The sequence below is a fragment of the Oreochromis niloticus genome, unplaced genomic scaffold (genome assembly GCF_001858045.2).
Source record: "Oreochromis niloticus isolate F11D_XX unplaced genomic scaffold, O_niloticus_UMD_NMBU tig00000409_pilon, whole genome shotgun sequence".
Classification (NCBI taxonomy): Eukaryota; Metazoa; Chordata; class Actinopteri; order Cichliformes; family Cichlidae; genus Oreochromis; species Oreochromis niloticus.
In genome coordinates this window covers 17,192-88,544 of record NW_020327157.1, presented here as the reverse complement: position 1 = coordinate 88,544, position 71,353 = coordinate 17,192, and the positions used below count along the sequence as shown (strand labels likewise).

The 71,353-nt window shown below is 39.6% G+C and overlaps 4 protein-coding genes and 3 long non-coding RNA genes across 9 annotated transcripts in view; all 7 read left to right on the top strand.

Moving 5' to 3' along the window:
- Positions 1-2,458: 2,458 nt before the first annotated feature.
- On the top strand, positions 2,459-3,703 carry LOC112844599 (uncharacterized). Its single transcript, XR_003217338.1, has 2 exons — positions 2,459-2,713; positions 3,672-3,703. It is a non-coding gene; the product is annotated as an uncharacterized LOC112844599 (long non-coding RNA).
- Positions 3,704-26,502: 22,799 nt separating this feature from the next.
- On the top strand, positions 26,503-28,601 carry LOC102082618 (selection and upkeep of intraepithelial T-cells protein 7-like). Its single transcript, XM_019355712.2, has 2 exons — positions 26,503-26,965; positions 28,182-28,601. Exons 1-2 carry the CDS (start codon positions 26,896-26,898, stop codon positions 28,523-28,525), a joined length of 414 nt encoding a protein of 137 aa, XP_019211257.1. The 5' UTR covers positions 26,503-26,895; the 3' UTR covers positions 28,526-28,601.
- A 448-nt stretch (positions 28,602-29,049) lies between these two features.
- Positions 29,050-43,606, top strand: LOC109200213 (butyrophilin-like protein 9). 2 transcript variants are annotated; one of them, XM_019355710.2, is made up of 3 exons: positions 29,050-29,308; positions 30,401-30,730; positions 43,355-43,606. In XM_019355710.2, exons 1-3 carry the CDS (start codon positions 29,239-29,241, stop codon positions 43,537-43,539), a joined length of 585 nt encoding a protein of 194 aa, XP_019211255.1. In that variant the 5' UTR covers positions 29,050-29,238; the 3' UTR covers positions 43,540-43,606. The 2 variants fall into 2 exon arrangements, with proteins under 2 accessions (XP_019211255.1, XP_019211256.1); XM_019355711.2 differs by lacking the exon at positions 43,355-43,606 and adding an exon at positions 30,964-31,760.
- LOC106097333 (uncharacterized) lies at positions 40,594-42,899 on the top strand. Its single transcript, XR_001223602.3, has 3 exons — positions 40,594-40,649; positions 40,803-40,898; positions 42,845-42,899. It is a non-coding gene; the product is annotated as an uncharacterized LOC106097333 (long non-coding RNA).
- Positions 43,607-46,742: 3,136 nt separating the features above from the next.
- LOC102082899 (myelin-oligodendrocyte glycoprotein-like) lies at positions 46,743-49,210 on the top strand. Its single transcript, XM_013267385.3, has 3 exons — positions 46,743-46,896; positions 47,017-47,370; positions 48,739-49,210. Exons 1-3 carry the CDS (start codon positions 46,845-46,847, stop codon positions 48,975-48,977), a joined length of 645 nt encoding a protein of 214 aa, XP_013122839.1. The 5' UTR covers positions 46,743-46,844; the 3' UTR covers positions 48,978-49,210.
- A 6,004-nt stretch (positions 49,211-55,214) lies between these two features.
- LOC109200211 (coxsackievirus and adenovirus receptor homolog) lies at positions 55,215-57,894 on the top strand. Its single transcript, XM_019355708.2, has 2 exons — positions 55,215-55,642; positions 57,476-57,894. The coding sequence occupies exons 1-2, from the start codon at positions 55,573-55,575 to the stop codon at positions 57,817-57,819; spliced, it is 414 nt and encodes a 137-aa protein (XP_019211253.1). The 5' UTR covers positions 55,215-55,572; the 3' UTR covers positions 57,820-57,894.
- A 5,628-nt stretch (positions 57,895-63,522) lies between these two features.
- The window catches only part of LOC112844598 (uncharacterized), an 11,422-nt gene continuing 3,591 nt past the window's right edge, over positions 63,523-71,353 (top strand). Inside the window, exons 1-3 of one of the 2 annotated variants that reach the window (XR_003217336.1) lie at positions 63,546-63,582; positions 63,745-63,834; positions 70,245-70,331. This is a non-coding gene — a long non-coding RNA (uncharacterized LOC112844598). Of the gene's footprint in view, positions 63,583-63,744; positions 63,835-70,244; positions 70,332-71,353 lie in introns of both variants that reach the window. The other variant, XR_003217337.1, reaches the window with a different exon arrangement.

The following is a 71,353-nucleotide window of genomic DNA, read 5'->3' as shown; positions in this document are numbered from 1 at the left end:
AGAAAAAACAGATTTATAAAAAACATTTCAGTGCAAATAAAACATCTTCATGTTCCCTCGATGGTCTTGGTGTCAGAAATAAAACAAAAACAAAAATTTTAAGAATAAAAGACAAACAGGAAACAGCTGATTGAAGACACAGCTTTAGTTACTTATTGAAATTTACAAAATCATTTTGTTGTTTTTGAAAGAGTTTATTGTCAATACAAAGTCAATCTCAGCAGATGGTACACTTACAAAGACTGTGAAACACTGACATAACTAAGACTGTTTTATCACACACGTTTAACTGAAAGTACTCTTAATCCAAAGATAAATTAAATACATCCATTTTATTAGGAACAGCTGATCCTCAGCCTCCTATTCATTTTAATAAGCTGAGAAAGCAGCTTATTAAGCAGCTACCTGGTGGGCCGATCTCTAGTCAAAATGCCCTGGCCGATTTTTTTGTCCCAGTCCAGCCCTGGTTACAGTTCTAATTCAGCCATGCCACACCACACAGCACTGAGACGCTTCTCTTTGACAAAAAACAAAACAAAAAAACAAACAAAATAAAACTATCCTGTTGGCTCTCTTTCATTTTAAAACCTCATATATGGCACAATTGTCCAAAAGTTTAATGTGAAAATTCTGCAAGAAGTACTGAGTTTCAGGCAAGGTACTTTGACACAGTACATTTATGTGTTTAGAAATAAAAGCTGCACATAAATAACAGAGAGCTGCTTCTTTTTCTCCAGTTGTTTATTTGTAGAGACAGAGAGAATCAGTCTGATCACTGGAACCAGTAACAAATGTACTGAGCAACATGCAGTACTGACAGCACTGCTGAGCCAAGTTGACCAGGATACAAACACGTTTCACACCATAATGAATAGTCTAACACCGGTTTAAGATTTGCCTTGTAAATCAGGTTAACAAGGAAATACATGTTGGTGGCTGTTTGATTCAGAGGTCTCTTTTATCTTTAGTTTTTTAACCATTTACTTTTTGTTTAACTTTTTAGTTTTCTGTGACCAATTTTGAGGAACTTCCTTCTGACCTATAAGTCCAAACAGCCTCTCTGGTTCCATTAAGAACAAAGATTTGCTCTCTGTGGCTCCAACACAACTTAAAGACAATCAAAGGTGGACAAAGTTCTCTGTGGTTTGATGGAGGCTACAGCTAAATGCTGCCTCCTCCATAGTACAATATGCATTTTATACAGTGACGTCATTTTGAAGTCCTTTGGCTAATCATGGTCTTTAGTATGTAGCTGATGGTGATCATTCAAGAACTGAACCTATTAAACACTCAGATCTGCTTTAGATTTCACCGCTTTAGTTATGACGCACTTATTTATGGTCACCCTACAGCAGCGTAAACGCACGTGATACGTTACTTCCTTCAGAGATGATGAATTGGACGTAGTGATGGGTAGATGAGGCCTCGTGAAGCGTTTCAGCCCCGAAACTGTATCGATACTGTGTCGACACAGTGTTGCTGTTTTGCTCCATACTGACACCTGCTGGACTTTAAATATCATTGCAGGCAACTTATTTGAGACACAACAGACACTGATTCAATGACCTAGTCATACTTGTATACACTGTAAGGTATTGGACTCTTTATGGAATCATTTTATATCTTTTACATTTCAAATATTGTAGACATCTTTAAAATATATTGTGAATGACATTAAGTGAAAATTAAAATGAAAGTATTGTGAATGTAATATTACCCGTTTGACTTAGAGTTTATTATAAATTTCTATTCAGAATAATAAGTTTATCCAATGTTTTTGCATTCAGTCTATTGCCTTTTTTTCTTTTCTTTTCTTTCTTTTTTTTTTTTTTTACACACCATTTCCCCAGCTTTGGAAAACACACTCTCACAGGCACAGATGAAGCTGGGGTCCACAAAAAGCTGTAAAGCCAGGTGGAAAAGGTTCTGATAAGATGTCTTCCTATTCCCCCAGTACGGAGGATCCTCTGATCTTGGAATGTTTCTCTCCGCCAAGTAGTGCTTTTGTTTGTGTAAGAAAGCTCCGCAGAACAGATGCGACATTTAACCTGCATAAAATGAAATAAATAATTTACACTGCAAGTCACATTGCTGTTTTCCCAATTCTGATAGATTACACTGAAACAAAACAGACAAACCGTTACCTTATTTGCAGTTAAAAGATAGAAATGATCCCACACAGCAGAAACATTTCTTTTTCTTTCGGGCTCCGTTTTGTTATGGAGAGATGTGTATTTTTATCTTTATAATTTTGTGTTTTTTTGGTGGCGACATCCGTTGACAGATGCGGATGCGGTACCTTTTAAACACAGCTTGGCACGTTGGCAATGAGCGATACAGCGGCTGGATCGCTCACGTGACTTTTTCTTAAACCGACGCACACACCGACACAGGTTTCACTCTGTGAGCTTGATACATGCGTCGGTGCGTCAGTGTTGCTGGACCCATCACTAATTGGACGTATTGAGTTTGAACGAGTGTCTAAAAAGTCAGATCTGTTCTCACAGTCAGAGACTTTCAGGATCATTTAAACCTTAAATTTAATCTCATGTAGTCAGGATTTAAACTCAGGTTCAGTTATTTCAATAAAACCATCCTGAGACATTTAGAGCAATCAAAGCGTCGGAGTTGAAGAACACGGAAATGTCTGCTGTGACTGCGTCGCTCTGCTCGACTTTGCTGTTTGTCGGCCTCTTCGTGTTTGTCTCTGCAGGTGAGATTCACTCTGTGGGACAGAGAGGAAAAGCATCAGTCTGCTTTACATGTTAACAACATTTCCTGAAGAGTTATTTTCATATTGATTCAGTTTTTCCGTGTTTGTGATGGAGACACGAGGCTGGGTGGAGTCTGTGTGGACCTAACATGTCGGTGTGATCAGATCTCACAGAGACAAAGAAGTGTAACGTGTGTTTTAAACATCCACGTAGATACGAAAAATGTTATTATTATTAACATTATTTCCTGAAAACCGTCTCTTGTCTGATCCAAATAACATTTAAATGTAAAATAATAACTTACACAGCAGCGGGGAATACATTTAATCACAGTAGATGTCTTTATGAAAACTGTAACTAAGTTTAAGGATATAATTCCTCCACTGTTATCTTCTTCATGTGCCAACATGGTATCTTGTTAACAGTGTTACATCCTCACTGCAACAACTCTGGATACTTTGGCTCTTCTGAAAAAAAGAAAGGATCAAGTCAGAGAGTTTAACTCGCAAACGTGCATTTTCAATCAGATAAATTCTAAACTGAAGTGGAAATTGTGTTGAATAACTTAGTCTTCATTTGATTTTTGATTCAATTCAGTTTTATTTCTATAGCAACAAATCACAACATCATCTTTCAACACACCCTCAATAACCTGAATGAATTCTATATGACTCATTATCTACTAATTTACATCTAAACTATCAGTTTGTCTTAACTTCAATATTTATTTCCTCTGAGCCACAGTGTCTGTTAGGCCCCGCCCTGCAAGACTGTTCAGGTGTTTTCTTATAGGAAGTTATGACTTGGTGCTATGTAAATAAAACTGAATTAAACTGAAGTATGTGTGAGCTCAATGATCTCCGTCTCTGTAGCTCCTCACTCTGATTGGCTGCTTTGGAAGTGAACAGTTGGACTTTGACCTTTAACCTTTCTGCTCTGTTTTGTTTCCTCTTTCAGACCAGAAAAACATCACAGCTGAGTGTGGACAGGACATCACTCTGACATGTCGAGCACCAAACAGCAACATCATAATTGTAGAGTGGAGCAGAGCTGATCGGAAGGAAGAAGAATATGTCCTTTTGTACCGAGATGATCAGTTTGTTCATGAAGAGCAGCATCCATCTTATAAGAACCGGGTGGATCTGCAGGACAGACAGATGAAGGATGGAGACGTGTCTTTGATTCTGAAGGATGTGACGACTGCTGATAATGGAACATACGAGTGTCGTGTCATCATGAGTGGAACAAACCATGAGCTCATCAGCAACATCACCCTGAGTGTTGTTGTTCCTCCAGGTGAGTAGAGTTGAGTGTGTGTGTGATCAGAGGTGAAGCTGCTTCCTGGTTGTTGATGTTTGTTTCTAAAGATGTTGTTGATGAGACTTTGTAGAAAGCAGCTGGTCTGAGTGATGTGATCAGAGTGCAGTAGATAATGTCTGACAGCAGTTTGAAGAGGAAATGGATTCTGTTCTTCACTCATCACCTACCTGACAGCTGACACCTGTTTCTCACCTGCAGGTCAGACAGGAGGACACACAGAGGATGGATCTGTTGGACTGATTGGTCTGTTAGTTCCTGTTTTGTGCCTATTGTTGCTGTTTTGATCTACCGAAAATGCGAGAAGGTTACAAAGCATGTAGCTAAACTGAGTCTTGTTATGCTTTTCAAAATTCAGTGTAGGGCTGCACAATTTTGCATAAAATGAGTCACGATTTTTTTTTTTTTGCTTAGAATTGAGATCACGATTCTCTCACCGTTTTCTTTTCTAATATAAATATTTATTGCACTTATTAACTGCACATCAACTTCGTAACAGTTGAGACTGAACATAAAAACAATTTCGTCTCCACCGTTGCTCGACACTGCGTGTATACAGCAGGTAGTGCAACATTTGAAAAATAGTTGCGGGATGGCACTGTGTAGCATTTGTCTAAGGTGTTGATCATTTTCCTAAATCCCTCGTTTTGCACAGTGTTGATGGGAGCCATATCTTTAGCCAGGTGATAAGTGATAGCCTCCGTAATTTCTTTGTGCCTGTGGGAGTTCGACGGGTATGGGGAGGCACTGTATAAGTCTCCCGTTATTGATGTTTGGGTGGTTGACGGGAACGGATTTTCTCCTGTCACTTTCTTGGCCTTTACAGCTTCGTCATCTCTCACGTGCTCTGTTGTTTTTCCCCTGCCAATTTTAGCAGCAAGCTCACTACTGTATTACGTGGTGTAAGTGTGACCAAGTGGTCGGCGGGGTTATAAAAGAAATAATAAAATGACAACGCCACCTAGGGGAATTTCACCCCCAGGAAATATATGTTTAAGAAAAATAGATAAAAAGGAATAAAGAGGCCGCACAGATTCAAGGATGCACACTGAGGCAGGTTGGCTCCAATATTAAAACAGTTTTATTTATAGTAAAAGAAATAAAGGATAAAATATTAGAAGAACAAAATGTAGCATCTTTGTTGACAGTGTCCTAAAAGTACAATAAAACAATGATGGAACTTGGACTTACCAGCAGCCGTGGACCCAAAAGAAAAATCACACACACACACACACCACAACCCCACACACACACACACACACACACACACACGGGAAGGCTTATGCCCCACTGGTCAAACTACCACTCGTGCTGGTAGTAATTGTCCAAGCCTCAATCGCAAGCCGGTCTGGCTCCCCACAGGCTGAGACCGGCAACTGAGGAGATTTAAAGTTCCCAGCACGACACTCGGGCAGGAGGATCGCTTCAGCCCGATCACAGAAGTGTGGGTACAAGCAACAGTCCAAAAATAAAATAGAATAAAAACCAGGCGAACCAGGAAAAGGTAGGCCTACTTAATAAAACAAGACAAGACAAGACAAGACAGCAGGCTCCACCGAGGAGGAGCCCTCACAACAACGGCTAGGCAGGCGTCTTGATTCTTCAATTAAGGCTGTGCGAGTTGCCACAGAGGTGAAGGCAGCGATCAAACCCTAAAACAGATAAATGTAACCTTAGCCTCTGGTAGCTGTTAATGCTAATAAAAATAGTTTTAACGGCTTACCCCAAGACCGGAGGCGCTATACTCTCACTGGTGGGGATCACACGAGCACCTCTCTCCGCAACACCGGAATAAACAAACTGCCGCGCTACAACAGGCCGCAAAAACTATTACAATACATTCCAATACTGGGAGGGAATCTGAGGTTAAGCAAGAGCATACCTGTGGCTGTCATATGATCTACTCTTGCCGATCAGTCCGTCGCAGAGTGCCAGCATTTACTGCTGCTTTGCGCTGAATGCACGGGAGGAATAATCCAGAGAAGCACCGGGTTAGCTTTATACCTGATGCCAGCCTGCAATCAATATGCAGGTGGGTTCCCAATTAACCTAGTTGTGCAGTGAGAGCGAGCGCAGGAGAGAGAGAGAGCGAGAGCAGTAGAGCGAACGAGCAAGAGAGAGAGAAAAGAAAGGCGAGTAGCCCATCCGGCTACATCAGGCTCCGCCCTTGTCATTTGTTAAGCAGGAGGAGTGAGCGCTTGTTTTCATGCAGATTATGTCCCAGATCAAAATGCGGTACAATCGTCGTCGTCTTTTTTTTTCTTTTTTAAAAAAAAATCGTTGTCATTTGGAAATGAGATCGCACATAAGTATGAATTGAGATCGCGATTTTCTAACGATTAATTGTGCAGCCCTAATTCAGTGTCACTGAATTACACTGTCATATTTCAGTGTAAGAGGTTCAATTCACAAAAAAGATTTTTCCATTTCTGCCTCAACCATGTGCTGAACTTCCAGGAGGTCATATTATCAAACAAAGACAATATCACTGATGTCAGCAGAAATCACAAACAATAATTTGTTTGTTTCCACTCATTATTCATCAGTGCAGTGTCTCGTATGTTACAGTATCAGAATCAGTGAATGTGTTTTATCTTCAGGTTCAGCTGTTTGTAGATCAAACTTGTTCTGTGAGGTGTGAACAACACAAATTAATCCTCATGCAGGGATCAGCTGTTACAGAAACTCAACAGTCTGCCTGACAGTGTTCATTATCGATCAGTCAGCAACATGTGACTGAATGTTATGATGGACAGTGTTATGAAACAAAACAGAGAAATTATTTCCACGTAGCTGCAGAGTCAGATGTTTCCTCTCTGACCTGTGAAGCTTTGAGCTTTACTTTCATGAAGGAAACTCTTGAGTCTGTTACTGCAGTTTTAGCATTTCAAGCCCAAGGTTGTATATTATTGATTAATTTATTTTCTTTTTTCTGTGACTTTGTTTGTTCATTGCTAATAAAGTCTTGAAAATATTAGTAGTTTTTTCTTTAATTTTTTTCTTTATTTCAGTCTTTACTCATTTATTTTCTGTGGCTGCAACAAACCTTTGTGACCAGTTCATGCAAATTTTATCTGAGCTGAAATCAAATGAATCCAAATCACTGAGCAGATATGAAGAACAGGTGGAACTGAAAAACCCACTCAAATTAAACCTGATCGCAAACCTGCTCTCTGAGTGTCTCTGCATCTCTTCTCAAGTCAGTAAAGAGTTCTTTTGCTGATGGCATGAAGTTGAACTTCCACTGACTTAAATTGGCCTCTCCTGCTTTAACATGCTCATACATCAGCGTGGGCGTGCATCTCCCTCAGGTGCACCAGCAGAACCAACATGCAGTACAAATGTTTGTACATGAAAATTTCCACAATAAATGACCTAATGACAAACAAAATATGCATAGTGCAAAGCAAAATACATTCACTAAAAGCATGGCAGTAAAACTCCTCCACATGTTTACATTTTAGCATTCATTCCGCTTCTTCCATTTGTGCTTGGATATACCTCTGTTACTCTTGCTAGTTTCTACTTGTTCCTCTGAGAATTGTTCTCTTGAAGAATAACAACGTCCTTCACCTTTGCACTCCTTTTATCTTTTTGCCAGATTTGTCTCTGTTGAAGATTGAGAAGGTATTCCTTTCTTCCACCTTGTCCAGAATTCAGTGGCTAAAAATTGAACTTGGCCCCTTCTCCTTCTTAGGTACAGGTCCATGCTCACAAATTCACCAGGAGGAGGTAGAATAAGACTGGACGTCATCATGAGAACATGATTTGGTGTAGGATGCTCTAAACTGGGATCATTTAGGATCTCTACTGGTAATGGTCGGCTATTCACTATAGCCATAAATTCATAAAAAATGTTCTGAGTGAGGAACTGAAGTCTCTTAAAAGTGTGATCTAGAATAGCAGTTAAAACACTTACAATAGTCCTAATTTGCCAAACACCTCCCACGTGGCTTGAAGAGTGGTTGTTCAGAACAAACTCAAATCCATATTGTTTCAACCTTTCTTTGTCAAAATCCTTTAGTGCATTAAAAAAATCTCCCTTAGCACCAACAAAATTAGTACCTTGGTCAGACCTGACTTGTCTTACATGTCCACGAATAGAAATAAAACAACGTAATGCATTCATAAAAGCATCAGTTGTAAGGTCATCCAACATTTCAGCATGAACAAATACATGTAAAAAGAAGACATCTTCCCATCACAAGGGCACAATGAACATCCTCTTTGGATGTGACTGCTCTTAAATAACTAAATTGTCTGTAGCCTCTTATACTAGTATGAGAAAAATGGTGTAATTCACACTGTGCAATGTCTGTGTATGCAGGTAAGACCTGTCTTTGAACTTTCACCTTTGACAAGTTTTAAAGATCTAGGAGCCAGGATTCCCACTGTGTGAGTTGGTCTGAGAGTGGTTCATCCCATCATACTTTCTCTTGACATAACTGTTGCAGGATTTGTTTTCCTCGTAGGACGAAGGGTGCCACAAATCCTAGTGGGTCACACACTGATGCTAAGCTTGGAACTCATATGAGTTGGTTCATCCATATTCATCATAAATATCATTAAGCTTGGCTACTTCTTATTTGTACAATGTTCATGTGACCTTCAAGAATGTCAAGTGGATGAAGGGGATAAATGATCTGTGTAATATATAAAACATACCTCGCTTGCTGACCCATGCTTTGAGGTGATACTGATACTTTTAGGAACTTTCTTTGACTTAAATTGGCCTCTCCTGCTTTAACTTGCAGTGCTCATGGGCGAGCATCTCCCTCAGGTGCACCAGTGGAACCAACATACAGTACAATAGTTTGTATATGAGAATTTCCACATTAGTGACATATAAAATATGCATAGTGCAAAACAAAATACATTAACTAAAAGTATGGCAGTAAAGGATGAGTACATATTTCTCAAGTACTTTTACAAACCATAAATCTGAGTTCAGCTGAGCTTGAACACAAATCTCCTGATGATGATGTCATCATTAGGAGTGAGGTCTTACGGGAGCACAACAATAATGTGCATGTATATAAATCACTACACATGGTAGTAACACACACTTTTAGATAAAATACAGTATTTGTGTGACGACAGAACAGCAGTTTTGGTCTATTTAACTTTGATCTTTTTCAACAACAATATTTTGGTCTCTGATCTCTAGACTACATAGTCCAGAGATCTTATTTTACTATTGTCCTGAACAAACATACAACAAACCTACATTCACACGTACAAATGAATGTAATCTGTATCAACAGTTAAAGAAAATAAAGCTATGTCATTAAGAGCAGGATATGCTGAGCGTGTTATTTATTCACTTATTATAACAAACTGTAAAAACAATCAATGATCTAATTGTATTCATGTAGTGTTTAAAGTCAAACATCGCCCTCTAGTGGCCATAAACAATCATTTGGGAGGATTAATGTAACGTTGCAGTTATTGAACATAATCAGATTATTTTTAAACACTTGTTTCTTCTGCATGTTTTTAGCATTTAATGATAAACTCGTCATCTCTTGGTGTTGTTGTTTGTCTGTCAGATCTAAGTCAGTGTTTTAATTCAAAGTATTTAAAAAAATACACTTCAGGTTTTACACTGGTGAACAGTATATTTAAATAATTGTATTCACTTCTATCTTTAGACAATAAAGTCAGTCTCCCACTCAATGTGTTTGAACCAATAGAAAAGCTGGTGCTCAGAGGAAGAGGGCGGGCTTTACTTGGTGTCAGTGAGAGAAATGAAAAAAAGCTCAAATGAGTGAGAAGGACGATGAAGGAAACATCTGTGCTGTGTCTGCTCTGTAAGTAGAATCTCTGTGTTTGTTTGAATTCTTGTACTTTGACTGTCTGCTCTCCTGATAACTGATGATGGAGGAGAAGACATGAAAAACAAATCAGGCTGAATTCAAGTTCAAAACACCACGAGGACCAACTGCAGGTCTGAACTGACTCTTTATCTTTGCTCAGGAGTCGAGGAAACACAGCAGGCAGTGAAAAGCTCAAATCATTCATTCATTATATCAACACAGCTGCACAGTGGACACATGACTTTAAAAGTAGTTGATAATTTATACTCACATTAAAGCCAATGCACATAAAAAGCTGCTTTCAAGATATAAACTGTGAGAACAGTACAAAATTACATCATTACTTGTCAATAACTGGAGGATAAACCTCAAGACATGTTAATAAAAACAGAATTTAAAAATATGTAAATTAAAAAGTACAGGCGTGACAGATGTGCAGTGGTTAGTGTCTGTGTAGGTTTCCTCTCACAGTCCAAAGACATGTTAGACTAACTGATGAATCTAAAGTGGCTGCAGGTGTGAATGCCTGTAATGGACTGATGACCTGTACTCATCTTATAACAGCTGTGATAGAGTCTAAAGTGGACAAGCAGCAGAATGGATACATGGTTCTGTTTGTTTTTTTCCCCCTTTTTTTAGTTTTACACATTTCCAGTATTTTATCCTCCAGTATGTTTGTGTGTTTGTCAGCTGTTTGTGTGGAGTTGTTCTTTATGTTCACCTCAAATCAACCTGAGTGTCATTTCTCTTCAGTTCTGATCTCACTGCTGAGCTGCACAACAAACCAAGGTCAGTAACCTTCTTCTGTCATCTCATCTGTAATCCTGTTCCATTTATCATTTAATATATCAGTGTAAATTTTAAACACTAAAGTTGACAAGATTCACCAACATCTAATCACTAACACCTGCTACACTTTGCCTTCACCACTTCCCTCATGCCCGTTCACTGGCATACTTTCAAATGTGAAACTTTTCGCTGTTTCTACAATTTCTAACCTTATTCAAAATTTCAAGTAATCCACTCGTCAGTTTGACCCTCTTAAAACTTACCCTGTGTTCATAAATAATAAATCAACCATAATAACTGATATTATTCAGTTTTCCTTCACCTTTGAAATCAGCTTTTATAACACCTGTACGGAAGAAACTGCATATAAAAACAATACTTCTCATCCTAAATTCAACCCTTTGTAAACAATATCCTATCTCTAAACACCGGGTCTCTGTGGCTTACAAACCCTAAAACACGCTTCACGAAAACTGGTCCACCCCAAGGATCGGGTCCCCCGACACAAACTAGTAACATAGTTTCGCTGTTAAGTGCCAAAATCTATACATCGAGGAAACCAAACAACCTCTGGCGAAGCGGATGGCACAACACAGAAGAGCTACCTCGTCAGGCCAGGACTCTGCAGTTTATTTACACCTACAGGCCAGTGGACACTCTTTCAATGATGAGGATGTACACATCCTGGACAGGGAGGAACGCTGGTTTGAGCGCGGAGTCAAGGAGGCCATTTACGTGAAAAGGGAAAGACCATCTCTGAATCGAGGAGGGGGCCTAAGGGTACATCTGTCACCATCTTACAATGCTGTGATTGCAGCCATTCCCCAACTCTCTGTGAATGGTACTCATGGCCATTGATCAGTGTTCTTTGATCAATGGTCATGAGAATTTGCATCATTATGGTGAAGGAACCCTCCAGCCCATTGTTCCTTCAGTGGGCTGGTTTCAGTCATTATGCAAATGTACTGTTTATAAACCTGCAGTCAGCTGAGACTGAAGAAGTCACTTGAATGAGTTACAAAAAGTTTCCCCCACTGAAAACATTATGTCCAGATGAACAAAATCAGCCTTTTGGGATTCTTTCCATAATTTTTCAGTTGGATTCAGGTGATTGGCTGAACCATTCTAGCAGCTTTATGGCGTTTTTGTGAAACCAGCTGAGTTTCCTTGGGTGTGTTTTTGCAGTCATTGTCTTGCTTGACTCTGTTGACCCTCGCTTCATCTTCATCACTTTGTTGGATGGCAAAAGATTTTTTTTTTTTTTATAAAGAATTGCTCTGTACATTTTTCCATTCATCCTTCCTTCAATTACACAAGTGTGCCTGTCACAGCTGTGACGGCAGTCATGTGGGGTTGAAGGTAAAAGTGCCCAAACGCAGATGATGAGAGTGAGCTTTATTTACAAAATGGTGAGAAAACAGGCTGAGCAGAGGTTGGAGGACCGAAACTAAGATAAACATAAACTGTGAAGAATCTAACAAATTAAACTGAAACCTAAACTCATGGGGTGACATGCAGGGAGAAACACGAGAAGACGTGCAGAGGAAACACAGATGGACCAGTGATAAGCACAAGAGAGCACACACTATAAATAAACACAGAGGGAAACTAGGAAGCTGCACACAGGAGGGAGACACAGCTGAACTTAACGAATATGATGAGACAGGGAGGATACAAACTGGACACTAACATCAGATACGGATCTTCAAAGTAAAACAGGAAATTCACTGACAGAACTCAGAGACAGAGTACAGACAGAGTAAGATGAGGAGCATACAGTGTTGGGTAAGTTACTTTAAATTAGTAACTTAGTTACATTACTAGTTACTTCTCTAAAAAAGTAACTCAGTTACTTCAAGTTACTCGTTACTTTCAGAGTAACTAGTTACTAGGGAAAGTAACTTTGGTTTTACTCAGAATTCTCTTGTTAATGTGTTGCTTCCGTAACTGGATACTAGCAAGGTTCCCAGTCTTCTAGCTTGCTTACTTGCCACAAGTGCACTGTGCCACCTACCAATAGAAAGGAAAAAATAATGTGCACATTTCCACGAGAGAAATCCCACGCCTGGACCGTCGTTGACCGCTGCATGATTCTAGCCTGCTTTTTACATCCAACACAAAAACTGCAGTCGTGGTGCTTTTGATTGTACTCAGAACTTGGAAATTCTGCCTTCTGAATACGAAGATGTAGGTAACACCAGACTGCAGATGAGCTGCATACAGAGCTGGACTGGGACAAAACAATCGTCCCGGGCATTTTGACTAGAGACCGGCCCACCATTATAGGAAAAATCATAAAGCCTTTGAATGAAAATAAACACTGTTGTGACAGTGATGTACACTGTTCTGATGGTATATATGTATCAATCTATCAATTGTTTATTGTAAGACTCAGATAATTTTTTTTTTTTAAAGTGAGACATTTTAAATGAGAATAAGAAAGAAAAGTATTTCCTTGTGCCCCCCTTTCCCTGTTAATGCCCTACCTGGCCCCCTGGCAACACTTTGCTAGATCCGCCCCTGCACAGTTACCAGCTGTCAGCTACGTAGAAAAGGATCCTGGTGTTATTTGTCTCTCAGAAACAGTTCATAACTTCCCTTCAACTCATCCATGTCACCTAAAAGGTAAACCTGTTTCTCCATCACCTGTTCAGCTCTGATGATTCAGTAAGGACATCTCCTGGTTTCATCTGCATGTTTCCCTCTCACCAGATAACCAAACCGATATCATGACCAGCAGCTTTACAGCTGTGGCTCCAGCAAACATCAGCTGATACTAGAAATTAATATTAAATAAATTCTAACAACAGCTGATCAAGCTTAAACGTGCTGCTGTTGTTTAACGCGACATCCGCTGGTTTCCTCTTTCTGGCGCAAAGTGGGCGATAAATAAACAAGAGAGAAAAGCCGATCAGCTGATCATTGATCAGTTTCGTGATTGAAGTAGAAACAGGAGAGGAGAGAATGAGAGAAGAAGAGGCAGCTGTGCAGCTTCAGCTTTGTGTCTTTTTCATTGTAGCTGAAGTCAAACTGTGTTCCTTTTCACCTCAATACGAAACACATAATATTTTCTCTGAATACCAGACGATTCTGTTTTTTACGGGATGGTTGGCAACTCTAATAATTAACCGTATGAACAAAATAAAGTTCAACATCAGTAACATAGCACCCACACAGCTGTATAGAAACTCCGTCATGCTAGCTAGCACGCAGTACGAAAATGTCAGCATACCGAAAATAAACTCCACCTAAACTTGGTTTATATCTGACCCAGATAGACTGCAGGTCATAACTTCTTACCTGAAGTTCAGTTCACCTGACACTCGGACCGGCGGCCGCTTCGGGTCTCTCCTCTTGCCTCCCTTTTCCCTCATCCACCTGCTGGCTTCCACCACTTGCTAATGTTATTGAATCTGTGGAAGCTCCGCGATATCCACCACACGAAGTAACGAGTAACGAGCCTATCTAAATCCCAGTAACGAGTAACGCGTTCCTGGTTTTGGCATAGTAACTAGTTACCGTGCTCGTTACCACAATAATAACGTAGTTACTGTAACGCGTTACTTAATAACGCGTTAGTCCCAACACTGGGAGCATAGAGACCAAAACCTAAGAACAAGCGATACAGAAATAGTAAAAAAAACAAACACTGCATAAGAACTATTCATTGGTTTTAATCATCATGAGACATGATAATGTGTCTCATCAATATGTGTCTCATTAATGATAATGAGACACATATTGGAAATGAATCAGCTGATATTAATTTGTACTAACTGGCAGGATTGCTTTCTAATTATTCATAGATTTCAGCTGGTTTCATGACTGTTCATGCCTTTCTACCTCTCTCTCTCCCTTTGCTGTGTCATTTCTCTTTATTTCACACAATTTATGGATTTCTACGGTTTGATTTCTTTGCGTGTGGATTGGATGAGTTGTCACTTACATCTGGTGTCAGTAGCACCCTTAGAAACAAATTTACTGAGGAAATTATTTTACTTATTTTTGCTTATTTTACCTGCTGGTAATCCTCTGTTATTAATGGTTTTATGTATTGCAAACTTTTTTTAAAATTTTTTTATATTCTTATTGCTTTTAACTTGAGTTGATGCTTCCAGAATGGATCTAAGATATAAAACTGATGAGACAACTGATTAAGCAAAACATGCTAACAATTGTGTCAGATTTGAGTAAAATAAACAGATCATTGTTTTTTCATTTTAACCCTCACAGCTCGTCTGACTGTGAGTCCCAGCAGCTCTCAGTTCTTTAGAGGAGACTTTGTGTCTCTGAGCTGTGAGGAGGACGACAGCTCTGCTGGATGGACTCTGAGGAGAAGCACAAGCAAACAACAGAAGAGTCAGTGTGGAGATGGGTGGGGGGAGGCAGTTGGTTCTTCCTGTGACATCAATGTTTATCCATGGGACAGTGGAGTTTACTGGTGTGAGTCCAGAGAGGGTCCCATCAGTAACATGGTTAACCTGACAGTCACTGGTAAGCTGAGTGTGTGGAGTTAGTGTTGATGAAGCTGTGTGTAAATGGATGAAATGCTGTAGTTTGTCTCTGTGTTGAGGTGGATCAGTGATCCTGCAGAGTCCTGTCCTCCCTGTGATGGAGGGAGATGACGTCACTCTGCTCTGTAAAACAAAGACCACTCCCTCCAACCTCCCAGCTGCTTTCTATAAAGATGGCTCCCTCATCAGGAAGCAGCCTACAGGTCACATGACCATCCAGCATGTTTCCAGGTCTGATGAAGGCCTCTACAAGTGTGACATCAGCGGTCATGGAGAGTCTCCATCCAGCTGGATCACTGTCACAGGTGACACACTCACCTGTCTGTGTTTCTGCAGGTTTCAACATTCACAATGTGACGACAACTTAATGACTGTGTTTGCTTTATTTCAGACAAACACACCACCACACCTCCACCTACATCCACCTCTCCTCCTGGTTCCACCTCCATCACTCTTCCTCCATCACTCTCTCCTGCTGTTCTCTCTGTGTTGTCATGTGTTGGATCAGTGTGTGTTGTGGTTCTACTGGTGTTACTGGTTCTGCTGGTGAGACGATGTGTTCACAGGAAACCTGAAGGTGAGACTCAGACTTCCTGATGTTTCATCTGTTTAGTAGAAAGTTCACATTCATTATGATCACAGTAACAACTTTCTTACATGTAATCTCTGTTTACATAATCTATATTAATGTTTAATTTTTATTGGCTCAAGATGATGGAGAAGATGACATCATCACTGACATCACGTGCAGTGTCATCAACATATCCAAGTGTCAGCAACAACCAATCAAAAAAACTCGAGGTAGTGCAATGTTTCAAACTTTATTATGTCAGGATATTTGTAAATATTCTAAGACATCTTTGGATATCATAATAGTAGGTTAACTCTCGTAAACAAGACTTAAATTCTTCCATTTGGGGCAGGAACTCTCCTCCTTACCTGAGGACCATGGCCTCAGACTTAGAGGCGCTAAATCTTATTCCCCTCTTGGCTGTGAACTGCTCCCGAGCGAGCATGAGTACACCACCTGATGAAGCCCTCAGTTATGAAGAGCATCTGTGTCAAATGGCCAGAGACCCATGGAGAATGAATAGACTGAGCTATTCCAACTATTTTACATGGACTGAATTGGTTGTAGCATTGGACAATATTCCAAGAGGTGAAGTTACATGTCCCAGTTGCAACACTTAATAGCTGAGTATACAGCCACACTTCACTGCACCACACGTTAGACCTCACTCCTATGACAGTTCCTGTGGGTGGAGGACTGACAGAAGAATGGCACATATGTTGAAGTTGGCCCTCATGGCCTATGGCCCAGCCACCAGGTGCTCCCTCAAGCATCTTCCCCAGGCTTAGCTCCAAGGTGGGCCCTAGTAAACCAATCCCAGAGAGGGTAAACTGGTCCTTTGGTTTATTGCTTCTTATAGGGGTCATTTGAATTGCTCTTTGTCTGAACACACACTCTGGTCCAGTCAGTCTTAGGAAACCCTAACAGTCCTTGACAACACAGTCTGTGGGATCACTGGGACACACAAACACCTCCACCACAGTATGGTGGCAATTCACTGATTGGAAGACAAGAAGAATTATCGCAATATTTGGGATTTTGAAAATTTTCTAACTGTATAATAAAAAAGGGAAATAAGAAATGTCTAAAAAATTTTGAAAGGGAAGGTAGGAGAAGATGTTTTCATAGCAATACACATTATATGGATCGTTTTATCAATGAGAATATTTCCTCTTCAAGTGTCTCAGACTGAGATTCGTATGGTGATAGGAACTTCATACTAAGTTCACAATGACTGTTGCTGACTTTAATGATGTGATGCATTATGAGCACATTGTGGAGCAGGTGAGGGATGATCAGAAGTGCAAAAATGTGGATTGTTGTTACCGTAAAACAAATAGTTTCATGATTTGATGCAAATAAAACCTGAAATCACATATTTCACTTTATACTTTTGTTATGAAATCGCCTTATGTAAAATGTGCAAACTTAGTCTTTCACTCTGTGCTTACTGAGTGTTGTTCACTGTGAGCTGGACTGTGTGTTTGTGGTCTGTGGTTAACTGAAGCTAACAGCTCTGCAGTCGTCCAGCATCCTGTTTCTGGTAGAAAGAAACACTTCAGCTGCAGGTGTTTCAACACAGGGCTGTTCATTTTAAAAAGAAATCTCCAAGGACATGGAGACATGATCTGGAAACGCATTTCTCTAAATCCTGCACACAGAAATTCAGCCAAAGTAAATTTTAATTTTAAAATAGTGTTCAGGCTGCGACACGTGTTTGCTATGTGCTCTATAGTAAAGAGAGTCAATCTGCACTGAAAGCAGGTGGCAGCTTTGTGGTCGTCCAGTTTTCTTTTCCACAGAAACACCCCCACTTCTCTGTTGTTTAAGCTGTGTCATTAGAGGTGTTAGGAACACTGAAAAGCTGCTGTGGTTTATAAAATGATCAGTTAATCTCTTCACAGTGCATCATGGTAAACAAATAATGCAGTAATCTAACATGTTTCATTCTCAGAGTGTGATTCAGCTGTGATCTACTCAGCAGTGAGAACTGAAGACGTCGGTTGTGGACAAACAACCATCAGAACAAGAAGGCCCAGGTTCAGCTCCTTATCTTTGACTATGGACAGAGACAAGCAAGCTGCTCACCCTGTTTCCAGCCATCATGGTAACCTAAGCTAAAAACAAACAAACAAACAAAAAAAACACGTTATGATTCATGCTCTTTACCAGATAAAAGCTCACTTCACACTTATAAACCTTTATCTGGAAGCCTGTGAATCAAAAAAGTTGAAACTGGGGGTGATGATTGAACTGCAAAGTATGTAATCACTTTGCCACTGCTTCTTTTTACTGTTTAAACTGACATCTTCCCCTCATTAATATTTCAGCATTAGTACTCCAGCCCTACTCACATGATTATTTCTGACATAAGTGTTGTAGATAACAAGGTCAACAAACTTCTCCAGTGACACACCTGAGAATGCCTTCCTGTATAAATGGAGTCACTCAAAAATAACTGCCCCCTAGCATCCAAATGTCTTTAAAAAAGAGAGTGAAAGGAATTAATAACACCCTCTTACACTCCGGCCCTAATTGTTGAAATTATTCCAGATAAACATACTTTGCATTTTTCAAGAAAACAGTATCAGCATGTTATATGTTAGAGATTGGAAGATGATTTTCATTATGAAGTTCATACAATTATCATATTATACTCTACCTTAAGACAAATAGACCATATCAGGCCATTCAAAGCAGAGGTTATTACAAAATGCTCTGTAGTAACCTTTAGCCATCCAGAGGAAACAGAACAGTTCTTTTCTGGATTTTGAAGCTTGGAAATATTCAAGTCAAAATTATCTAATTACACTTAAAATAAGACACAATCAGCTACAGAGCAACATTTCTGTAAGATACAGAAACTTGTTTCAAGACAGTGAATCTTGAAACTAGAGAGAAACTAGAGAATTTTCACTTGTTTCCATGGCAGATTTTTTCACTTAATACAAGATATTTTAGGTTGAAATTCACTAGATTCACTGTCTTAAAACAAGTTAATATGCAGTGGGATGCAAACATTTGGGCAGCCTTGTTAATAGTCATCATTTTCCTGTATAAATCATTGAGTGTTACAGTGAAAATGTCAGTTAAATATATCATATAGGAGACACACACACGGTGATATTTGAGAAGTGAAATTAAGTTTATTGGATTTACAGAAAGTGTGCAATAATTGTTTAAACAAAATCAGGCAGGTGCATAAATTTGGGCACCACAAAAAAGAAATGAAATCAATATTTAGTAAATCTGCCTTTTGCAGAAATTACAGCCTCTAAACGCTTCCTGTAGCTTCCAATGAGAGTCTGGATTGTGGTTGAAGGTATTTTGGACCATTCCTCTTTACAAAACATCTCTAGTTCATTCAGGTTTGATGGCTTCCGAGCATGGACAGCTCTCTTTAACTCACACCACAGATTTTCAATAATATTCAGGTCTGGGGACTGAGATGGTCGTTCCAGAACGTTGTACTTGTTCCTCTGCATGAATGCCTTAGTGGATTTTGAGCAGTGTTTCGGGTCGTTGTCTTGTTGAAAGATCCAGCCCCGGCGCAGCTTCAGCTTTGTCACTGATTCCTGGACATTGGTCTCCAGAATCTGCTGATACTGAGTGGAATCCATGTGTCCCTCAACTTTGACAAGATTCCCAGTCCCTGCACTGGCCACACAGCCCCACAGCATGATGGAACCACCACCATATTTTACTGTAGGTAGCAGGTGTTTTTCTTGGAATGCTGTGTTCTTTTTCCTCCATGCATAACGCCCCTTGTTATGCCCAAATAACTCAATTTTAGTTTCATCAGTCCACAGCACCTTATTCCAGAATGAAGCTGGCTTGTCCAAATGTGCTTTAGCAGCTCTGTTTGTGCTGTGGGTGGAGAAAAGGCTTCCTCTGCATCACTCTCGCATACAGCATCTCCTTGTGTAAAGTGCACCGAATGGTTGAACGATGCACAGTGACTCCATCTGCGGCAAGATGATGTTGTAGGTCTTTGGTGCTGGTCTGTGGGTTGGCTCTGACTGTTCTCACCATTCGACGCTTCTGTCTATCCGAGATTTTTCTTGCTCTGCCACTTCGAGCCTTAACTTGAACTGAGCCTGTGGTCTTCCATTTTCTCAATATGTTCCTAACTGTGGAAACAGACAGCTTAAATCTCTGAGACAGCTTTCTGTATCCTTCCCCTAAACCATGATGGTTTAGGGGAAGACCTGAAGACAAAGATTGTCTTCAGGTCATTTGAGAGTTGTTTTGAGACCCCTATGTTGCTACTCTTTAGAGAAAATTAAAACGGGAGGGAAACTTACAATTGACCCCCTTAAATACTCTTTCTCATGATTGGATTCACCTGTGTATGTAGGTCAGGGGTCACTGAGCTTACCAAGTCAATTAGAGTTCCAATAATTATTCTAAAGGTTTTGGAATCAATAAAATGACAGCAGTGCCCAAATTTATGCACCTGCCTGATTTTGTTTAAACAATTATTGCACACTTTCTGTAAATCCAATAAACTTCATTTCACTTCTCAAATATCACCGTGTGTGTGTCTCCTATATGATATATTTAACAACCAACGATTTAGACAGGAAAATAATAACTATTAACAAGGCTGCCCAAACTTTTGCATCCCGCTGTATCTTACTGAAATGTTACTCTTTAGCCTAATGTGTCTTATTTTAAGTGTAAAGAGATATTTTTGACTAGAAATTAGACAAATATACTTGGTAAGATTTTGAGTTTTTACAGTGTTAAATATTCTGGTGCCTGTAAACTGTCTTAAAATGGTGCAATTTAATTGAATGTTAATTTGTTTATTTTTATCTTGTGGTTAAAATGTATGAAAATAACACTGCATGTCTATGCAGATGCTGTGTGATATGACACACCACCAGAAAATATGTCAAAAAGTTAAATACGTTACATGATCAAAAGCAGGACGTTAAATTATTTTAACTGTGATGCGTTCACTGACATGTCCTCATTCTTTGCTGTTTATAAACAGAAGAATGAAGCTTGGCTTGGTGCTCATATTCTCCTCCTGTGTGTGTGTGTGTGTTGTTTTGTTTTTGGCAGAGCCAAATGTCATCTAATCAGTGAAGTGGTCCGCCAGTCCAACCACTGGAATACAGCTGCTGTTCTCTAACTGGTCCACAAATTAACTGTAAAACACACTAGTTTATATTGTCTTTGTTCTCCTCATAAAGTTACCCTCACTGAGGGGCAGAACATTCAAATGGAGAGGTTTTTATTTTATATAAAGATGCATAAAAAGAATGGCACCATAAAGTTTATTTATGGTAACTTCACCACCACTTTCTAAGTGTGCTGTCGTCTCCACAGCAGTGATCTGGTTTCTCTGCAGGTTCAATAAACTTTGGTCTGACCTGATCTTCTCGTGTAGTTCTGTGGGTTTCACCAAGATGTCTGATGGAAACATTGAGTTGTTGTGGTGAACACAAACACACTTCAGTCCTCTTCAGAGCAAATAACAAACTAAATCTCAGCCACAGATCAAAAGCAGACATGGAACTTAGTTACTGTGCAGTTTGATATCTGATCATCTTTCAGGGGTCATAAAGAGAGCATCTTTGACATCTGTCCTTATCCAGTCTGAGGGAATCTGGAAACAAATGACCACTTCCAAAAACTGATGGTTAAATAACTTCAGACAAGTAAAGCTGAGAGTCATCTGCTTATCAAACATTAGACATTGAGACTGTGGACAGCTACAGGTAACCTTGGTGTTCATCTGAACAGCAAACTGGACTGGACTCATAATTCAGACGCCCTCTACAGGAAAGGGCAGAGCAGGCTGTACCTGCTGCGGAGACTCAGGTCGTTTGGAGTAGAGGGCCCACTCCTGAAGACCTTCTGGCTGATCCGCAGGGCCAGCTCTGTTCTAGGATGCCCTCTGGACCCAGTGGAGGTGGTGAGTGACAGGAGAATGGCGGCTAAGCTGTCATCCCTGTTGGACAACATCTCCCACCCCATGCATGAGACTGTGACAGCACTGAGCAGCTCCTTCAGTGGGAGACTGCGGCACCCACGGTGTGGGACGGAGAGATTTCACAGGTCTTTCCTCCCCACTGCTGTCAGACTCCACAACAAAGACTTCAACTGATCAAACACACACATCCACACATGTGCAATAATCTTTTCTGGCATCGTTGTATTTTTACTCAGTTGTATATAGCATTTGTATTCTATTTTTATCTTATTGTATATTTTATTCTATTTTATTCTACTGTATATAGTATTTTATGTTATTCTATTCTGTACAGTTGTGTACTGTATTTATTCTTATTTTATTTTATTCTAATTTTTGCTTCATAACTTTTGCACTGTCCACTTCCTGCTGTGACAAAACAAATTTCCCACGTGTGGGACTAATAAAGGTTATCTTATCTTATCTTATCTTATTATAGATTTTATGCTAACTCATTTTATGGACAGGGCTAAACTCTAAAATAGCTTAAAGCCCAGAAAGACCTTCATGTGCATTTACATGATGGATCATAATTCATTATAAAATATCATTTTTAACACTATTTTATGACTAAAATGCTTAACAACAACTTTCCATAAAGTAAGAGAAAAAACACAGAATGCAACTTTATAAAGAGACTCAGAATAGATCATAACAAAGTCAAACTCTTATTTTAATAGATCCATATCAAGATTTGGTGATCTGGACAAACTTTATTTATAAACTGCCTTTATGTACAATGTGTTGGAGTTTCTTCTAAGCATAATTATGAAATTGTCTTCAAAAGAAAACTCAGTAAATGCATCACAGGCACATCTGATTGTGTGAAAGCGCCCTCTGGTGGAGCTGGACTATAAACACTGTTCAAACCTCGATAGCAGACTCAACAGTGCTTCTGTTTCTAGAATATGTGGCCCACTGCGCATGCTCAGTGTTTCTCTTTACTGACCCACAGATTTTAATGCAGGATGGGCTACACTACAAACCTCCATGGAATTAAATTCGTGAGACTATAAAAAGTGTATTCATTGATATTGTTTATATGTGGAGGTGTCCTGTCAGCAGGCAGCACTGCAGGGGGGTTCCACCAGAAGTGAATGCTGCTACCAGAAATATAATAGCATGATCAGTAACAGGTGTGACGTTAGGCTTTTTAAGTTTCATTTTTTAGAAGCTTATTAATTAAACGAGAAAATGAATCTTAGTTGTACAACCTTTCTGGGATTAAACCTCTGCTCTGGTGCTGCCATCTACTGACATTAAAGAGCAACAACAGGGTCTCAAACTGAGTCTGCACCACTGAAAGTTTAAAATCTTCACTTTGTGAATGTGCAGCAGCCTTTTCGTATCTGATATGGAGGAAACTTCACAAACTGTCTTCTTTAAATTCTTTTTACAGATTAGTTTACATCTGCTAATTCCAGGTGGTGTCACATCCAGACACCAACCTGGTCCAATCTACTCATTTTCTGACATCATACAGGGCTCAGTTATTTCTTTCTTTCTTTAAAAAAACAAAAACAAAACCCAACTCTGTCACACGTTTTCATAAAATATATAATCACAAATATGTGTTTACATCTATGCTTATGGACCCTTTTGGCCACTTTAGGTACATCTCCGCAGCATCTAGTTAGACCACCTTCAAAATTTCCTCAGTTCTTCATGTCATATATTCAAAAATATGCTTGAAACATCTCTCAGAGATCTCGGTCCAGATGAAGGAAACACACACATCACACATTCCTTATGTGCTTTTTTTGTCTTCGTCTTTTTTTCTTTTTTTTAAAAAATAAGAAACGAACTGTTTCTGTGTCTCTGTTTGTTTGAGTCTATCTGCTCTGGTCATGTCATCACGGTCGGTCTCAGTCCTGTATTTGAGTGCAGCGCGTTAACAAAGCATTCCTGATAAAAGTGAAAGATGGCTCCGCCCACTGTCACGGTTTGGTGGGCAAGCCGTGTGAAGGACAGATAAGGACCCAAAACGCAGGCAGATGTGAGTGAGCTTTATTGCAGGAGGGTGACATAAGACCAAAAGCGAGAGTGGCAAGAAACAGAACTAAGAAAGACTCGAAACTGGGAAAACTAATAAAACAGAACTGAAACCTGAATCTGCAAGAAGACACGGTTGGAGAAACTCAGGGACGTAACTCAGCACGGAGGAACTCAGACGGACCAGGGACGAGCACAAATAGCCACAGAAGGAAAATTGGAAATAGCAGACAGGAGGGAGACACGGCTGAACGTAAATAACATGACGAGACAGGGAGGGTGCACGGAACACACTGACATCAGACACGGACCTTCAGAGTAAAACAAGACATAAAACAGACTGGATTTAAAGACACGGTACAGACGGAGAACCGAGGAAACACACGGGCAGACACTAAACAGAGGGAGCACAGTCCAAACCCTAAGAACTAAAATGTCTAAACCCCTGTACATGATGATGATAAATGAGAGTAATTTTTTAATAAAAAAAACAAAACAAAACTATTTTAGTACTGTAAAATAACTCTCTGCTACTTCCTTTACCAGCCACACACCTTAATTAAATTTATTTTTAAAGTAAGTTAAGTTTATTTATTTCACTTTAAAAAAAATTGTGTTGCTGTTGCTGAGGAACATCGGATAACCACACACCTTGTATTCTTTATTTTTTATAATTTTTGCTGGTCTCCACCTGGTCAGAATGGTCTTTTTTCCATTTCCTTAATTCACACATTCTCCTGAGAACTGGTAAAAATAAATCTTCTCATTGAACTCTTTTGTGGTTTCATTAAAAGCTCACATGTAAGATAAGATAAGCTTTATTAGTCCCACACAAGTTACAGCAGCAAAAATGAAGAAAAACAATGGACTGGGATAAGATAATAAGAATAACACCTGTTGTTTTAAATGTGCCATTTAAACAAATTTGACTTTGACTTTTTGCTACACTGAGATTAGAATCAAATCACTTAATCAGACAGTTCATGAACAGAAACAACAGATAAGAAACAAAACTGTACTGAGCAACATGTGCTGACACTCACTGCTGAGCCAGTTTGTCCAGAATACTGACAGAGACACACACACGCCTCTTTGCCACCCACACAGTTCTGCTGAAAACACAGCTTTGACTTTTGAAAGCCATATCAACTAAAACCTTCACTGCTGAGCGTCTGTGAGCCCTGACAGTAAAAATCATCATCATCATCATTAATATGTGCTGACAGCAGCTGCTGGACTGTGTATGGCTGTCGTTTCCAGTTCTTTTGTTTGGATCAAACTAAGATCACTGAAACAGCTTTCACTGTGATTCGTCAAACACATGAGCTAACAGCCAAGAAGAAGAAGGAGAATTTGGATGTTATGCTGCTGACACAGATTTGTCTTGTAAAACAGGTTAACAAGGAAATACAGGTGCATTTCCTCGTTGGTGGCTGTTTGATTCAGACGTCTCTTTACTTTTAGATTTTTATTTTTTTTTTAACTTTTTTGATTGTGAGGAAAAATTTTAAGGAAGTTCCTCTTGACCTCACAAATAACAACAACAGGGCACATGGACCTAACACAGTTTAAAAAACATCTTTCACTGGATACTTTTAATTTTTCCATCCTGATGATCAGAAGAGTGTTTGAGGGTTTCAGAGATCCTTCAGATCAACAGTAAGTGTTCATGAGCTTGTAATAATTTTACCAAGTTTCTGTAATTTCACAGACAGTGTGGAGTGGGAATTTCTCTTTATATCTACCTGTGTTAGTGGAAAAAGGTTCTCATTCTTATACTTCTTTCTTTTCCTTTGAATTTGAGGTATTTGTTTGTCACATGTCTGGACTTGCAGCTGATCAAACAGAGGACAAACAAAGGTGGGCGTGAAAGTGTTGACGCAGGTCACAGATGTCTGATATAAAACAGCTGACAGAAAATACAGGTTAGTTTAGTCTGCAGCTGTTTGATACAGATGTACCTTTACTTTGGGATTTTAAACTTTTACATTTTTTATGATTTGATTTTTTTATTTCTCAAATATTTACATCTGAGTAACTTTTTACTTCTTTGTAACAAAACTTCAGTCGCTTCCTTTTCACCTACTGAAAAACCGATGGGACATACTGACCTCACAGTTTTTCAGCTGTCAGTAGATCATTTTATTTTTTCCACTCTGATGATCAGAAGAGTGTTTGAGTGTTTCAGAGATCCTTCAGAACAACAGTAAGTGTTTAAAATGACGTCTTTCAGTTTTTTAGATAATTTGACAGGCTGACTCAACTCTGTGAGCGTTAGTGGATTAACCCGTTACTGTAACCACTAACTGGTTCAGCTGGTTAGATGAACGTCATGTCACATTAGTGTAAAACATTTGATTCACTGTTGGCTGGTTTATTCTGTAAAAACACATGAAATTAAATGAATTCAATGTATTTTATCATCTGAAGAACCAAAAGCTGTCAGACTTTATCTGACATGATATAAAGAAGAAAATCACCTCAATCACAAACAGGAAGTGTACTCAGTTACTGTCCTGTACTCTGATTACAGTCATGTATGTTTTCTGTGTTTGTGCTGCTTCTTCGTCCTCACTGTAAACAGATGTACTGAGAGACTCCTGCACTGATGTTTCATAGGAAAGTCCAAACAGCCTCACTGGTTCTCCATAAAGAACAAAGATTTGCTCTCTGTGGCTCCAACACAACTTAAAGACAATCAAAGGTGGACAAAGTTCTCTGTGGTTTGATGGAGGCTACAGCTAAATGCTGCCTCCTCCAGTACAATATATATTTTATACAGTGACGTCATGTTGAAGTCCTTTGGCTGATGATGATCTTTAGTATGTAGCTGATGGTTGATGATGAGATGTTTGTGTTGTTCTGTGGAGATCATTCAAGAACTGAACCTGTTAAACACTCAGACCTGCTTTAGATTTCACCGCTTTAGTTATGACGCACTTATTTATGGTCACCCTACAGCAGCGTAAACACACGTGACTCTAACGTTACTTCCTTCAGAGACGATGAATTGGACGTATTGAGTTTGAACGAGTGTCTAAAAAGTCAGATCTGCTCTCATAGTCAGAGACTTTCAGGATTATTTAAACCTTAAATTTAATCTCATGTAGTCAGGATTTAAACTCAGGTTCAGTTATTTAAATAAAACCATCCTGAGACATTTAGAACAATCGAAGCGTCGGAGTTCAAGAACACGGAAATGTCTGCTGTGACTGCGTCGCTCTGCTCGACTTTGCTGTTTGTCGGCCTCTTCGTGTTTGTCTCTGCAGGTGAGATTCACTCTGTGGGACAGAGAGGAAAAGCATCAGTCTGCTTTACATGTTAACAACATTTCCTGAAGATTTATTTTCATATTGATTCAGTTTTTCTGTGTTTGTGAAGGAGACACGAGGCTGGGTGGAGTCTGTGTGGACCTAACATGTCGGAGTGATCAGAGCGCACAGACACAAAGCTTTTAGTTCAGTGTATACAAACAGCTGTAGCTACATAAAGGCAGCATGCAGAGACTCACAGTGTCTTTTAATGAGAGGCTGCTTTCTCTCACACATTATGTTCACTTATTATCAGGATGTGTTTTGTTTGTGGAACCTGCAGGAACTCAATTCAGTAAGTAAACTGTGAAAAACACAAGAAACCAAATGTCTGTGAGTTCAGACCAAACAATAACATCTTCTCACATTAATAATGATGATTATGAAAAATACTCTATGAAAATAAAAAAAACCACTCTGATGCAGTGAACATTATTAAATACAAAGTTACAGTAAAAAAACAAACATCTTTCTTAAATGTGAATGAAAATAAACTACCCTACAATCTTTCCACGTTTGGTATCGTCCACTGAGCACTTCCTGTATATAGTTTGCTGGTTTATGAGGCCCCTCCTGTGCTCAACAGACCCTCAGCACCATTGAAAGATTTATTTTATTTTATCTATTAATTTTATATTATGCAGAAATTATTATGTTTGTAATAAGTTGTACTGGACTAACTGTTTCTGGTAAATCTCATCTGTAAGGCTGCAGTTTTAATTCATTTGAAGGCAGGACTCAGAAACCAGTCTTGTTATCATCTATCGTCCACCTGGGCCTTACACAGAGTTTCTCTCTGATTTCTCAGACTTTTTATCTGATTTAGTGCTCAGCTCAGATAAAATAATTATTGTGGGTGATTTTAACATCCATGTAGATGTTAAAAATGACAGCCTCAACATCGCATTTAATCTGTTATTAGACTCAACTGGCTTCTCTCAAAATGTAAAGAACCCACCCACCACTTTAATCACACTCTAGATCTTGTTTTAACATATGGAAGAAAAACTGAACATTTAACAGTGTTTCCTGAAAACCCTCTGCTGTCTGATCATTTCCTGATAACATTTAATTTTTTCAATGTGTTCAATTAGATCTTCTCACTCTCACTACAGAAGTGAATATTTGTGCTTTGACCTTTAACCTCTCTGCTCTGTGTTGTTTTCTCTTTCAGACCAGAAAAACATCACAGCTCAGTCTGGACAGAAGAACATCACTCTGACATGTCGAGCTCCAAACAACAACATCAGAGCTGTAGAGTGGAGCAGAACTGACCTGAAGCCACAACATGTCCTTTTGTACCGAGATGGACACTTTGAACCAGCCAACCAGCATCCATCTTTTAAGAACCGGGTGGATCTGCAGGACAGACAGATGAAGGATGGAGACGTGTCTTTGATTCTGAAGAATGTGACGATTAATGACACTGGAACATACGAGTGTCGTGTCTTCATGAGCGGACCAAACAATGAACACATTTGCAATATCTCCCTGACAGTTGATCCTCCAGGTGAGTGAGTAGAGTTGAGTGTGTGTGTGATCAGAGGTGAAGCTGCTTCCTGGTTGTTGATGTTTGTTTTCAAAAATGTTGATGACAATTTGTCACGTCTGTTTGGTAAAATTATGTTTTTTTAGCGCTAATATTTCATAGTAAAGTCCAAACAGCCTCACTGGTTCTCCATAAAGAACAAAGATTTGCTCTCTGTGGCTCCAACACAACTTAAAGACAATCAAAGGTGGACAAAGTTCTCTGTGGTTTGATGGAGGCTACAGCTAAATGCTGCCTCCTCCAGTACAATATACATTTTATACAGTGACGTCATGTTGAAGTCCTTTGGCTGATGATGGTCTTTAGTATGTAGCTGATGGTTGATGATGAGATGTTTGTGTTGTTCTGTGGAGATCATTCAAGAACTGAACCTGTTAAACACTCAGACCTGCTTTAGATTTCACCGCTTTAGTTATGACGCACTTATTTATGGTCACCCTACAGCAGCGTAAACACACGTGACTCTGACGTTACTTCCTTCAGAGACGATGAATTGGACGTAATGAGTTTGAACGAGTGTCTAAAAAGTCAGATCTGTTCTCACAGTCAGAGACTTTCAGGATCATTTAAACCTTAAATTTAATCTCATGTAGTCAGGATTTAAACTCAGGTTCAGTTATTTCAATAAAACCATCCTGAGACATTTAGAACAATCGAAGCGTCGGAGTTGAAGAACACGGAAATGTCTGCTGTGACTGCGTCGCTCTGCTCGACTTTGCTGTTTGTCGGCCTCTTCGTGTTTGTCTCTGCAGGTGAGATTCACTCTGTGGGACAGAGAGGAAAAGCATCAGTCTGCTTTACATGTTAACAACATTTCCTGAAGAATTATTTTCATATTGATTCAGTTTTTCCGTGTTTGTGATGGAGACACGAGCCTGGGTGGAGTCTGTGTGGACCTAACATGTCGGTGCGATCAGATCTCACAGAGACAAAGATACAAAGCTTTTTGTTCAGTGTATACAAACAGCTGTAGCTACAGAAAGGCAGCATGCAGAGACTCACAGTGTCTTATAATGAGAGGGCTGCTCGTCCACCTGGGCCTCACTCACAGTTTGTGTCTGATTTCTCAGACTCTTATCTGATTTAGACCTCAGCTCAGAAAAAATGATAATTGTGGCTGATTTTAACATCCACTTAGATACTAAAAATGTCAGTATTATTAACATTATTTCCTGAAAACCGTCTCTTGTCTGATCCAAATAACATTTAAATTAAAAATAATAACTTACACAACAGCGGGGAATACATTTAATCACAGTAGATGTCTTTTTGAAACTGTTGTAACTAAGTTTAATGATATAATTCCTCCACTGTTATCTTCTTCATGTGCCAACATGGTATCTTGTTAAGAGTGTTACATCCTCACTGCAACAACTCTGGATACTTTGGCTCGCAAACGTGCATTTTCAATCAGATAAATTCTAAACTGAAGTGGAAATTGTGTTGAATAACTTAGTCTTCATTTGATTTTTCATTCAATTCAGTTTTATTTCTATAGCAACAAATCACAACATCAGCTTTCAACACACCCTCAATAACCTGAATGAATTCTATATCACTCATTATCTACTAATTTACATCTAAACTATCAGTTTGTCTTAACTTCAATATTTATTTCCTCTGAGCCACAGTGTCTGTTAGGCCCCGCCCTGCAAGGCTGTTCAGGTGTTTTTTAATAGGAAGTTATGACTTGGTGCTATGTAAATAAAACTGAATTAAACTGAAGTATGTGTGAGCTCAATGATCTCCGTCTCTGTAGCTCCTCACTCTGATTGGCTGCTTTGGAAGTGAACAGTTGAACTTTGACCTTTAACCTTTCTGCTCTGTGTTGTTTCCTCTTTCAGACCAGAAAAACATCACAGCTGAGTGTGGACAGGACATCACTCTGCCATGTCGTGCACCAAACAACAACATCAGAGCTGTAGAGTGGAGCAGAGCTGACCTGAAGTTAGAGCATGTCCTCTTGTACCGGGATGATCAGTTTGTTAAAAGACAACAGCATCCATCTTTTAAGAACCGGGTGGATCTGCAGGACAGACAGATGAAGGATGGAGACGTGTCACTGATTCTGAAGAATGTGATGACTGCTGATAATGGAACATACAAGTGTCTTGTCGTGCAGAGAGACAATTTGAAGCTCATCAGCATCATCAGCCTGAGTGTTGATCCTCCAGGTGAGTGAGTAGAGTTGAGTGTGTGTGTGATCAGAGGTGAAGCTGCTTCCTGGTTGTTGATGTTTGTTTCTAAAGATGTTGTTGATGAGACTTTGTAGAAAGCAGCTGGTCTGAGTGATGTGATCAGAGTGCAGTAGATAATGTCTGACAGCAGTTTGAAGAGGAAATGGATTCTGTTCTTCACTCATCACCTACCTGACAGCTGACACCTCACACCTGTTTCTCACCTGCAGGTCAGACAGGAGGACACACAGAGGATGGAGGGAAGGAGGCAGGAGGAGAGAAGAGTGGATCTGTTGGACTGATTGTTGGTCTGTTAGTTCCTGTTGTGCTTCTTATTGTTGCTGTTTTGATCTACAGAAAATGCAAGAAGGTTACAAAGCATGTCGCCGAACTGTGAGTCTTGTTATGCTTTTCTAAATTCAGTGTCACTGAAATGAAGAAGGATGATTTTAAGACAAAGAAACTAATGAATCTGAACTTCAATCAGACATCAAACGCGTCCAGATTTTGTTTTGATTTGAAATGTCTAATTTCTGACCTGCTGTCCTGTTACATCAACTCATGATTTTACTACAGTATTAGAATCGGTGACTGTATTTATTTTAACTTTCAGGTTAGCCTCATATTTCAGTGTAAGAGGTTCAATTCACAAAAAAGATTTTTCCATTTCTGCCTCAACCATGTGTTGAACTTCCAGGAGGTCATATTATCAAAAAAAGACATATTAGAAAATCTATGAATAAGATTTTTTTTTTCTCAGTGAACTCATTTCAAACAAAAAAAGTATCACTGATGTCAGCAGAAATCACAAACAATAATTTGTTTGTTTCCACTCATTATTCATCAGTGCAGTGTCTCGTATGTTACAGTATCAGAATCAGTGAATGTGTTTTATCTTCAGGTTCAGCTGTTTGTAGATCAAACTTGTTCTGTGAGTTCAACACAAATTAATCCTCATGCAGGGATCAGCTGTTACAGAAAATCAACAGTCTGCCTGACAGTGTTCATTATCGATCAATCAGCAACATGTGACTGAATGTTATGATGGACAGTGTTATGAAACAAAACGGAGAAATTATTTCCACGTAGCTGCAGAGTCAGATGTTTCCTCTCTGACCTGTGAAGCTTTTAACTTTTCCATTCATGAAGGAAACTCTTGAGTCTGTTACTGCAGTTTTAGCATTTCAAGCCCAAGGTTGCATATTATTGATTCATTTATTTTCTTTATACTGTGACTTTGTTTGTTCATTGCTAATAAAGTCTTGAAAACATTAGTAGTTTTACTTTAATTTTTCTCTTTAATTCAGTCTTTACTCATTTATTTTCTGTGGCTGCAAAAAACCTTTCTGACCAGTTCATGCAAATTTTATCTGAGCTGAAATCAAATCACTGAGCAGATATGAAGAACAGGTGGAACTGAAAAAGAAAAAAACACTCAAATTAAACCTGATCGCAAACCTGCTCTCTGAGTGTCTCTGCATCTCTTCTCAAGTCAGTAAAGAGTTCTTTTACTGATGGCAGGAAGTTGAACTTCCACTGACATAAATTGGCCTCTCCTGCTTTAACATGCCATGCTCACACATCAACGTGGGCGTGCATCTCCCTCAGGTGCACCAGCAGAACCAACATGCAGTACAAATGTTTGTACATTAGAATTTCCACAATAAATGACCTAATGACAAAAAAATATGCATAGTGCAAAGCAAAATACATTCACTAAAAGTATGGCAGTAAAACTCCTCCACATCTTTACATTTTAGCATTCATTCTGCTTCTAGCAATAACACAGTTTTGTGTACTGGCCTGTCAAACACTGGTTTGACAGTCTTATCCTTATCCAAGGTGTAATCACTGAGGAAAAGCTGAACCTTTCTAATTCTTCCATCTGCACTTGCATATACCTCTGTTACTCTTGCTAGTTTCTACTTGTTCCTTGTAGAATTGTTCTCTTGAAGAATAACAATGTCATTCACCTTTGCACCTTTTGCCAGATTTATCTCTGTTGAAGATTGAGAAGGTATTCCTGTCCAGAATTCAGTTGCTAAAAATTGAACTTGGCCCCTTCTCCTTCTTAGGTACAGGTCCATGCTCACAAATTCACCAGGAGGAAGTAGAATAAGATTGGACGTCATCATGAGAATATGATTTGGTGTAGGATGCTCTAAACTGGGATCATTTAGGATCTCTACTGTTAATGGAGCTCTACTGATCTCTACTGCTATTCACTATAGCCATAAATTCATAAAAAATGTTCTGAGTGAGGAACTGAAGTCTCTTAAAAGTGTGATCTAGAATAGCAGTTAAAACACTTACAATAGTCCTAATTTGCCAAACACCTCCCACGTGGCTTGAAGAGTGGTTGTTCAGAACAAACTCAAATCCATATTGCTTCAACCTTTCTTTGTCAAAATCCTTTAGTGCATTAAAAAAATCTCCCTTAGCACCAACAAAATTAGTACCTTGGTCAGACCTGACTTGTCTTACATGTCCACGAATAGAAATAAAACAACGTAATGCATTCATAACAGCATCGGTTGTAAGGTCATCCAACATTTCAGCATGAACAAATACATGTAAAAAGAAGACCGTGCCTTTTAAGTTCCTTTCTACCCTCTTTTAAAAGGCAATGCAAGGCAAGTTTATTTATATAGCACAATTCAACAGCAAGGTGATTCAAAGTGCTTTACAGAGACTTTAAAAAAAACCAAACAAATAAAAAGCATGATTTAAAATGAAAAAAAAAAAAAGGAACAGTAGATAAAATCAGTTTTGATATTTAAGCTTAAAAGTAAAACAGTAGGATTTGGTGCTTTATTCAAATGCAGCTGAGAACAGGTGAGTCTTCAACCTGGATTTAAATAAACTGAGTGTTTCAGCTGATCTGAGGCTTTCTGGGAGTTTGTTCCAGATATATGGAGCATAAAAGCTGAAGCAGCTTCTCCAAGTCTGGTTCTGACTCTGGGAACTGATAAAAAAACAGGATCCAGATGAGCTGAGGGATCTGGAAGGTTCATACTGTGTCAGGAGGTCCAAAACAGTCAGGGCCACAATAGGAGAATGGGGGTGTTGTTTCCATTCTATCCTCTGGTAGATCTGACATCCGTTGGTCTTGAGTATGTCTCCTGCATTGCTGCATCCTGTGATCCATAGTCCAGCTCGTTGACAGTTTTTCCTCTTCCTTGATGCTGCTCCATTTCGTGGTAGGGTTTAGCGAACAACTGCATCCAATTTTACAGTTGGTCTAATGTCCATCACTTGGTCACCAATTCTCTCAATTCCCATTGTTCTTCTCCAAGATCTTATCCATATTGCGTTCAAAGCACAGTCTGAATACTCACAGCTCTGCCAATCATCTATCATGCCGGCCAGCCTTATGGGATTTTGAACAGCTGTAGTAAGTAAACACGACACATGACTTGATTTGGGGATAATGGCAGGATGTTTGATATGTGGTTGCAGAGTTGCTCTTGTTAAATGTCCTCCCACACTAAGTACTCTCTGCTCATTAACACATGGACTTACAGCTTGTGTGTCTTATCCTTCAGTTGAATCTTCTCCCCTCGAGTTGTCCTTGATTTCTGAGCTGAATGTGTTTTCTTGTGCAAGTTTTATTATGAACAGTTCTGCTTCTTGTCTGTCCTCAACACTTGTGTTTGCACCCTTTGTTTGTGTGACTCCTTTAAAATCTTTCACAAATTTCCGTAGATAATCATTAGCTTTAACAGCTCTTCTCCAGTCTGAGAATTTTGTGAGACGGTCTAGTGTTGTTCTCTTTTCCTCTACTTTGGTGTTGAACACATGTATTGTTTTTAGCTCTGGATCGTTGGGCTTGACTTCAGTAACCTTGTCATTTTCAGTGGGTAGCTCACATTCAAACCAGTTAGAGTTGAGTTGCTGTTGGACACTGAGTCCTCTTGATGCGTGGTCTGCAGGATTAATTTCAGATGGTACATGATGCCACTGTCGTGGGTCTGTGAGTGACCATATCCTTTGAATCCTATTTGCCATAAACACGTGAAATCTTTTTGCATCATTATTCACGTATCCCAACACTACCTTGGAATCTGTCCAAAAGTGTTCTTCAACATCACTTATCTCCAGTTCATTTCTTAATATTACACTTGTTCTTGCTGCAACTACAAAGTTAACTACCGTTAACTCAAGTCCAGGGACAGTAGTGACCTTGGTTGGAGCTACACGTGTCTTTCCCGTCACACGGGCACAATGAACATCCTCTTTGGATGTGACTGCTCTTAAATAACTAAATTGTCTGTAGCCTGTCACACTAGTGTGAGAAAAATGGTGTAATTCACACTGTGCAATGTCTGTGTATGTGTGGTGGATTTTTATATGCTATGTATAACTATGTAACTATATACTCTATATATCTATGTGCACTGAACATATATATTTTAACTTTCATGTAGAGTCTTGAGCACATGACATTTTGCTTCAGGTTTATTAGGGTGGTACAGTAACAGGGTAGTTAATGCTGTTGAAAGTTCTCCTGAATAACTCACTCTCCAGCTCCGATAACTAACCTCCTCCAATACACACTCAGCGTCTTTCATGCAGCACAACCAAAACAGTAACATTGTAACAGAGATCCTGAACACATCACGATAAAATATCATACGATATAAACACACACACACACACACACACTTTGAACTACACTGAAGTGTTTTAAGAACCTATGTAGTTATAAGATTATATATTGTGAAGATTTAATAATTAGGATTAATGTGTGACCTTTGACCATGTTGTGACCTATTGTCAGAAGGCAAAGCAAAGGGTTAACCTAAGGGTGTCCCTCAGCCAGAGCCCTGCATGTACCCTGGCCTGTACCTGACCCCTGCAGCTGTGTTTGGGCGCGTGGGAAAGTTACCCAGCAGCAGGGGGCGGGGATACTGGTCCCTGTATATTAGAGGACCAGAGGACACCCCAGCTCTTTTTTCCCCTCTGCTGTTTCTCTCTGTCCGTCTCTGTGTTGCTCTGCTGTCTGTGCTTAAGGCTGTACACCCCGGGGTTTTGCTTTGCTTGCTTTCTACTATGTAACTCTCTTGCTAAATGTCTTTATGTATTTTTCCTGCTGTTCATATGATTCAGTGTATTAAACTCTGCCACAAGAATTCTACTCTTTTCCAGAGCATCTTTTTGAGTGTCTTGATTTTAATTGGATCTAAAAGGGTTGGATCTCCACATAGGTGGTGGGAGAAGGTTATCAGGATGGCTTCAAAATTTGCGACCACGTATGCAGGTAAGACACGTCTTTGAACTTTCACCTTTGACAAGTTTTAAAGATCTAGGAGCCAGGATTCCCACTGTGTGAGTTGATTTGAGTGGTTTGTCCTATCATACTTTCTCTTGACATAACTGTTGCAGGATTTGTTTTCCTTGGTTCATATTAATCCATAATAATCATAAATATCATTAAGCTTGGCTACTTCTGTTTGTACAATGTTCATCTCAAGTGGATGAAGGGGATAAATGATCTATACAATATATAAAACATACCTCCCTGGCTGACCCATGCTTTGAGGTGTGATACTGATACTTTTAGGAACTCTTTGACTTAAATTGGCCTTTCCTGCTTTAACTTGCAGTGCTCATGGGCGAGCATCTCCCTCAGGTGCACCAGTGGAACCAAGATACAGTACAATAGTTTGTACATGAGAATTTCCACATTAGTGACATATAAAATATGTGTAGTGCAAAACAAAATACATTAACTAAAAGTATGGCAGTAAAGGATGAGTACATATTTCTCAAGTACTTTTACAAACCATAAATCTGAGTTCAGCTGAGCTTGAACACAAATCTCCTGATGATGATGTCATCATTAGGGGTAAGGTCTTACTGGAGCACAACAATAATGTGCATGTATATAAATCACTACACATGGTAGTAACACACACTTTTAGACAAAATACAGTATTTGTGTGACGACAGAACAGCAGTTTTGGTCTATTTAACTTTAACTCTAACTCTATCTAACTTTTTCAACAACAATATTTTGGTCTCTGATCTCTACACTACATAGTCCAGAGATCTTATTTTACTATTGTCCTGAACAGACACAACAAACCTCCATTCACACGTACAAATGAATGTAATCTGTATTAAGATTTAAAGAAAATAAGGCAATTTCATTAAGAACAGCAAGCGTGCTGAGCGTGTTATTTATTCGCTTGTTATAACAAACTGTAAAAGAATCAATGATCTGCTTGTATTCATGTAGTATTTAAAGTAAAACATCGCCCTCTAGTGGCCATAAACAAACCGTGTGGAAGATTAATGTAACGTTGTAGTTATTAAGTGTAATTTGATTATTTTAAAAAACTTGTTTCTTCTGGATGTTTTTAGCTTTTAATGATAAACTCATCATCTCTTGTCTCACGGTCCTGGGTCGGTGCCCAGTGCTGAGTTTCTTGTGTCTCACAGTTTTTGTATTATTATCTTCTCTTTTTTGCCCCAGTTTATTCTGTAGTCTAGTGTCTTAGTTTGGCTTTCTTGTATTCTGTTTAGTTTTCTGAGTATTTAGTAGCTGCCCTCTGTCTCATATGACACAGACCTTATCCTACTTTGCTTCCTTGTCTCGTCAGTTCTGATTTCCCCCAGCTGTGCTCTCTTTCTGTGTCTCGTTCTCCTCGTTATTTCCCAGTGTATTTAAGCCCTGTGTTTCTCTGTGTCAGTGTCGCAATCTCCCTCATGCTGTGTGTTCCCTTGTGTGCCTCACTGTGAAGTTTAGTTTGTATTTTCCCAGTGTAGTTTAGTTTTGTATCGTTTTCTTGAGTCTACAATAAAGCAGTGCTTTTGAGTTTATTCCCCGTGTCCCCGTGAGTTTGCGTTTGGGTCCTCTCGTGCCTGCACACAGCCGAAACATGACACCTTGGTGTTGTGTGTTTGTGTGTCAGATCTGAGTCAGTGTTTTATTCAAATTATTAAAAAAAACACTTCACATTTTTCACTTGTGAACAGTATATTTAAAGAATTGTATTAACTTCTTTATCTATCTTTAGACAATAAAGTCAGTCTCCCACTCACTGTGTTTGAACCAATAGAAAAGCTGGTGCTCAGAGGAAGAGGGCGGGCTTTACTTGGTGTCAGTGAGAGAAATGAAAAAAGCTGAAATGAGTGAGAAGGACGATGAAGGAAACATCTGTGCTGTGTCTGCTCTGTAAGTAGAATCTCTGTGTTTGTTTGAATTCTTGTACTTTGACTGTCTGCTCTCCTGATAACTGATGATGGAGGAGAAGACATGAAAAACAAATCAGGCTGAATTCAAGTTCAAAACACCACGAGGACCAACTGCAGGTCTGAACTGACTCTTTATCTTTGCTCAGGAGTCGAGGAAACACAGCAGGCAGTGAAAAGCTCAAATCATTCACTCATTATATCAACACAGCTGCACAGTGGACACATGACTTTACTGTGTAATATAAAAGTAGTTGATAATTTATATACTCACATTAAAATAAGTGCACATAAAGAGCTGCTTTTAAGAAACAAACTGGGGGGAACAGTAAAAATGGCATTGATACTTGTGAATAACTAAGTTTAAAAAACGATTTAAAAAGATAAAGATAAAGATATGTAATTTATCAGTTACAGATGTGCAGTGGTTAGTGTCTGTCTAGGTTTCCTCTCACAGTCCAAAGACATGTTAGACTAACTGATGAATCTAAAGTGGCTGCAGGTGTGAATGTCTGTAATGGACTGATGACCTGTACTCATCTTATAACAGCTGTGATAGAGTCTAAAGTGGACAAGCAGCAGAATGGATACATGGTTCTGAGATCTGTTTTTTTTTTTAAGTTTTACACATTTTTCCAGTATTTTATCTTTCAGTGAGTTTGTGTGTTTGTCAGCTGTTTGTGTGGAGTTGTTCTTTATGTTCACCTCAAATCAACCTGAGTGTCATTTCTCTTTAGTTCTGATCTCACTGCTGAGCTGCACAACAAACCAAGGTCAGTAACCTTCTTCTGTCATCTCATCTGTAATCCTGTTCTATTTATCATTTAATTTATCAGTGTAAATTTTAAACACTAAAGTTGACAAGATTCACCAACATCTAACCACTAACACCTGCTACACTTTGCCTTCATCAGTTGCCTCACGCCCTGTTACACTTTCAATTCTGAAACTTTTCACTGTTTCTAACATTTCTGACCTTATTCAAAAATTCAAGTAATCCACTCGTCAGTTTGACCTTCTTCTTCTTGTCTTGGTTAAAGCTTACTTACCCTCTGTTCATTATAATAATTGCTATTATTCAGTTCTCTCTAACTATTCATTGGTTTTAACCATCATGAGATGTTTCTTGTGTGACACTTTGATAATGAGACACATATTGGCCTGGTAAATGGCCTGTATTTGTATGGCGCTTTACTAGTCCCCAAAGGACCCCAAAGCACTTTACACATTCAGTCATTCTCCCATTCATACACACATTCACACACTGGTGATGGTAAGCTACGTTGTAGCCACAGCCACCCTGGGGCGCACTGACAGAGGCGAGGCTGCTGGACACTGGCGCCACCGGGCCCTCTGACCGCCACCAGTAGGCAACGGGTGAAGTGTCTTGCCCAAGGACACAACGACAGAGACTGTCCAAGCTGGGGCTCAAACAGGCAACTTATTGGAAGTGAACCAGCTGATATTAATTTGCACTAAGTGGCAGGATTGCTTTCTCATTATTATTGTTGTTATAGATTTTAGCTGGTTTCATGACTGCCCATGCCTCATCATTTCTCATTATCACATACAATTTATGGATATCTATGGTTAAATTTGTTTGCATGTGTGGATTGGATGGGTTGTCACCTACATCTGCTGTGAGTAGCAACTTTAGAAGTATATTTACTGAGGAAATTGTTGTACTTATTTTTTAGTTATGTTACCTGCTGGTGATCCTCTGTAGTGATTTCATGTATTGCAAACCTAAACTATTTGTGTTTATTCTGATTGCTTTTAACTTGGGTTGATGTTTCGAGAATGGATCTCAGATATAAAACTGAGGAGACAACTGATGAAGCAAAACATGCTAACAATTGTGTCAGATTTGAGTAAAATAAACAGATCATCAGTTTTTCATTTTAACCCTCACAGCTCGTCTGACTGTGAGTCCCAGCAGCTCTCAGTTCTTTAAAGGAGACTTTGTGTCTCTGAGCTGTGAGGAGGACGACAGCTCTGCTGGATGGACTCTGAGGACCAATAATAAGATCACTCAGTGTGGAGATGGGTGGGGAAGATGGTCTGGTTCTTCCTGTAGCATCACTGTTTATCCATGGGACAGTGGAGTTTACTGGTGTGAGTCCAATCAGAGTACCACCAGTAACATGGTTAACCTGACAGTCACTGGTAAGCTGAGTGTGTGGAGTTAGTGTTGATGAAGCTGTGTGTAAATGGATGAAATGCTGTAGTTTGTCTCTGTGTTGAGGTGGATCAGTGATCCTGCAGAGTCCTGTCCTCCCTGTGATGGAGGGAGATGACGTCACTCTGCTCTGTAAAACAAAGACCACTCCCTCCAACCTCCCAGCTGCTTTCTATAAAGATGGCTCCCTCATCAGGAAGCAGCCTACAGGTCACATGACCATCCAGCATGTTTCCAGGTCTGATGAAGGCCTCTACAAGTGTGACATCAGCGGTCATGGAGAGTCTCCATCCAGCTGGATCACTGTCACAGGTGACACACTCACCTGTCTGTGTTTCTGCAGCTTTCAACATTCACAATGTGACGACAACTTAATGACTGTTTGCTTTATTTTAGGGGAACACACCACCACACCTCCACCTACATCCACACCTCCTTTTGTTCTCTCTGTGTTGTCATGTGTTGGATCAGTCTGTGTTGTGGTTCTACTGGTGTTACTGGTTCTGCTGGTGAGACGATGTGTTCACAGGAAACCTGAAGGTGAGACTCAGACTTCCTGATCTTTCATGTCTGAGTTTGTTTATTAGAATAAATTTTACATTCACTATGATCACAGTAAAAATGTTCCTACAATTAATCTCTGTTTTAGATATTTAATTCACATTATTGTTTAATTTGGTTCATTTTAATCAGATCAAGATGTTGGAGAAGATGAAGTCATCACTGACATCATGTGCAGTGTCATCAACATATCAACCTTTCAGCAACAGCCAATCAGACAAAGTGAAGGTAGTTCAGTGTTTTCATAATATTTTTCATTATGTGAGGATATTTGTAAATATATCCTCACATAATGTATCTTTGAAAAGATTTAAAATATCATAATATTCGTTTCTCCCTCTCTTCTCCTGCTTGAGGAGGGTGGGGATAATGAGGAAAATTGTAATGAACCAATGATTTTAAATTCAAACACTAAAATGGCACCATGGAAACAGGGAGCTCAAAAGGTTTTAAAATTAAATGGAAAGCCCAACAACGCCACCCTGGGAATTTCATCAAGAGAATATCTAGTTTGAAACTTAAGACAGAGTCGTGGTTCAGTGTAAAAATAAACAATTTATTGACAGCTATTTAATTTATTTTATTATTTTATTTGGGTTTATTTATCAGATCAAGATGCTGGAGAAGTTCAGATTATCACTGTCATCAACATATCAATATAGCAGACACTCAGCAAAGGTGTGAGTCACTGAAAACGAGGGAAACAGGTGTTAGCTGGAAGTTACAGATGCCAATCCAAGGTGTACAGGGAGGGCAGGGAGGCAGGCAGGTGAGCATGAGTGGGAAACTGAGCTGACCAGCGATTGAAGCCAGGCAGGTTATTGCAGTGACTCAGCAACAACCAGAGTTTCTCCAGCGAGCAGAAGCACAAAGGTCAAATACACGAAAAACTATAACAAGAAGCAATAACTGTGGCAGCCTAGACTGACGAAGGTTTGCAGACGATCTGACGAAGTTTGATTGTGAGCGCTGGTCTTAAGAAGCCGGCAGTTCAGATTATACTCAGGTGCAGCCTGTCAGAGCCGGTGGGGACGGGGGTTACTATTGATATTATTGACCGACTAGTGGTGGAATGCCGGCACTGTGAAAAAACCCAACACTCACATGGACCATGACCAGACTGACTTTAGTATGAATGTAGAATCATATTTAGATCATCATCATTGATGATATGATGGGTTATGAGGACATTATGGAGCATGTGATCGGAAGTGTAAAAATGTGGATTAGTGTTACAGTCAAAAAACACAGTCGTGATTTGATTGAATTAAAACCTGAAATCACATATTTCACTTCATACTTTTATTATGAATTTATTTGTCTTATCTAAAATGTGCAAACTTACTCAGATATAATCATGTCTCTTTCACACAGTGTTGTTCACTGTGAGCTGGACTGTGTGTTTGTGGTCTGTGGTTGAAGCTAACAGCTCTGCAGTCGTCCAGCATCCTGTTTCTGATAGAAAGAAAACACTTCAGCTGCAGGTGTTTCAACACAGGACTGATCATTTTTTTTTTAAAAGAGGGAGAAACATGGAGACATCATCTGGAAAAGCATTTCTCTAAACTCTCCCCACAGACCATCATCTCATTTAAAGTGAATCTTAATGATATTCAGAACTCTGTTCCAGTATCATTCACCGTTTTCCTCTATATTTATCCTTTGACTTTTCTGATCCTTATGTGACTTCAACATTTTAAAACAAGTGTATCTCAGTATCTATACTTCATTTATGACTTCTAGAAAGTTAATAATTTGTTAGTTTCTGTGCCATGATGACATGTTGACCACATGATTCTAGTTTAACTGTAGTCTGAAGCTGGTGACACCTCTCACCACAGCCTGGACTGGTTTGGCCAATCATGTGTTTATGCTGTGGGAAGGTGTTTACTTTGTGCTCTGTGGTAAACAGAGTCGGTCTGCACTGAAAGCAGGTGGCAGCTTTGTGGTCGTCCACTTTTCTTTTCCACAGAAACACCCCCACTTCTCTATTCTCAAAGCTGTTTCACAGTTGAGGTGTTAAGAACACTGAAACACTGCTACAGTTACAATAAAGATTATCACTTAATCTCTTCATAGTGCATCATGACAGATAATAATTTAATTGTGAATTGTACTGTATTAAACAAGGTCAGTTGATGTACCTGCAGTAACTTAATGTGTTTTATTCTCAGAGTGTGATTCAGCTGTGATCTACTCAGCAGTGAGAACTGAAGACGTCAGTTATGAACAAGGAGGCCCAGGTACAGCTGCTCTTTATCTTTGACTGTAGACAGAAACAAGCAAGCTGCTCGCCCTGTTTCCAGCCATGAAGCTAACCTAAGCTAACAAAGCTCCATCACAGCTCTTTACTAGATAAAAACTTACTTCACACTGGTAAACCTTTAACTGGGGGCATGTGTGAACCAGAGACGTGGAGATGAAACATTAAACAGACACAACATTTTGCCCTCATACCTGTTTCAACATTAGTTATCAAGACTAATTTAATATGGTTAATATTGGTTATCGTAGATAACAAGGTCAAAATACTTTTCCAGTAACACACGTGAATAAATGCCTTCCTGTGTAAATGTAATCCGTCAAAAAGACAACTGCCCCCTACTGTCCAAATGTTTATTAAACAAAAGATGCTGTTATATTGTAATCGTGATGCGTTCACTGACATGCACATGTGTGTGCAGAGTTTCTACCAGAGCCAAATGTCATCGACTCCTCACTGAAGTCGTCCACCAGTCCAACCACTGGAATCCAGCTGCTGCTCTCTAACTGGTCCACACAGCAGCTCAGACCTGACACATTCACTGTAAACACACTGGTTTATATTCTGTTTGTTCTCCTCATGAAGGAAACCTCACACAACCACTGAGGGCAGAAAGTTCAAATGGAGAATTATTATTATTTTCTTTTAGAAAAAAACTGGAAAATATAAAACCTAAACAACTTTCTCCAAAGACATTTTTTTTCTGTTTAAAAAAAAAAAATCTTTACCAAGACTTTCAGAGTAAAAGCAGACTAAAAATCAGCAGGAAGAGAAGCAGCTGCACACAGGTATCTTAGTTACTGTGCATGTCTGCTGTTCTCTCTGGAGTTATAAGGAACATCTACATAAAGATGATGATGATGATGATGATGATGATGATGATGGTGGTGGTGGTGGTGGTGGTGGTGACATCTGTCTCAAAACAAGTCTGAGCGAATCTGGAGACACAGACGATCATTTTCAGAAAGTTAATAAGTAAAGAAAGTTTTTAAAATACTTCAGAAAAGTAGACCTGAGAGTCACCTGCTTATCAAACATTACAGACTTTATCATATTTAACTTTATGGACAGGACTAAACGCCTGCACACCACCCTCAGCTACATGGACAAGAAGCAAGGTAACTATGTGAGACTTGACTACAGTTCAGCGTTTAAAAAAATAGAGCCCAGCAGACTGTTCACAAAGCTGAGGGATCTGGGACTCAACAGCCGTCTGTACGCATGGGTGTTGGACTTCCTCACTGGCAGAACTCAGGTGGTGAGGGTGGGTAGATGCATCATCATCAACACAGGAGCGCCACAGGGGTGTGTCCTCTCACCACTGCTCTACTCCCTCTACACTTCAGACTGTGGCCACCCACGGCTCCAACGCCATTGTTAAGTTTGCTGACGACACAGTGGCGTTAGGCGCCATCTCCAACAACGATGAGGCGGCCTACATGGAGGAAGAGAAGAATCTTGCATCATGTTGCCAGGACAACCACCTCCAGCTGAACGACCAAGGAGCTGGTGGTGGACTTCAGAAGGTGTCAGCACAGAGACTACAAGCCCATTATCATCAATGGAGCTCCAGTGGAGAGGCTGCAGTCCTTCAAGTATCTCGGTGTTCATATCTCCTCACAACTGACATGGTCTGCTTACATTCAGATACAGTCCAGAAAGCCTTGGTAGCGCCTGTATTACAACCGACAACTGAGGAAGTTCAGGGTCTCTCCAGTGATCCTCAGGACTTTCTATACAGGCACCTTGGAGAGCATCCTCACACAGAACATCACGTCCTGATTTAGGAACAGCTGTGTCAAGGATAAAAAAGCTCGATGCTGCAGGACTGCTTTCCCCTCCCTACAGGACATTTACACCGGAATATGCTGGACTGGAGCAACTCAGATATTGAAGGACCCGTCCCATCCCAGCAATAAACTGTTCCAGCTTGTGCAACAATCAGGCAGAAGGTTACGCACATTGACTTTAACACCCACACAATGTACACAAGCTGTAAATTTCAGGATTGTTTTATTTTATTTTTATTTATATAACTCAGCCACTTGCTGCACATAAAGTCCTTTTTGTATTTACTCATTCTCTGTATATAAAGTTCTGACTCTTTTGTGCACAGTCGAGGAGCGTATCGGGTCACATTTCACTGCGTGTTATATCTGTATAACCATGCACGTGACAAAGAAAGAGTCTTGAATCTTGAATAAAATTAAGCTCAGCAACAGCTTCACTGAGATTCTTCTGCATCTACAGAATGGTTCATAAATCATCAAATAAAACACTGGACATGCTCAGTGTTTCTGAAATTGAGATCTCCAATGAGTTTTTACAAACCACTGTGGAAACTCATGAGACTTTATTAAGTGTATCGATGAATATTGTTTGTATTTGGAGGTTTTCTGTCAGCAGTAAGTGCTGACAAGGAAGGTTTACACCAGAAATAATATGTGATGTCACCTGAAAGGAGATTATAGTTTAGGTTGATATTTTTATTTGAGTTATTACATTCTTATCCAACTGCCCCGTTGCCTTCGTATCAGCTTGAGGCAGTCTGGCTGTTCTCCTCTGACCTCTGACATCAACGGGAGTTTTTCATTCAGAGAACACCTGCTCTATTTCCTCTTTGTCAGACTCTTCTCTGTAAACCCAGGAGAGAAATCCCAGCAGATCAGCAGCTTCTGAAACACTCAGACAGCTGGTCTGGCACCATCAACCGTTCAAGGTCACTCGTATCACCTTTCTTCACCATTACAATGACAACACAAATCCATGAAGAAAAAAAGATTTATGAAACACATTTCAGTGCAAATAAAACATCTTCATGTTCCCTCGATGGTCTTGGTGTGAGAAATGAAATAAAAACAAACATTTTAAGGATAAAAGACAAACAGGAAACAGCTGATTGCAGACACAACTTTAGTTACTTATTGAAATTCACAAAATCATTTTGTTGTTTTTGAAAGGGTTTAATGTCAATACAAAGTCTCAGCAGTTGGAGCACTTACAAAAACTGTGAAACACTGACATAACTAAGACTATGTTAGTGTCACTCAGCTCTTTATTTTTTGTCCTTTCAGCAAATTTCTATATACGTGACTTTCAATCTGTTTCTTGTTAAACACAGACCACCAGATTCCAGCAATGTATTGCTGACAGGGCCCTAACCATGAAATCCTTTTTTAAGACTCTTTTTTAAGACAGTGCAACAATAAAGCTGAGCTTCCTTTGTTGCTGCCGTGTGCTCTCAGAGACAAACAGCCTACAGATGTAGCTGGTCTGAGCTCCGTGAGCTGTAAAAAGTATTGCCAGCATAATAAAATCAAACAAAAACAGTTTATTTTCTGAAATCACAAACTACATGTAATGTGGTTCATCATAAGTTACTAAGCTGATCTCTTCATATCTGTGTGAAATCTGAGATCTCACTCAGCGCCTTCTCTTTCTGTTATTTAACCTGAGGTGGTTTAAAACAGAAGTTTTGTTTTCAGCACATCTAGCAGCTACAGAAGGAGCAGCACCTGACCCACATAACATGTAAAGACTTTAAAAAAAATACTGACACTATGCTTCGGGGTACTGTTCATATTTTAGATCAGGATCCATTCTCAAAAAACAACATTTTGTTCCAGTGCTTCTCAAGCTTTATGTTTATTTGAGAAAAAAAAATAAAAGCTTGTTGATCAGTGTAATCAGTCACTCAGGAGGAGGAGAGAAACAACGTGCTGTAGTTTTTTTAGAAACCTCTCTGTGTGATGGTTTTAATTACGGCATGATGACATTGCTATGTCAGCCTTCCCTTACTGGAACTTCTCATTTCAGTCACACTCATTTCTTTAACTCTGTACAGGAAACTTGTTTCATGTCAGTACAATCAGCTCTGCTGCTGCTCGGTGGTCTCCATCCTCCTGTCCCAAATGGCTTCTTTCAAATTCTTCCTCTTTTTGTCTCTAATCTCAGAGTTAACAGGTGAGCCACACAGAACATTTTTATTCATGTTTTAATTCCTTGCTTAGTCCCATGTGATCCATTTAACTGGTTAACTCTAAACCCGAACCAGGAAATAATTTATAATTGTGTTGTCTTCAGCTCTTCAGCAGGATGTTCAGGTGAAGCTTGGAGATGACGTCACTCTCCAGTGTCAGATTACCACGGATGAAATAATCTCAGTGCTGAAGTGGAGCAGAGCTGACCTGAACACAGACGGCTACGTCTACTTCTACAGGAACAAACGCTCCTATGAAAACTACCAACATCCATCTTTTCATGGCCGAGTGAAGCTGAGGGACCCGGAGATGAAGGATGGAGACGTTTCTCTGATCCTGAAGAACGTCACATTTAATGACACTGGGATTTATGAGTGTCATGTAGCAGTGAGGAACCCTGTGAGAAGTAAAAGAGTTCACACTGAGATCAGTCACTTCATCAACCTCACAGTCACAGGTGAGTTTGTGGAGTTCACACTCAGGTGTTAAAGGTCTGATATCATCAAATGTAAACTAAAAACTTCCTCCCAGCTTTATGATCCAGTTAGAATTATCTCCTCTTGTCTTGGTGAGTGTGTAACTCCCACAGCTCCCTCTGCACAGCATGCTGCTGACACAGGTGTTAATCATGTTTCTGTGGTTGGGGAGCAGCCGGCTGTTAAATATTTAAATATTTCTTTTTACTGCTCCCACGTTTTTGTTTTTTTCTGATGAGTATCTGAAGCCGTTCTCTCCATAGCGTCATTTGCAGATGTAACATGCAACAAACGCAGACATTAAAGCAGTCGTGCCAGAATGTCGTGCTAAAAAGAAAGATTCTTTAAAATACAAGGGGGAGCAAGCAAGTCAGATACCCAGGGCACAGAGATGAAGCAGGTCTGATCAGAAACAGTTTATTAATAGGCCAGGGAGCACAAATAAAAACACCCCTAAAATGTAAGTAATAAAATGTTGTCAGTCTACTAAAACTAAATAACACAATTCTAAAACCAGTAAAACTATCATCTTCTACATTCACTAAAAACCCCCCTGCTATAATCATGCCACATGTTCATTATGGGTCCATCAGCAGGCCAGGAATTCCTTCCTTAGAGCGGAGTCCACACCAGCCCCGTCTCCGGCAGGCAAGGAAGAGCCTCCCATCTTCTTGTCCTTCCACAGGCCCAACACATCCCAGCTCAGCTTGGGTTCTGCACCCGAATCCATCATGCGACCACCGCCACAGCTCCCCTTGCGTCGGTGTCCTGAAAAAAACAAATAGGGGCCAGAACAATGGTCCCAGAAGCGGCCCTGGCTCATGGCCATGGCGACCCTCTCCAACCCAGCTGTACCCAGTAAACAACAGTAGAGACCCTACAAACCTCTGCCCTGCTGCCAATCACACGCGTTGTCTCCTACTGTTGCCGTTCCATGAGGTCAGGACTGGGTCACCGTGTCACGCTGGCCATCTAGCATTCACCTTCCAGTCTGGGGTCTCTCTCCTTCAGTGCTCAGCTAGCCTGCTTTTAAAAGGTCTTTACACAGCTGATAGGCCACCTCTGGACACACCCAGGCCTCAGCAGGTGGTCCCTATCAGCTAATTTGTCCCATGTGTAGCCAGTCCACAGTGGATTAAAACCATGTCATGTAAAACACTAAAAACCATGCAATAGAAACAGAATAAAACCATGCAAATAAAACGACACTCATAAATAAACACTAAAAATCTAAATAAAACAATATACAAGATAAACACAAATTTCCACTGTGTGACACAGACACACAAACTTCCAGGTGAACTGCTGCTTTGGTGCCTCACAGTTTCTTACTGCCTATTTTTCTGCAGGTGAAACACATGAAAGCGTGTCAGAGAAACGAGTCATAGAAAGAAGAGACGCAGATGGAAACATGGATGATACTGAAAGGGTCGGAGCTCCATCTGTTCAGGTTGTTGTTCCTGTTGTTGTTGTTGTTGTTGTTGTTGCTCTTTTTGCCGTTGGTTTTGTGACACACCAACACACTTGTCAACATAAGAAGCAACGTCCAGTCAAGCTTCCTACTGAGGACTCAGATGAAGGACTATGAAGCTGCAGAAATGTATAAACTTTCTTGATGAAAACTAAAGCGCTGACATTAACTCACTTTATAAAATGTATGTATATACAGATGTTAATAAATTTGTTAGACCACATCATAAAAACAGAAAACACACACAACATTTTAATACGGACTCAGTGAATTTTAAAAAATACTCTTCAGACTAAATTTACATTTTAAACTCAAACCTTAACCTGCACACTGTAATTATATCATATAAATAATAATAATAATAATGTTCGCATGAAAACAATTTCTCAACAAAGAGATTTCTGCTGGACAGAAACATACAATAAATGATTTTAGTAATCAAACTGCAGCACTTCACATTAAACTCCATCTTTCACAGCAGTGTCAGTTTTATTAATGTAGCAGATTTTTGGAGTCTGTTTCTGAATGTTTGCACAGATTTGACTGACCTCAGGTCAGCATGCAGCTTGTTCACAAGAATGGGACCACGGTCCCTGAATGCACCATCAGCACATTTACATCTAATACTGGGAACAGTTAAAAAATCTGAAGCCCTGACTGTAAATCCATTTATAAACACACTGCAGGCCATGATTTCCAGTCTACTTCTCCTTTCTGGATTGAGTCAGGAAGAATTAACTTCCTTGTTTTCTTTTATTTACTTTTATTAATGTGAAATCATTTAGGGAAAAAAGTTATGCAGCAATAGTTCAATCAACATCCATAATTAAGCACCAACCTTTAGTTTAAAAGGTTGCAGAGATTTGATTCATTGTTTTCACACACAGAGTCCACACCTTTATTCTTAAATCATCTTTGGGATGTTCTGGAGAAGACTGCAGCTGTTTGATTCTCCAGTTATCAATACTTTACATATGATTACTGAAATTTATGCCTCATCAAATGTTTCCCTTCATCAAAGTCAAAGGCAGTCTATTGAAAGGTTGAAGGAGAGTGTGCATGTCCAGATTATGTTATATTGCACAGCTGTTCCTGATGTGCTGATGGCAGCGTTGCAAAAGTTTTAAATCAGGAAGTTCAAAGCATTTCTGCATCAACAGGAACTGTCTGAATGATTAAACATGTAAAAGTTTTGCAAATATTCAGCTCCTCTGTGAACTGTAAACATTAATGCACATCAATGAAAAATACTGTTGAAATTTAAAGTATGTTTTTAATATCTTTGACTTTTAAATGAATCGATTCAGGTTTAGTTATCAGAGAGTTTGTGTTCTTTCTTTTACACTAAAGGAATCCGGGTGATTTTTAATGATAATTTATTTACTTGTATCAAAGGTACCATTGAAACATTGTGTACATGATAGATGTCCAACATGTTGACAATGAAATGAAAACAGCTGCTTTCTTATTATGTCATTATTTTTTTGGTCCAGGCCATTTATGCACAGTTAACCAAAATGAGCTCAACACCTCCATCTTCAATCACTTTGTGCTTAAAACCCTCATGTTTAATATTTAAAAGGGATTGTTAAACTTCACTGTGAACATGATGTGAAATAAACAAACCCTCTGTGGAGCATAAACTGAGTAGAAAAAAAGTATGTGTGTTTGTACACACTTTACTCTTTACTGGTGGCCGTGCTTATACTTACGCTCACTGTTCTCTGGAATAAACAGATTATTCATCAGCTTATTTTAGAAGTATGAAAGCCTCACCAGGAAGCCAAACACACTTCAACACTCACACTCTGTTTTATCACACACGTTTAACTGAAAGTACCCTTAATCCAAAGATAAATTAAATACATCCATTTTATTAGGAACAGCTGATCCTCAGCCACATATTCATTTTAATAATCTGTAAAAGCATCATTGATGACCTGTTTGTATTCAAATGGTACTTAAAGTAATTTTTCTTCCTCTAGTGGTCATGAATGAAACAATCAGTGTTTTTTTGAACAGCTGTGAATGTAATGTTCCAGTTTGACCTCCGGGTGGCAGTGTTGTCTCGCGTTGGCTAAGCATACAGAAGAATATACTGTAAGAACGTGTTTAAGCATTAAAAAGTGATTTTTTTTTTAAAACGATTTTTTTCCCTTCTTCACCAGATTCAACAAAAGGCACACCACTCAGAATTCTTCTAAACATCTGGATATTAATATTTGTCCCCCACACCCCAAAGAACACATATAATCTTAATTACAGATCAGTGCAGAAGAATTTATCCACTGCAATATTTCAGTTTGACCTCATATGGCAGTGTGTTTTTTATGACCCAGACTATAAATAACATCCAGCCGTCCATTCGCTTCCAATTATCCTTTTCAGGGTCGCGGGGGGTGCTGAAGCCTATCCCAGCTGTCATGCAGTTTGTGGGGATAGCTTAACTGATTGGTCTAAATTGCCCATAGGTGTGAATGCGGGAGTGAACGTGGGTGCAAATGGTTGTCTGTCTCTGTTAGCCCTGCGACAGACTGGGCATTAACAGGGAAAGGGGGGCACAAATAAATACTTTTCTTTCTTAATCTCATTTAAAATATCTAGCTTTAATAAATAATTATCTGAATCTTCAAACCAAAGTTTTTATCTGACGTAAAATGTATAGAAATCATACATATACCAACAAGACAGTTGTCATCACTGTCACAACAGTGTTTGTTTTCATTCAAAGGCTTTATGGCTTTTCCTGTAATACCTGGTGGGCTGGTCTGTAGTCAAAATGCCCTGGCTGATTTTTTGTCCCAGTCCAGCCCTGGTTACAGTTCTAATTCAGCCATGCCACACCACACAGCACTGAGACACTTCTCTTTGACAAAAAACAAACAAAATAAAACTATCCTGTTGGCTCTCTTTCATTTTAAAACCTCATATATGGCAGGTCCAAAGGTTTAATGTGAACATTCTGCAAGAAGTACTGAGTTTCAGGCAAGGTACTTTGACACAGTACATTTATGTGTTTAGAAATAAAAGCTGCACATAAATAACAAAGAGCTGCTTCTTTTTCTCCAGTTGTTTAAACTATTTGTAGAGACAGAGAGAATAATATAGCTTAACCCTATTCGCTGGAACGTTGAAGGCAATGTAATTACACAGCAAGCAAGACACGAGTAGGCAACATTCTTTATGTTTCACGTGCACGGGAGAGAACTGGACAGGCGCCGTTCCTTCGCTTGACCCCAGTTGCTCTCGTCCGCTCCCCCGTAACACTGCTCTTTTATTGTGGTTACATGAATATGCATAGGTTCATTAACATATGACATCTTACATAGGTATACATGTGAACAAAGAATACCTTGTGTGTGTGTCTCTGTGTGTATATGTGTGGGGTCAAGATGTGACCCCTTGAAGACTCCCCAAAGCTGGTGCCAGGAGTCTAGCGGTCCATCTAAACAAAAGGCTCTTATGCTTAACCAGATACAGAGAAGGTGTCCTCCTATACCATAAAACAATAAGACAAGGCACGGCCTCTCCCATGCTCCCAGAGTGCTCTGGAATGCACACAACGTGTCTCTGCAGACTACTAAGGATCAAACCTCCTATCACTACACAATCGATTATATACTTCTAAGCATATGGCATAAATATTTCTAAGCATAAATGACAATCAAAAATACAAAACCCTAACAGGAACCAGTAACAAATGTACTGAGCAACATGCAGTACTGACGTCACTGCTGAGCTAAGTTGACCAGGATACAAACATGATTCACACTATAATGAATAGTCTAACACCGGTTTAACATTTGCCTTGTAAATCAGGTTAACAATGAAATACATGTTGGTGGCTGTTTGATTCAGAGGTCTCTTTTATCTTTAGTTTTTTAACCATTTACTTTTTGTTTAACTTTTTAGTTTTCTGTGACCAATTTTGAGGAACTTCCTTCTGACCTATTGAAAAAACAACAGGGTATATGGACTTTGTCAGTGGATAATTTTTCCATCCTGATGATCAGAAGAGTGTTTGAGGGTTTCAGAGATCCTTCAGATCAACAGTAAGTGTTCATGAGCTTGTAATAATTTTAACAACTTTCTGTAATTTCACAGACAGTGTGGAGTGGGAATTTCTCTTTATATCTACCTGTGTTAGTGGAAAAAGGTTCTCATTCTTATACTTCTTTCTTTTCCTTTGAATTTGAGGTATTTGTTTGTCACATGTCTGGACTTGCAGCTGATCAAACAGAGGACAAACTAAGGTGGGCGTGAAAGTGTTGATGCAGGTCACAGATGTCTGATATAAAACAGCTGACAGAAAATACAGGTTAGTTTAGTCTGCAGCTGTTTGATACAGACATACCTTTACTTTAGGATTTTAAACTTTTACATTTTTTATGATTTGATTTTTTTTTATTTGTCAAATATTTACATCAGAGTAACTTTTCACTTGTTTGTAACAAAACTTCAGTCGCTTCCTTTTCACCTACTGAAAAACCGATGGGACATACTGACCTCACAGTTTTTCATCTGTCAGTAGATCATTTTATTTTTTCCACTCTGATGATCAGAAGAGTGTTTGAGTGTTTCAGAGATCCTTCAGAACAACAGTAAGTGTTTAAAATGACGTCTTTAAGTCTTCTAAGTAATCTGACAGGTTGACTGATTTCACAGGCAGTGTTGAGTGGGAGTTTCTCTTTATATGTTTGTGTTAGTGGAAAATGTGATGGAATTTTCTCTGCAGCGCGATCAGCTGTGGCCAATCTTTTTAATTATTGCACGCAGGACAGCTAAACAGACAGCGAACATCACTGTCCCACAGTCGGGAGAGCTCTGCCCTTGAGACGCCTCAGGTCTCTTTTAAACCCTCTCTCACACACACACACACACACACACACACCAAAGTGTTGACACCAGGGTTTTAATAGTTTTGCAATTTTCATTAGTTTTTATTTTTATTTAGTTTTGACTTCAGATTTTCAATTTTATATCAGTTTTAATTAGTTTTTACCAATTGTTTGCTAGTTTAGTTTAGTTTTTATTTTTTGAAAATCCTTAGTTTCAGTTTAGTTTTGATTAGTTTCAGTTATAGTTTTAGTTGTGTTTGCAATAATTAAGTGTAACAAAATCCCAGTTTCATCATATCAGTCATGCTCTTCTGCTTATCCTTGGGTATGTTGCTATTCCAGCTACCATACCCTGCACCCTGGACAGGTCGCCTGTCTGTCGCAGGGCTAACACGCAGAGACAGACAACTCACATTCCCACCTATGGGTTCTTTAAATAAATAAATAAAGGCAGACGAACAACCATTGATACCAGGCAACTATAAAATGTATATCTTGGCCCCAATGAGACTATTAACTCTTGCAGCACCGGGTGTTAAGGCAATTGACTCACACAGTTATGTAGATATCCCAGTCCTGTTGTCTCGGGATGCATCACGCTGCCTTGCCTGGGGTTAGCTTCTGTTTCTGGGGATGAGGGTTGAGCGTGCTCCCTTACCTTCTCCAGGTAAGCTAGGCTAGGTTAGCCTTCTTGTGTGAGCTTTTCAAGTGCACTTTAAAGTTTGTGGGATTTTTTTCCCTTTAGAAATGTCCCTCATAATTTGTCTCTTTCCACTACAAGACACTTGCTTTATCCAAAACACAGTCATATTCAAAGAAATCCCAAATTGGACTCAAATTGACTATTGTATGACACGCACACATCAACGAAAACTAAACACGTTTTTGCTATAAATTCAGTTAATTTTAGTTAGTTTTGTGAACACTCATTACAGTTTTAGTTAGTTTTCCTTTTTTTGTTTTTATTTTTATTTCCGTTAACGAAAATGTTTTTTCACTTCTAGTTTTCGTTATTTCGTTAGTTTTCGTTAACGATAATAACCTTGGTTGACACAGGCCACAGATGTCTCTCATTTAAAACAGCTGACAGGGAAATACAGGTTAGTTTAGTCTGCAGCTGTTTGATACAGACAGACCTTTACCTTCAGATTTTAACTTGTTATAACAGTTTCTTTTTATATTTATATCTGTGTGACATGTTTTCTTTTTCTAAAAACACTTCTGTAGGTTCCTGCTGACCCAATGAAAATGCTGATGGGGAATACCAGCCTCACACTTTTCTGTCACTGGATAATTTTTCCATCCTGATGATCAGAAGAACAGTAAGTGGGTTTTTTTTTTTTAAATGATGCTCCCACACAACTTAAAGACAATCAAAGGTGGACAAAGTTCTCTGTGGTTTGATGGAGGCTACAGCTAAATGCTGCCTCCTCCAGTACAATATACATTTTATACAGTGACGTCATGTTGAAGTCCTTTGGCTGATGATGGTCTTTAGTATGTAGCTGATGGTTGATGAGGAGATGTTTGTGTTGTTCTGTGGAGATCATTCAAGAACTGAACCTGTTAAACACTCAGACCTGCTTTAGATTTCACTGCTTTAGTTATGACGCACTTATTTATGGTCACCCTACAGCAGCGTAAACACACGTGACTCTGACGTTACTTCCTTCAGAGACGATGAATTGGACGTATTGAGTTTGAACGAGTGTCTAAAAAGTCAGATCTGTTCTCACAGTCAGAGACTTTCAGGATCATTTAAACCTTAAATTTAATCTCATGTAGTCAGGATTTAAACTCAGGTTCAGTTATTTCAATAAAACCATCCTGAGACATTTAGAACAATCGAAGCGTCGGAGTTGAAGAAGACGGAAATGTCTGCTGTGACTGCGTCGCTCTGCTCGACTTTGCTGTTTGTCGGCCTCTTCGTGTTTGTCTCTGCAGGTGAGATTCACTCTGTGGGACAGAGAGGAAAAGCATCAGTCTGCTTTACATGTTAACAACATTTCCTGAAGAATTATTTTCATATTGATTCAGTTTTTTCCGTGTTTGTGACGGAGACACGAGGCTGGGTGGAGTCTGTGTGGATGTAACATGGCGCTGTGATCAGATCTCACAGAGACAAAGAAGTGTAATGTGTGTGTCAGTGTGATGTGTTGTAGTGTCAGGAGTCAGTATACAGCCAGGAGCAGATCTACAGAGGTGGCATGGAGTGGCATGTGCCACCCTGATATAATGTCTTGCCACACCGAGTGCCACCATAGTTTTGTATATGACAATGTTCTTTATTAAGTGGTGGCACATGCCACTCCATGCCACCTCTGTAGATCAGTCCCTGAGTTTTAAATGGTTGTACAAAAGAAAAGTCAGAATCATTGGCTACATTTTACAGCATATTACACAATGTAAAAATGTGTAAAGAAATGACTCTGACTTCTGTAGCTGTAGCTACATAAAGGCAGCATACAGAGACTCACAGTGTCTTATAATGAGAGGCTGCTTTCTCTCACACATTATGTTCACTTATTATCACAACGTGTTTGTGGAACCTGCAGGAACTCAATTCAGTAAGTAAACTGTGAAAAACACAAGAAACCAAATGTTTAGGAGTTCATAACAAACAATAACATATCCTCACATTAATAATGATGATTATGAAAAATACTCTATGAAAAAAAAAACATAAAACACTCTGATGCAGTTAACATTATTAAATACAAAGTTACAGTAAAAAAACAAACATTTCTTAAATGTGAATGAAAATAAACTACCCTACAATCTTTCCACGTTTGGTATCGTCCACTGAGCACTTCCTGTATATAGTTTGCTGGTTTATGAGTATGGCGTTATTTTTGTATTTGCGCTTGAGCGAGCGCAAATACAAAAACTGAGCGAGAGGGGCTGCTGTTGTGTGTGTGTGTGTGTGTGTGTGTGTGTGTGTGTATGGATAATAGCAAACACTGAAACACATTTTTTGCATGCAGCAATGAATTTTGTTCACTCAAATTCAGCTTTTCTTCGCTCAAACTAAATTTCTCCTCAAAATGCAACACTTGCACCTGCAATTCTTTTTTACGTGCGCTCAATTTTTTTTTTTACATGCGCTCAGAATAGTGGCACAAGAATAACGCCATATATGAGGCCCCTGCTTTGCTCAACAGACCCTCAGCACCACTGAAAGATTTGTTTAATTTTATGTATTGATTTTATATTATGCAGTAATTATTATGTATGTAATAAGTTGTGTTGGACTAACTGTTTCTGGTAAATCTCATCTGTAACACTACGGTTTTAATTCATTTGAAGGCCGGACTCAGAAACCAGTCTTATTTGTTATCATCTATCGTCCACCGAGTTTATATCTGATTTAGTGCTCAGCTCAGATCCGTGTAGATGCTAAAAATTGAGTCTAATAACACATTTCATCTGTTATTAGACTCAATTCTCTCAAAATGTAAAAGAACCCACCACTTTAATCACACTCTAGATCTTGTTTTAACATATGGAAAAAAACTGAACATTTAACAGTGTTTTCTTATAAACCCTCTGCTGTCTGATCATTTACTGATCACATTATATTTTTTAATGTTTCACATTAGATCTTTAGCTTATACAATATGAAACACATATATGGTAAATGAATCAAACAGAACTGAATTGATGTGTGAGCTCTTTGATATCATTTCCTGTAGCTTCTCACTCTGTTTTGCTGCTATAGAAGTGAACATTTCTGCTTTGACCTTTAACCTCTTTGCTCTGTGTTGTTTTCTGTTTCAGACCAGAAAAACATCACAGCAAAGTCTGGACAGAACGTCACTCTGACATGTCGAGCTCCAAACAACAACATCATAATTATAGAGTGGAAGAAAGCTGACCTGAAGGAAGAAGTATATGTCCTTTTGTACCGAGACGGACACTTTGATCCACATCACCAGCATCCATATTTTAAGAACCGGGTGGATCTGCAGGACAAAAAGATGAAGGATGGAGACGTGTCTTTGATTCTGAAATATGTGACGATTAATGATACTGGAACATACGAGTGTAATGTCCAGAAAGACGGAGACAGTTTGAAGCTCATCAACATCATCACCCTGAGTGTTGATCCTCCAGGTGAGTGAGTAGAGTTGAGTGTGTGTGTGATCAGAGGTGAAGCTGCTTCCTGGTTGTTGATGTTTGTTTCTAAAGATGTTGTTGATGAGACTTTGTAGAAAGCAGCTGGTCTGAGTGATGTGATCAGAGTGCAGTAGATAATGTCTGACAGCAGTTTGAAGAGGAAATGGATTCTGTTCTGTTCTTCACTCATCACCTACCTGACAGCTGACACCTCACACCTGTTTCTCACCTGCAGGTCAGACAGGAGGAGACACAGAGGATGGAGGGAAGGAGGATGGAGGGAAGGAGGATGGATCTGTTCTGAAAGTTGGTCTGTCAGTTGGGGTTATTGTTGTTGCTGCTGCTGCTGCTGCTGCTGTTGTTGTTGTTGTTGTTGTGCGCTACAGACGATATAAACAGAGTCTGGATTCACATCGTCCTAATGCAGAACCAAAGACTGAAATGTCTGAGAGCTTTCTGAACTCTGAATGTTCTGCTGCTGAACACAAAGACAAATGATCTGAAAACAGACACCATCACTTCAGAAGGATCCACGATTTCACTCTAATATTTGACAATGAACCGTTTCATCGTCATCCTCTGCAGAAAACAGCATAACTGCTAGATAATGTCTGACAGCAGTTTGAAGAGGAAATGGATTCTGTTCTGTTCTTCACTCATCACCTACCTGACAGCTGACACCTCACACCTGTTTCTCACCTGCAGGTCAGACAGGAGGACACACAGAGGATGGAGGGAAGGAGGCAGGAGGGAAAGACGATGGATCTGTTGGACTAATAGTTGGTCTCTTAGTTTCTGCTATGGTTTCTGTTGTTGTTGTTGGTTTTCTGATCTATAGAAAACATCAGAAAGGTGTTTTATAACTGAGCTGTTAAATCTCACTGTCACATGACATGATCCTATGACCCCCTCCGCAAATTGCTACCTTTTCGTAGTGGAGCGGTTTGTGTGTCCCAGGGATGGAATCGGGGACTGTGATTATTTAAGTTGCTCAGTGTAAGAGTTTAAATTCTTAAATTTGAAAAGCAGAAATTATCTGCCTGATTTATGTCAGAAATCACTTTTTATATAATTTATTAAGTTATTCTTGAGTTCAGTGTCTCGTATTTTACAGTATCGCAAAGAGTGAATGTGTTTTATCTTCAGGTTCAGCTGTTTGTAGATCAAACTTGTTCTGTGAGGTTTGAACAGTATAAATTAATCCTCATCTACAGATCAGCTGTTACAGTATAATTACTGACACTGACTGAACCAAGTGACAACACAAACACTGTATGTGATAAAGAAAAGACAAATTACTATAGATTATAGACGATCAATAATCTGCCCGATAGTGTTCAGGACTTGTTGATCAGCTACAGCTGAATGAATGTTATAACAAACAGTGTTATGAAACCAAGGAGAGAAATGATTTCCATGGAGCTGCAGAGTCAGATGTTTCCTCTCCGATCTGTGAAACTTTGAACTTTTCCTACAGTGAAGGAAAATCTTCAGTCTGTTGCTGCAGTTTAAACCAGATCACGCATTAGTTTAACATTTAACAATGTTTTTTGTGACTTTTCTTGTTCATTTCTTATAAATTTTGAAAGATCAGTCCTGAATTTTTTCTATTAATTTTCTTTAATTCTTCAATTTTTTGTTTTCTGTGGCCGTAAAAGATGAAAGAAGTTTTCTGACCTTTTCCTGCAGATTTTATCTGACCTGAATGAGTCCAAACAGACCACTGAACATGTGTGAAGGAAAAAAAACACAATAAAAATGCTCTTTGAAACCGTTTCCCTGCCTGAGAGAAGAAGCTGAGATTTAAGTTTGTTCCTGTAACAAGAAACAAAAAGATGGAGGATCGTTCTCAGAGTGGAAACATGATTTGAAGCTGCTGTGAACAGATTTAAATGATGCTCATTTTTAGACAATGTTTTGATAACTGTGCAGGGTTATCAAAGTTTTTCATTTTTCAACCTGAAAATATTTTCACTGAATAAAAATTCAAGAAAGTCAGCATATCATATTTCACAGTGAATAAATCTTCCTGGTTCTCGTCTCTCACCAACATGAATACATCGTGCTGATCACCTCTCAGGCTGTTTGAAGCTAACTGGTGTTTGTGTGTCTCACGTACAGATTAAGTCTATTATTTGCTCCAGTTGACAAAAACATTTTCACTTTCAAACATCTTGTTCTGAGAAACCTTTGAAACTTTTCTTCAAAACAAGAAAAACAAAATCACCTGTCAAATTCCCATTTAGACAGGACTGATTACACTTCATGAACAGATCATAAAATCATCTCTGTCAGCTTCACCTTCATCTTTGCTGTCTGATATTTTCATTTTCAATGATTCACATATACAAGTGATCTTTGTGTGATCCCTTTCATCTTTATTCAAAGTGGAATCAGACATTTCTTGAAGAACAGGAGGATTTTTAAAGTCAAACATCTCCCTCTAGTGGCCATATGTAAACCATGTGGGATGATAAATATTACATCATAGATGTGAGATAAATTCAGATTATGTTAGAACATCTCCTATGTGCAGCTTCAAGCCACAGTGTTTTCATTTCAATTGATTTAAGAAAAAAATCAAATGGAAGGTTTGTTTTTTTAAACTGATATACAACAAATAATTACAAATTACAAATCTAATTCACACCATGAAAACAGAGCTTTGCATGCTATATATGCTGTATTTGAACCAATAGAAAGCTGGTGCTCAGAGGAAGAGGGCGGGCTTTACTTGGTGTCAGTGACAGAAATGAGAAAAAGCTGAAATGAGTGAGAAGGACGATGAAGGAAACATCTGTGCTGTGTCTGCTCTGTAAGTAGAATCTCTGTGTTTGTTTGAATTCTTGTACTTTGACTGTCTGCTCTCCTGATAACTGATGATGGAGGAGAAGACATGAAAAACAAATCAGGATGAATTCAAGTTCAAAACACCACGAGGACCAACTGCAGGTCTGAACTGACTCTTTATCTTTGCTCAGGAGTCGAGGAAACACAGCAGGCAGTGAAAAGATCAAATCATTCATTCATTATATCAACACAGCTGCACAGTGGACACATGACTTTACTGGGTTATTTAAGGGCTATTTCAAGACTTCCATTCCTTTCAAAGTCATTTAAAAGAATAGTTTTTACCCAACTGAATAAGTTTTTAAATGCTAATGGCATCATGGAACTTTTTCAGTCTGGTTTTAAACATCTACTCTCCACTGAAACAGCACTTTTACCTGTTTTTAATGTTATCTTTTTAGCTACTGATTGTGGAAGTTCTGTGATCCTTGTGCTTTTAGATCTTACTGCAGCGTTTGACACTGTTGGCCACAATATTCTTATCTCTCGTTTGGAACATCTGGTTGGCATCAAAGGTGCAGCACCGGATTGGCTTCGCTCATATTTGAGTTGCAGAACGTTTAGTGTTGAAGTTGAAACTTTTGAGTCCACCTCAGTCCCCCTTTCTTGTCGGTGCCCCAGGGCTCAATCCTTGGCCCTCTTCTTTTTTCATTATACCTGCTCCTTTCGGGGTCTATTTTCAGAAAACACGACATATCCTTTCACTGCTACACAGACGACTGCAAAATTTATTTGCCTTTAGCACCAAATGGGCCAGGCTCCATCCAAATACTTTTGAACTGCCTTGAAGATGTCAAAGCTTGCTTGGCTCTGAACTTTTTGAGGTTTAATGAGAGCAAAACAGAGGTGATTGTATTTAGACCTAATAATATTTCATGCAACCTGCTCGTAAATTGTGGTTGGCTAGGGTCTTATATCAAGCAGCATGTGACAAACCTGGAAGTCATTATGTACTCAGATTTTAAATTAAACAAACCTATTAGTTCGATGTAGCAAAAAAGCTTTTTCCAGCTGAGGCAAATAGCAAAGCTGAAGCCAGTTTTGTCAAGACGTGACATGGAGAAGGTAATACATGCCTTCATTTCAACACAGCACGACTACTGTAATGCACTTTATGTTGGAGTCAGCCAAGGGTCTCTTGCTCGTCTTCAGCTCGTTCAAAATGCTGCTGCCCGCCTCTTAACTGGTACCCACAGGCATGAACATGTAACACCTATCCTGTCTTCTCTTCATTGGCTTCCTGTTCATGACAGAATTAATAAAAGTCCTAACACTGGTTTATAAATTCTTTCAGTATCCTGCTATGTTTGCACACTATGTGTACGCTAATTTAAACAACTGTACTGTACTCTGCTCTGGTAACTATTGTCCATGATGTAAATATGTAAAAGTTGTACTTCTGTTCTGTGTCCTGTTCTGTTTGTATATGTGTGTTTTTGCTGCTGATACAACCAAATTTCCCCTTGTGGGACAATTAAAGGATTATTCTATTCTATTCTATTCTATTCTATTCTATTCTAAATGCCTTAATGGTCTTGCTCCCCCATACCTTTCTGACTAACTTCAGCCTTATATTCCTTCACGGACCCTCAGATCAGCTGCTGTTGGTTGTCCCAAACTCAAGGCTCAAACGTAGAGGAGAACGAGCCTTTTCAATTATGGCCCCAAAACTTTGGAGTGTGCTGCCTTTAAATATTAGACAGGCATTTGTGTTTCCTGTTTTTAAAATGCTTTTGAAAACACACCTTTTTTTCCATAGCGTTCAGACTGGCGTGAGTTGATATGGGTTTTTTTTATGTGTTTTATTATGTTTTATGTAAGTGTCATTGGTTTTATCTTGTGTTTTACCCTTTGTTTCTGTGCAGCACTTTGGGCAAACCTTTTGTTTTTAAATGTGCTATATAAATAAATTGGATTTGGATTTTGTTCTTTATGTTCATCTCAAATCAACCTGAGTGTCATTTCTCTTTAGTTCTGATCTCACTGCTGAGCAGCACAACAAACCAAGGTCAGTAACCTTCTTCTTCTTTTTTTCTGTCACACGTTTTGACAATTAAAAGATTTTTTCATTTTAACCCTCACAGCTCGTCTGACTGTGAGTCCCAGCAGCTCTCAGTTCTTTAAAGGAGACTTTGTGTCTCTCAGCTGTGAGGAGGACGACAGCTCTGCTGGATGGACTCTGAGGAGAAACACAAGCAAACAACAGAGGAGTCAGTGTGGAGATGGGTGGGGAAGATGGTCTGGTTCTTCCTGTAACATCACTGTTTATCCATTGGACAGTGGAGTTTACTGGTGTGAGTCCAGAGAGGGTCCCATCAGTAACATGGTTAACCTGACAGTCACTGGTAAGCTGAGTGTGTGGAGTTAGTGTTGATGAAGCTGTGTGTAAATGGATGAAATGCTGTAGTTTGTCTCTGTGTTGAGGTGGATCAGTGATCCTGCAGAGTCCTGTCCTCCCTGTGATGGAGGGAGATGACGTCACTCTGCTCTGTAAAACAAAGACCACTCCCTCCAACCTCCCAGCTGCTTTCTATAAAGATGGCTCCCTCATCAGGAAGCAGCCTACAGGTCACATGACCATCCAGCATGTTTCCAGGTCTGATGAAGGCCTCTACAAGTGTGACATCAGCGGTCATGGAGAGTCTCCATCCAGCTGGATCACTGTCACAGGTGACACACTCACCTGTCTGTGTTTCTGCAGCTTTCAACATTCACAATGTGACGACAACTTAATGACTGTGTTTGCTTTATTTTAGACAAACACACCACCACACCTCCACCTACATCCACACCTCCACCTACATCCATCTCTCCTCCTGTTCTCTCTGTGTTGTCATGTGTTGGATCAGTCTGTGTTGTGGTTCTACTGGTGTTACTGGTTCTGCTGGTGAGACGATGTGTTCACAGGAAACCTGAAGGTGAAAATCAGACTTATTGATTTATAGATTTGCTTTGCAGGGTTTTTATACATTTATTATGATATATGATGAGATTAGATTTATGAGACATTCATTCTCCTCCTCCTTTTTTTTTAGTTATCGTCGAATAGAGTATTTTGTCATTAATTTTGTTTATTTCAGTAAATCAAGAAGAAGTTGCAGAAGATGCCATCAAGTACAGTAACATCAAATTAGCAAATTGTCAACAACAGCCAAGCAAAAGAATCAGAGGTAGTGATGTTTCTCTTTTTGGGGGGTTTTGGGTATTGGTTCCAAATTTTGTATTTCGATGAACAGGAAACTTTAAAGAAGTATACATATTTTTTAATTGTCAGAAGCTTTGCAAACAAATGACATTGTAGCTTTGTTATCACACTGCATCCACAGATTGGATGGGAGCATCACACAGATTCATTCTACTGTATATAGTATTTTATTTTATTTTATTTTATTCTATTCTTTACAGTTGTGTACAGTATTCTTATTTCTATTCTATTCTTATTGTATTCTAATTTTGCTATATAACTTTTGCACTGTCCACTTCCTGCTGTGACAAAACAAATTTCCCACGTGTGGGACTAATAAAGGTTATCTTATCTTATCTTATCTTAGATACAGATACCTGTTAATTAGTGCTCAGCAGCATCTAGATTAAAGTCCTCAAATAAGCCATATTATTTGTCAGATAATGACATTATATAAAAGCTCAAACACAGTCCCGAAGTTCGGTTCAGGGACTTTAGGAACTCAGGTGTCACGAAACCAGAGAAATTTATCACGCTCTAGATCAGGGTGTTAATGAAGCTTTAATGTCAGGCAATTTGGCACATGTGTCGTAGAAGTTTGACTTTCAGGAGAAAGAAGTTGGATGAGGACATTATGGAGCATGAGAGGGTTAGTCAGAAGTGAAAAATGTTTGTTGTTTTAACAGTAAAAAGAGTTTAAATGTAGACTTTACATCTTTGATGCTGAATATTTTCTAGTTGATTAGTTTCCTTCTTCCAAAATATGTGAGTGTTTGTCTTTAAAGTTTCACACTTTGTTGAAACTTTGAGTGTTGTTGACTGTGTTTTTGTGGTCTGCGAAGAAGAGAAACTAACAGCTCTGCAATCATTCCTCATCCTGTTTCTCATAACAGAATAATCGAATCAATAAAATAAACCAAAAATAAAATAAAAATAATGATAACTCAATAGAGGGCTGTTAATCTAAAAAGAGAAAATACACATAGTCTAGGATTATTAGCACAGTTGACCTTTTAACTGACTTCATTGTTTTATGTCACAACAACATTTTAAATTCTATTTATCTCAGTTATGTCTTTTTCATGTTCAGTTTTGTCAAATGTAAAGTAGAGGTCTAGAAATACAGCACGGTTAAGTTAATTTGACACTCTGATTAGAGCAGTTTGAATAGTGTGGATTTAAAAAAAATAAATAAATAAAAACAGAGACTGAAAATTGTTATACTGTGTTGTTGTAAAGCAGCAATAAGCTGTTTGGCCACAGTCTTCTCCAAACCCCCTTGTATCTTGTATTCTTCTCTCAGTCATGAACAACATTTTTGAGACAGTTGATCCAGTAATTCAGTACCCAGGGTAGGCACAGCCTCCCTAATACAGGTTGAAAACCACAGTCTCATGGTAAGTTCCTGAATAAGTTGGAAGTCTGAAATTCTGAAATCCTAGTTGAAAAATATCTGTGGAAAGCTCCCTCAATTCAGATTTCTCTCTCATAAAGGGAAAGCAGCCCGATATAGTCTGAGCCATATTGACACTGATCTCTACACTTGGACTGTTTACTTCGCTTTAAGCTCATGGACTCACTCCTCACTATCTGCCTTGCCTCCTCTGGATCTCGGACTTACTCACCCAGCCATCAACTTTGTCCCCCCTATAGATCCTGCTGAATTGGATCAATGCCAATGTCTCATTCACTGTATAAAGCTTGATCCTCTGATACAGCTTTTCTACATCTGCTTCTCCCATTCCTTTTTCTTCATGTTCCCATCGCTCTGTATTTCTACATCTGTTACTACGACCATCTTCTTTTGTTTGTCCACCACTACCATGACCGGTTGGTTAGCCAACACCATTTTGTTTGTCTGTGTCTGGAAGATGTTCTGCCGGCCACTTGGTTATGGTGTGCACCCTGCTGTCATGTGCTGTATTCTCTCAGGGGGGGGGCATCTTACACAGCCTGCACCTGGAGTCTTGTCTGGTGTGATAGACCCCAGTCCAGCAATGTCAGCCACTCATTGGGTTAATCTCTGATGAAGATGAGACAGAGGTAGAGAATTTGTCCACTTAATCTCCTAAGACACAAACTCTTTCATGGCATGCTTTTTTAATATCTCTTTGTTAATTGGCTTTATAATGTTGAACAGAACGCTATAAAGTCACAACTGAGTAATGATGTGCAAAACTCTTTATTTGGTGTCTGAACACAGCAGCATTTTCCCCCGAGTACAAAAACAAAATGAGAAACAACAATTGTGAACCTTTGAGGAATATGGCTCATTTGAAAGAACAAAATTTCATACTGGGCTCTAGACAACCCAAAACGTGACGTGCCTATATGTAGACACCAGGTCCTAGAAGGTTAAAACTGAACATCCGTAAAACAGAGGCACAGACAGGTCCAATCCCCTCTCAGTATAAATGGACGGGAAGGGGATTTCTCTCTCTCTTCAGATTTCTGGACACCTATATCTCCACCAACCTCAACTGACCCACAACCCTAATAACCTGGTAAAAAAAAAAAAAAAGGTAGCAGTGGCTGCACTTCCTCAGTCTTCTCAGGAAGAATACCTGGACCAGAAACTGTGACTGGCCCACTACCGCTTTTCATTGGAGAGCGTGTTCTCCTCCTGCCTGGGTGTTTGGTACGCAGGGGCCACAACAGAGAACAGGAAAAGTGAGCAGAAAGTAATTAACACTCCCCCAACAATAATTGGCTGCCCTCTCCGACACCTGGAGGTGGAGCTCGTTCTGTATCAGGAAACCAGGGCCATCACAGGTGACCCCTTGCATCCCGCCCACCCCCTGTTTGACCCACTGCTCTCCAGTTGGTGTCTAAGGACAATCAGGTGAGTCTAGAGTTCCACAAACACCATCTTCCCCTGGACCATTTGGACTGTTACCAAACAGTTAACAGTCTGAACAGTCAAGTCTTCTACCACAGGCCTGGTAGCTTGAGTGTCCTGCAAAGTACAGTTGTTTTTCCTAGGACTGCGCTTTTCTGGACAGAGATGTTGGATGTTGTTTCTGGGATATGCAGGAGCCACTCACCTAGTTTGGGAGTGCTTCAATTTCCACTGAGACCACTATTACCTTTCATGACTACATCATCTTGAGTTCTTCTCCCAGCTCTTGGTACTTAGATTAGATGACTAATTCTCAAACTGTGGTACACGTACCACTGGTGGTACTTGGGCTCTCTCTAGTGGTATGCAGGAAATCTCCTATTTTTATTTTTTTTTTAAGATTAAACAATTTACCATTGTGGAGGTATGCAAAGATGACACGAGAGTTCCCGGGGCTCTCCTGGGAGCCGGAGTCGACCAGAAAATGTCTCCCCGAGTGATTCCTCTAAGAGCAGCCTTTCCTTTTTGCCAGCGGTTGCGGACGCTACAAAGTGCTGGCAGGCTCCTTTCCCTGGGCCAACTGCAAAGCGGCACACAGCACTGTGCTGCAGTCCAAAACACTGATGGTAAAACCACAGCCCTTTTCAGCGGTGTAGCACGGCGTAACCCCAGCCACCATCGATGAGTCGAAAGCCCCCGGGAGTATCAGTAGGGGCGCGGTAGATGCCGTCAAAACTATCGCCTGGATGCTGAAGCTCCTAGTAGCCAGAAGACTATGATCCACTTCTTCTGCGACTGAGCGGTAATCCTTCAAGGCCAGCAGCGGGGAGTTGACGAGGCCAGCTCACACTGGTTCTCAGCAACTGTCAGAGGAAGAGGTGAATGAAGAGGAATCTGCCGTTATCCTTCCCTAGCAAGGACAGCGTGTTAGGACAGTAGTACATTAACCAGGCTCGAGAGAGACAGAGACAGGAATTTCTAAGCCCACTCTGAGTCGGAGAAGGAGTAGCACTGCAGCAGAAGTGCCTTGAGAGTGGTGTATTTCCCCTCGATGGGGGGATCCCGCAGGACAGTCATCACACGGCAGGTGGACAGCGGATCCAGCAAGGCCACCACATGATGGTATTTTGTGTCGTCGGCTGAAACCCCACAAAGAGCAAGCTGAGCTTCGACATGCACGAACCATGAAGTAGGGTTGTGAAGCCTAAAAGCCTGCAGCTTAACCGCCACTGCAAAAATTAAAACATACAGCTCTGCTTTAACTTGCGACATAAATGAAGATAGAAAACTAAACAGCAGTGACGTTTCTAGAGTTACTGAAGTTTGTCTAGCTGGTATGATGTGCTACATGATCACTAGCAACACAGCTATGTTAGCATAACATTAGCACAGTGAAGCTGGAGGATGAACGCTAACTTTTTTTCTACTTGATAAAAGTTAATGTGAGGGTTCCCGATGGTTAGGGACAAATGCAATGGCATGGCAGGATGTTGTAAATGGACCAAACTTCAGTCAGGAGAAGAACTGAGATAATCCATCCACATTACGTGATTAGTTATTAATATACTGCTGCATGAGCTGGGCTGTAGTTACATCATAAGGTTTTAAAAACTGAGCTTTGAAATAAACAGCGGTAATAAAAACCGAGAGAGGCAGAGAGTGATCACTGACTGTTTTTATGGGCTTGTTCAGATTAAATAGAACAAGACACAAAGCATTTAAACATGTTAAAACACAATAGCCTCAATAAACTTAGAGTAGTTTGGACCCAGAAGCAGAATTCAACATGTCATCACTTAATGATTGGAAATCCCACCTGCTGTAAATGTTTTAATGTGGTACAGTTGTTATTATTAGCATTTTTCACATCCTGTTTATGGCAGTTAAATTAAATAACATTCATCAAATCAATCAATTTCCTGTAGGCTCCTGGTGGAGCATAGGTCTGCAACAATACCACGCCAACGGACTCTGTGCTGGGCCGTTCTCTTCACCTGGGTGCAAATAACATTCATATAAAATAGTAAATGGCCTGTATTTGTATAGCGCTTTACTTATTCCCCACGGACCTCAAAGCGATTTACACTACATTCAGTCATCCACCCATTCACACACTTTATAAGAAATCAGCCAGAAATCTATTGCACATGGTCTAATTGCACATTTCAGCTATTGCACAGTCTATTGCAAAGTGATGAACACTACAGCTTCGTTTCCCCACCCTCCTTGTCCTCCTGTTTCCCTTCACCTTCCCCTCCAATGAGGAGTTAAACAGTTTGATGGTGTGTGGGACAAAGGAGTTTTTAAGTCTGTTGGTGCTAGACTTGGGGAGAAGCAACCTGTTGCTAAGCAGACTCCTCTGGTTGCTTATGAACATATGCAGTGGATACAGAGGATGCCCAGGCTTCCACTTCCCGAGCTCTAATGTTCCTTCTTGCTATCACTTGATGTAGGTACATCAATTGCAATGGCCGTCTTCCTCTGTTTGTCCACCACTGCTATGCCTGGTTGGTTAGCCAACACCATTTTGTCTGTGTGTATCTGGAAGTCCCACGGGACCTTGCCTTGGTCATTCTCGAACACCCTGAGGGGTGTGTCCATTTTTTTCTTGGGGTTTCCAGACCATACTCAGCACAGATGTTCCTATACAGTATGCCAGCTACTTGGTTATGGTGTTCCATGTATGCCCTGCCTGGTAGCATCTTGTGCCCTCCTGTTGTATACTGATTATGTCAGTGCGATCTGTGCTGGGATCCTGAATAACAGATGGTATAGGGGGTCAGGTCAGGGGTTCAGAACATATTAACCAAGCCTCCCTTGAATCTTAGAGAAAGTGAGATGAAGCTTGAATGTCACCTGGATTGACAAGGTTCGCATAATCACTTATAGAGAGAGAGTTTTGTTCAAATTTGGCATATCTGGAGTTTTCTCTATGTCACATGTGGCCTTAACTACTCACACAGGCTGCTCTTTAAATGGGCCATATTGTGTTGTGTTGTGTCTTTTGGCAGTGCCAGAACTAAGCAATGAGTCCAAATAGCTAAAATTGAAATTATTTATTGGCAGCGTGAATTTGTTGTTAATCCTGTTTAAATAGACAAACTAAACAGAACAAAGGTTCTTTAATACAATAAATCATTCTGATTTCTGCATTTAAAACTATGGCAGCTACTTTCTTTGACATGTAGTCTAACACTAAAGAGACTTCCCACCAGAGTTTATTGGTTTGGCCAGCACTTGTCTTTATGCTGTGAGAAGTGTTCACTTTGTGCTTTGTGGTGAAATGTGTGAGCCTGAACTGAAAGAAGATGGCAGGTTTGTGGTCGTCTGAGCCCTCTTGTTAGCTTGTTAGCCAGTTCTTTGTTCTTTGTTTCACAGCAGAGGTGTTAAGAGGTTGGAGGGAAAAAAAACTGTGAAAACCTCCTGCTATCAACAACTATCACTTAATGTCACCTTAAACAGAATTAAAGATGCTTTGCCAGAGCTCAAGTGTAATACTACTACTTTACTGTAGTTGTTGTAACTTTGGTAATTTATGGGGTTTTTTTATTCTACAGAGAGTGATCCACCTGTAATCTACTCGGCAGTGAGAACTGAAGACATCAGTTATGGACAAATAACTATCAGACCAAAGAGGACCAGAGGTACAGCAGCTCTTTAACCTTTACTTTAGAGTAATGATAGCTACTTTAATGTTTTAATGCAAAGCTAATTATGTTCTCACTTGAGCTCAGGATATCAAGCTTCTGATCTCACTATGTAAGAGACAAAAAACAAAAAAGAGCTGTGGTGAAAGCTCTTCACCAAAGCCCCTTTTCCATTAAGACCTACTCGGCTGAGCATTCTATGGTTTTCATGATTTTCCATTAGCTCATAGTACGTGGTACCCAGCAAAGAGAGAATTGACTACAAAAAACAAAGTCTGACAAAAAGCCACAGACTGAGTAGCAGTTGTCACCTGTGGCTGTGGCTCAGGTGGTAGAGCAGATCAGCTACTGATTGGAAGGTTGGTGGTTCGACCCAACTGCATGCTACATATTCTTGGGCAAGATACTAACCCCAAGTTGTGTTCATCAGAGTGTGAATGTTGGTTAGTTTACACTTGGGTTTAGAAGTGCTTGTATGAGTGGGTGTGAATGGGGTGAGTGAGGCATCTTGTATACAGGGCTTTGAGTACTGCGGGAGAGTAGAAAAGTGCGATTTAAGAATCAGTCCATTTACCTTGACCCTCTTTGTTATGGCATTTATGTCATTTATTAATAACAGGCTCTATAACACTTGGAACCCCGGTGGGATCGATACTAAAAATGTAACTGTTATCATCTATTACCCATTTACTATATGTTAGCTTCTCGGCTATGCACAGCACAACTTAGCTGCCACACACACACACATGCATGCACACACAGGAACAAAAAAATAGTTGAACTGGTTATAACTGGTCCAACTACACTAAGTACAATTCATGGACCCTCTGGGCTAGAACATGTCCTGTATCTTTAGAACATGTGCAAAAAACTATAAGGTTAATAATGCACTTTTTCTAAGGTATATTTTGCACAGTGGAAACTGAACTGAAAGCTTTCATTTTTATTCAAATATGGAAGAAAAAATCTACAATTTCGCTGGTGAACAAAGTTTCTCATAATGAGGCCAGTGTATGTAC

What these genes read in the sequence shown, in the direction of transcription:
- LOC109200211 (XM_019355708.2), top strand. Translation starts at nt 55,573, where the DNA reads ATGTCTGCTGTGACTGCGTCGCTCTGCTCGACTTTGCTGTTTGTCGGC. An exon ending in CTTCGTGTTTGTCTCTGCAG is followed by an intron (nt 55,643 to 57,475) that starts GTGAGATTCACT and finishes TTTCTGTTTCAG; the next exon opens with ACCAGAAAAACATCACAGCA.
- LOC102082899 (XM_013267385.3), top strand. Translation starts at nt 46,845, where the DNA reads ATGGCTTCTTTCAAATTCTTCCTCTTTTTGTCTCTAATCTCAGAGTTA. An exon ending in TCTAATCTCAGAGTTAACAG is followed by an intron (nt 46,897 to 47,016) that starts GTGAGCCACACA and finishes TGTTGTCTTCAG; the next exon opens with CTCTTCAGCAGGATGTTCAG. An exon ending in CATCAACCTCACAGTCACAG is followed by an intron (nt 47,371 to 48,738) that starts GTGAGTTTGTGG and finishes ATTTTTCTGCAG; the next exon opens with GTGAAACACATGAAAGCGTG.
- LOC102082618 (XM_019355712.2), top strand. Translation starts at nt 26,896, where the DNA reads ATGTCTGCTGTGACTGCGTCGCTCTGCTCGACTTTGCTGTTTGTCGGC. An exon ending in CTTCGTGTTTGTCTCTGCAG is followed by an intron (nt 26,966 to 28,181) that starts GTGAGATTCACT and finishes TTTCTCTTTCAG; the next exon opens with ACCAGAAAAACATCACAGCT.
- LOC109200213 (XM_019355710.2), top strand. Translation starts at nt 29,239, where the DNA reads ATGTCTGCTGTGACTGCGTCGCTCTGCTCGACTTTGCTGTTTGTCGGC. An exon ending in CTTCGTGTTTGTCTCTGCAG is followed by an intron (nt 29,309 to 30,400) that starts GTGAGATTCACT and finishes TTCCTCTTTCAG; the next exon opens with ACCAGAAAAACATCACAGCT. An exon ending in CCTGAGTGTTGATCCTCCAG is followed by an intron (nt 30,731 to 43,354) that starts GTGAGTGAGTAG and finishes ATGTGTGTGCAG; the next exon opens with AGTTTCTACCAGAGCCAAAT.